We start from the raw sequence: 72,089 nt of genomic DNA, 5'->3' as shown, positions 1-72,089 counted from the left end.
ATTTAGGTATTTCCCATGTAAGAAACATCAGCCTTGGTTCCACAATTTCAGTTGGTTTATATAATTTCAGTTACTTTAATATTTTCTTTCATGTACACAGCCACTCCCCCCTTTTTTTCCTATTCCTATTTTTTTAAACAAAAGTTAATGAGGCATGACTGTGTCCCAGTCTTGAGAATCATTGTACCATGTGTCTCTGTAACAGCTACCAAATCTATCTTATCTGGGAAATGTCAACAGGGTGTATTTTATGTTCTGAGAAGGAGAAATTGCTCAATTTTTAGAGCTAAATTACATGAAAGGGGGCAAAAAAAGTTATTTTATTATGCATGGCTAAACATTTTATTTACAAATCTCAAAGATTACAAGTCACTTGTTGCGAAAACAGCCCGCGTTATGGCTTTTGCACATTTCGGGTTGTGCAGCTATTACAAGTTACAAAATAACTTATTTTATGCGTGCATTAAGACGCGCAATCCAAACAGCCAAATCGCTTACGCGCTCACGCATTCCCCATAGAAGTCAATAGAGAAGACAAATAGAATTAAAAAAAAAAACACGAAAACCCTAATCTGTTGCGCAAAGCACTTCACGTAATTCTCTTTTAAAAGTGTACATAAAAATGTGAATATTTCATATTGTGAAAATGTTTTTATAACGGAATATGTTCTATTTATTTATAAATAAAAATGTCTCTATATATGTGATGATTTTTTGGACTGATACAGGGAGTGCAGAATTATTAGGTAAGTTGTATTTTTGAGGATTAATTTTATTATTGAATAACAACCATGTTCTCAATGAACCCAAATAAACTCATTAATATCAAAGCTGAATAGATTTGGAAGTAGTTTTTAGTTTGTTTTTAGTTATAGCTATTTTAGGGGGATATCTGTGTGTGCAGGTGACTATTACTGTGCATAATTATTAGGCAACTTAACAAAAAACAAATATATACCCATTTCAATTATTTATTTTTACCAGTGAAACCAATATAACATCTCAACATTCACAAATATACATTTCTGACATTCAAAAACAAAACAAAAACAAATCAGTGACCAATATAGCCACCTTTCTTTGCAAGGACACTCAAAAGCCTGCTATCCATGGATTCTGTCAGTGTTTTGATCTGTTCACCATCAACATTGCGTGCAGCAGCAACCACAGCCTCCCAGACACTGTTCAGAGAGGTGTACTGTTTTCCCTCCTTGTAAATCTCACATTTGATGATGGACCACAGGTTCTCAATGGGGTTCAGATCAGGTGAACAAGGAGGCCATGTCATTAGATTTTCTTCTTTTATACCCTTTCTTGCCAGCCACGCTGTGGAGTACTTGGACGCGTGTGATGGAGCATTGTCCTGCATGAAAATCATGTTTTTCTTGAAGGATGCAGACTTCTTCCTGTACCACTGCTTGAAGAAGGTGTCTTCCAGAAACTGGCAGTAGGACTGGGAGTTGAGCTTGACTCCATCCTCAACCCGAAAAGGCCCCACAAGCTCATCTTTGATGATACCAGCCCAAACCAGTACTCCACCTCCACCTTGCTGGCGTCTGAGTCGGACTGGAGCTCTCTGCCCTTTACCAATCCAGCCACGGGCCCATCCATCTGGCCCATCAAGACTCACTCTCATTTCATCAGTCCATAAAACCTTAGAAAAATCAGTCTTGAGATATTTCTTGGCCCAGTCTTGACGTTTCAGCTTGTGTGTCTTGTTCAGTGGTGGTCGTCTTTCAGCCTTTCTTACCTTGGCCATGTCTCTGAGTATTGCACACCTTGTGCTTTTGGGCACTCCAGTGATGTTGCAGCTCTGAAATATGGCCAAACTGGTGGCAAGTGGCATCTTGGCAGCTGCACGCTTGACTTTTCTCAGTTCATGGGCAGTTATTTTGCACCTTGGTTTTTCCACACGCTTCTTGCGACCCTGTTGACTATTTTGAATGAAACGCTTGATTGTTCGATGATCACGCTTCAGAAGCTTTGCAATTTTAAGAGTGCTGCATCCCTCTGCAAGATATCTCACTATTTTTGACTTTTCTGAGCCTGTCAAGTCCTTCTTTTGACCCATTTTGCCAAAGGAAAGGAAGTTGCCTAATAATTATGCACACCTGATATAGGGTGTTGATGTCATTAGAACACACCCCTTCTAATTACAGAGATGCACATCACCTAATATGCTTAATTGGTAGTAGGCTTTCGAGCCTATACAGCTTGGAGTAAGACAACATGCATAAAGAGGATGATGTGGTCAAAATACTCATTTGCCTAATAATTCTGCACGCCCTTTATATCTATTTTTAGCACAATATTTATATGAATATATATATATGTCTAGATATCTCAAGTTCTATATGCGAATATTGCATTGAAAATACATCTGAGATATTGTTTAATGTGCGTAAGGTGAAATCTTTTTATTATCTCCATAGTTAAAGGGACACTGAACCCAATTTTTTTCTTTTGTGATTCAGATAGAGCGTGCAATTTTAAGCAACTTTATAATTTACTCCTATTATCAATTTTTCTTCCTTCTCTTGCTATCTTTATTTGAAAAAGAAGGCATCTGAGCTTTTTTTTCGTTCGGGACTCTGGATAGCACTTTTTTATTGGTGGATGCAATTTATCCACAAATCAGCAAGGACAACCCAGGTTGTTCACCAAAAATGGGCCGGCATCTAAACTTACATTATTGCATTTCAAATAAAGATACCAAGAGAATGAAGAAAATTTTGTAATAGGAGTAAATTAGAAAGTTGCTTAAAATTTCATGCTCTATCTGAATCACAAAAGAAAAAATTTGTGTTCATTGTCCCTTTAAACATATCTCTATACATATAAATCCATGTTTTGCTATGTACTGTAAAATCCCTGCGTCTGCTTTTTTTTCTAACACCCGAGATCTCATATCTTTGATCACTTATAACTTTTGTGTGCAATATTTTTGGAAATAATATTTATTTGACAGTGTTAATACGATTGTAATGTATTTTTTAAGTGTTACGTGAAACTTTTATGTTGCGCAAAACTGTTAACTACAGTTCTTCAAGCGTGGAAAGGATTGTTGCGTAAAAGGCGAATGCGCACATGCAATTGCGATTTTTCAAGACTTGTAATAGCAAAAGACCATATCGCGCACAGAAAACCCATAAGGCGTGACTTGTAATCTTGCCCAAACTGTTTACTGTCCCTTTATATTATGCATAATTTGTTTAAAAAAAACATTGCTGTTTCAGTTAATGATCTATTTTGTACACTTTTTTGTAATTTAACCCTGAACACTGTTTTATTTTTCAAATCCAGGAAGAACTGGTAGTGCATATACCAGTTTTTACAATCCAATCACTGCAATATTCAACACAGCCAATGTTTGATCCCTCCAGTAATTAATTTATGATGTCCCCTTATTGTCCTGGCATGTTCACAGCACTTTTAAAGATAAAATGACCGTAATTATCAATACATTTGGGCCATGTACAGTATATTACCTTATACATGACCCAGATGTATTGGTAATAAAGATGGTGCTGTTGTGTGTGGATATGTAACTGAAGGTTGGACAGCATCCTTGTATCAGTGTGCACTACACAGGAGGTGCTGTGCTGACTGGCGATTGATCATTGTCCTCAGTAGAGAATATAATATAAGAGCTTTTTTTTCTTGCTTTTTTGTAAACCTCAGGCTTTATGATGGTGCCAATTACTTTGTGGGAACTAAAACTTTATTCCTATTCTTTCACTATTTAAACAACTAGTTTAATTAAAAGAATACATTTACATATTATTCTCAGGTTAATCTTTGCTTTGAATAGATCATTAAGTCTATTTAAATGTTATATTTAAAGGGACATTAAACATCAAATAAATGTTTGATACAACGATGCATTCAAAGAAAAGATTAGTCTGGGAATAACCTGTAGATGTATTTTTTTTAAATGTCATTAGTTGTTTAAATATTGACAAAAGTGTAAAGTTTTAGTGTCTATAAAGAAATCGGAGCTGCCATGTTGTAACTTAGGTTACCTTCTCTACTGTGGCCAATTAGGGACAATTATAAATAGGTCATTAGAGTGTGCAGCCAATGGCTGTATGGAATATAGAAGTGTTCTTAACTTCAGAATGAGCAGTAATTGGTAAAGCTACAGAGGACAGGGGTGTGTGCACTACTGCATCATCACGCAACGTAGATGGCACAAAGCCAGGGGAAAGTGGAGACAGAGTAGCGGTGTAGACAAAACAGCTTTAGCCGCTAAAGCTAGGATTTTTGATTTCCCATAGCCGAAGGAGGGTTCGTTTTAAATGGCAGGAGTTAGCAGTGCCATTACCTCCCAATCGGAGGGAAATGGAAGCTGAGCGCTGATGTGCGGCAAGCCACACTGGTTGCAAGAAGTGCATGAGAAGGGTCTAGGGGCTGTTCTAATTTCAAGCCTCGATCAACGATGTGTTGTCTGGTGCTTGGAGGTTGGTATCACAGGACCACAGGATTGCCTCAGGTGGAGGCCTTCACCCCCTAAAGGAAAAATCATGAGTCCCTGAGAGAGGTAGGAAGCTGTTGAGTGTGGATCTGTGGACTTAATTTCAGCACATGCTATGAATTGAATCTTTTTGCATTGTCTCTGTTTTAGCCCTGCATTGACTTCTAATAGTTGAACTGCTGGCCTTCTTGCTGGGAAGGCTATTAATAGGGGTTTGACAATAAAATCAGAGAACTAGCAATGGAACTTCTTTTCTTTCCTTACCTCTCTTAAACCCTTTTAACTGATGATGGAACTTGGTCTTTGTATAATCTCAGTGACCACTATATGCAGAAAAAAAACACTCGGTCTTAAAGGGACAGTAAACACCAGAATTTTTGTTGTTTAAAAAGTTAGATAATCCCTTTATTACTCATTCCCCAAGTTTGCATAACCAACACAGTTATAATAATACACTTTTCACCTCTGTGTTTACCTTGTATCTAAGCCTCTGCAAACTGCCCCCTTATTTCAGTTTTTTTGACAGACTTGCATTTTTAGCCAATCAGTGCTGACTCCTAGGAGCTTCACGTGCCTGAGCTCAATGTTATCTATATGAAACACATGAACTAACGCCCTCTAGTGGTGATAAACTGTAAAAATGCTTTCAGATCAGAGACAGTCTTCAAAGTCTAAGAAATTAGCATATGAATCTCCTAGATTTAGCTTTCAACTAAGAATACCAAGAGAACAAAGCAAAATTGGTAATAAAAGTAAATTGGAAAGTTGTTTAAAATTACATGCCCTATTTAAATCATGAAAGGTTTTTTTTTTTTTACTTTACTGTCCCTTTAAGTAACAAGCATCTGGTGATTGGGTACTTCTTTGGATTTGCTATTATAAATCTGCTGAAACCTTGTAAGGACTGTGATATAACTTTGGTCATATTTCCCTGCCTAAATTGAGGTGATGCCTTAAATTCTCAGTATTATAGCTGGGGAGCAGGGTATAGGCGGCTAAGTGGAGTTGAAGTATCTGTACAGAGCTTATGGATAAATACCTTAACCAAGTAAAAATGTTGAATAAAATAAAACTGAAAAAAAAAAAAGGTAGTAAATCCGCTTCTTTCCCGAATAAGTCAATTGCTGAAGATAAAATTTCTGATACTTCTAATGCTGGTGAAATTGCAACTCAAGTTTCCGCCCTAATTAGTCCAAAAATAGATTTATAAAAATCCAGGCAGAGAGAATAGCTGAAGTAGAGCAGAGAATTTCCAATTGGGAAGACACTCAAAATGTTATGCAATCACAAATTGGATTTCTTCTAAAGCAGAATGCAACCTTAGCCAGTAAAATTGATGACATGGAAAACAGGTCAAGGCGCAATAATTTGGAATTCCTGAATCTCTGAAGTTTCAAGAGTTGAAAATGTCAGTGGAACAGTCTCTCCCTGAGCTATTAGGCTTGAATTTGGGGAAAAATCTCTGTATAATTGAAAGAGTACATAGATTGGGAAGAGAATGAGAGGAATCCTCACAGAATGCTAGGAAACCAAGGCCTGTGAAAGTGACATTTTTAAATTTTCAAGGAAAGAATGAGATCCTAAGGGCCTATAGGAAACAGCAGTCCTTACAGTTTCAAGGAGCAAACATTTTACTCTTTTAGGACTTTTTCACTGAAACTTCGATGAAAAGGAAGCAATTCTCAGCTGTGTGTACTCGTTTAGTCTCTGAAAATAGATTTTTTTTCCTTGCTATATCCAGCCAAGTTGAGGATAAAATCTGGTAACTGGTTCAGATTTTTTATTTTTTGACTCACCCAAAGCAGCTTGTTTTTTTGGAAAATGAATAAAAGAATTGATGTGTTTGATGAGTCCTCTATCCTTTACTGACTCTCCTTTTCCCTATATTTTAGCCCAACTCCTTCTCAAAAAATGATTAACCTGAAATATATTTTGAAATCAGGTAGAGAGAGAGCAGCTGAGCTAATAGGGATTATTGGTCCATGTTTTTTGTTTTTTTTCTGATATTACTGGTTCATGCACTAAAGAGTCTGGGCAAGTGGTTATATTGCACAAAATATGTACAAGTATCAATGTTTTATATCGTATCTCATGATAAAATGACACTATACTGTATACTGCACCAAAGGGAATTAGTTGAAAATTTTGATAATGGCTATGGGCAAGTGGTTATATTGCACAGAACATGAACAAGCATTAATGTCTTATACTGTATCTTATGATAAAATGACACTATATTGCTTATTGCTGTTGAACACATTGAGTTATGTATTTGAGAATAACTCTGATATTATTGGTTTATGCTCTAAAGAGCCTATGGGCAAGTGGTTATATTGCACAGAATATGAACAAGCATCAATGTTCTATATTGTATTGTATGAGAAAATGACACTATATTGCTTATTGTTGTTGAGAAAACTGTATTTGAGAAAACTAAAACTCTTGATTTTAAGGGATGGTATAAGTACAAATTTCTATATTGCACTTTAAACATAAACATAAAAGGGTTAGTCCCTTTTTTTTCTCTCTCCTTTCCCTCTCGGTTAAATAAATGGTAAAAGTGTTAACGTGGAATGTAGGTGGGATTCATTCCCTAGTAAAAAGGAAAGCAGTTATAAACCATTTAAGTAAAAGAGATTTTGATATAGCGTGCCTACAAGAGACCCACTTGTCGGATATTGAGCATAGAAAGATCAAGGGAGGCTAGGTGGTTGGGAGAGTCCGCTGGTATTTAGAGTTCACAGAATGGCTGCGTTAGGCTCCAAAAAGGGAGCGTAGAGCATATTTACCGCCACTGCAACTCTAAATACCAGCGTTGCTTACGGACGCGGCCAGCTTCAAAAACGTGCTCGTGCACGATATCCCCATAGGAAACAATGGGGCTGTTTGAGCTGAAAAAAACCTAACACCCTCAAAAAAGCAGCGTTCAGCTCCTAACGCAGCTACATTGTTTCCTATGGGGAAACACTTCCTAAGTCTGCACCTAACACCCTAACATGTACCCCGAGTCTAAACACCCCTAACCTTACACTTATTAACCCCTAATCTGCCGCCCCCGCTATCGCTGACCCCTGCATATTATTATTAACCCCTAATCTGCCGCTCCGTACACCGCCGCCAGCTACGTTATCCCTATGTACCCCTAATCTGCTGCCCCTAACATCGCAGACCACTATGTTATATTTATTAACCCCTAATCTGCCGCCCCCGCTATCGCTGACACCTGCATATTATTATTAACCCCTAATCTGCCGCTCCGTACACCGCCGCAACCTACAGTATACCTATGTACCCCTAATCTGCTACTCTAAGCCCCCTAATAAAATAACAAAGCCCCCCAAAAATAAAAAAATGCCCTACCCTATTCTAAATTAAAAAAGTTCAAAGCTCTTTTACCTTACCAGCCCTGAAAAGGGCCATTTGCGGGGCATGCCCCAAAGAATTCAGCTCTTTTGCCTGTAAAAAAAACACATACAATACCCTCCCAACATTACATCCCACCACCCACATACCCCTAATCTAACCCAAAACCCCCTTAAATAAACCTAACACTAAGCCCCTGAAGATCTTCCTACCTCATCTTCACCACGCCGGGTATCACACCGATCCGTCCTGGCTCTGATGTCTTGATCCAAGCCCAAGCTGGGGGCTGAAGATGTCCATGATCCGGCTGAAGTCTTCATCCAAGCGGGAGCTGAAGAGGTCCATGATCTGACTGAAGTCTTCTATCAAGCGGCATCTTCAATCTTCTTTCTTCCGGATCCATGTTCATCCCGCCGACGCGGAACATCCATCTTCACCGACGACTTCCCGACGAATGACGGTTCCTTTAAGGGACGTCATCCAAGATGGCGTCCCTCGAATTCCGATTGGCGTATAGGTAAGAAAATTCTGATTGGCTGATGGAATCAGCCAATCAGAATCAAGTTCAATCCGAATGGCTGATCCGATAAGCCAATCAGATTGAGTGGAACAGCCAATAGAATGCGAGCTCAACTTGATTCTTACCTTAATTCCGATTGGCTGATAGAATCCTATCAGCCAATCGGAATTCGAGGGACGCCATCTTGGATGATGTCCCTTAAAGGAACCGTCATTCGTCGGGAAGTCGTCGGTGAAGATGGATGTTCCGCGTCGGCGGGATGAACATGGATCCGGAAGAAAGAAGATTGAAGATGCCGCTTGATAAAAGACTTCAGTCGGATCATGGACCTCTTCAGCTCCCGCTTGGATGAAGACTTCAGCCGGATCATGGACATCTTCAGCCCCCCGCTTGGGCTTGGATCAAGACATCAGAGCCAGGACGGATCGGTGTGATACCCGGCGAGGTGAAGATAAGGTAGGAAGATCTTCAGGGGCTTAGTGTTAGGTTTATTTAAGGGGGGTTTGGGTTAGATTAGGGGTATGTGGGTGGTGGGTTGTAATGTTGGGGGGGGGGGTATTGTATGTGTTTTTTTTACAGGCAAAAGAGCTGAATTCTTTGGGGCATGCCCCGCAAATGGCCCTTTTCAGGGCTGGTAAGGTAAAAGAGCTTTGAACTTTTTTAATTTAGAATAGGGTATGGCATTTTTTATTTTGGGGGGCTTTGTTAATTTATTAGGGGGCTTAGAGTAGGTGTAATTAGTTTAAAATTGTTGTAATATGTTTCTAATGTTTGTAAATATTTTTTTATTTTTTGTAACTTAGTTCTTTTCTATTTTTTGTACTTTAGTTAGTTTATTTAATTGTATTTATTTGTAGGTATTGTATTTATTTAATTTATTGATAGTGTAGTGTTAGGTTTAATTGTAGATAATTGTAGGTATTTTATTTAATTAATTTATTGATAGTGTAGTGTTAGGTTTAATTGTAACTTAGGTTAGGATTTATTTTACAGGTAATTTTGTAATTATTTTAACTAGGTAACTATTAAATAGTTATTAACTATTTAATAGCTATTGTACCTGGTTAAAATAATTACAAAGTTGCCTGTAAAATAAATATTAATCCTAAAATAGCTACAATATAATTATAATTTATATTGTAGCTATATTAGGGTTTATTTTACAGGTAAGTATTTAGCTTTAAAATGGATTAATTTATTTAATAAGAGTTAATTTATTTCGTTAGATTAAAATTATATTTAATTTAGGGGGGTGTTAGTGTTAGGGTTAGACTTAGCTTTAGGGGTTAATACATTTATTATAGTAGCGGTGAGATCCGGTCGGCAGATTAGGGGTTAATTATTGTAGGTAGGTGGAGGCGACGTTGGGGGCGGCAGATTAGGGGTTAATAAATATAATATAGGGGTGGACTGTGTTAGGGGCAGCAGATTAGGGGTACATAGGGATAATGTAGGTTGCGGCGGTGTGCGGAGCGGCAGATTAGGGGTTAAAAAAATATGCAGGTGTCAGCGATAGCGGGGGCGGCAGATTAGGGGTTAATAAATATAATATAGGGGTCGGCGATGTTAGGGGCAGCAGATTAGGGGTACATAGGGATAACGTAGCTGGCGGCGGTGTACGGAGCGGCAGATTAGGGGTTAAAAATTTTTAATAGAGTGGCGGCGATGTGGGGGGCCTCGGTTTAGGGGTACATAGGTAGTTTATGGGTGTTAGTGTACTTTAGAGCACAGTAGTTAAGAGCTTTATAAACCGGCGTTAGCCCAGAAAGCTCTTAACTACTGACTTTTTTCTGCGGCTGGAGTTTTGTCGTTAGATTTCTAACCCTCACTTCAGCCAAGACTCTAAATACCGGCGTTAGGAAGATCCCATTGAAAAGATAGTATACGCAAATGGCGTAGGGGGATCTGCGGTATGGAAAAGTCGCGGCTGCAAAGTGAGGGTTAGACCCTTTCCTGACTGACTCCAAATACCAGCGGGCGGCCAAAACCATCGTTAGGAGCCTCTAACGCTGGTTTTGACGGCCACCGCCCAACTCTAAATCTAGGCCACAATGTTTTAAAGGATAAAGAAGGAAAATATTTAATTATTAGGCTTATTATTCGGAATGAAGAATATCTACTAGTCAACATTTATGGTCCAAACAACCCCAATGAAAAGTTCTGGAATTTGTTGGTTAAAAATATGCTTAAATTCAGGGGCGGAGCGTGCGGGCGTGCTTAATGGCCGCACCTAACTAGAGCTCCTGAAGTGACATCGGCGGGAGTCTCTCTCAGGCCGCACAGAACAACCACAGATGCCTGAAATTGGTCACTGAATATACGTGAAGGGTCCGGAGACCCTTTAACTGGTTCCCAGAAACATCTAAATAGGGGCAGAGACCGTTACCAAGATCACTGCGTAGGCCGCAATGGAAGCCTGCATCTAAAGTTGGAAGAGATGTGAAGTACTGCAGCGGTCAGCGGACGAAAGCGTTCCCCCATCCATAAACGGAGAGCACATGGATACTGCACAAGTCAGCCAGAAGACTGGTAATATGCTATCCTAATGTGAAGCGACGGACATTAACTCAATAGCCTACATACTACGCACCAGATAGCTAATGCCTTAATTAGGGATAAAGCACAAGAGGCCCCAAGCTTTTCCAATAACATATATATTACTGAAATAAAGGGGCAAAGGAAAAAGCACTGATATAACCTGCTGCATATTACAGAACCCCTCTCAAACAGGATTTAACTCCATTCCTACACTCTAAACTATTTAACCACAGGCTGCTGAAAAGCAATAATATTCTGAAACTGGTCTATATATAATAAGGTGCCTTTACACTATTGCAGACATGGCGCAGCGCAGAGCAAATAAAAATGAAAAGAACTTTAAACTAAATATAGGATCTGGCTCTGTAAATGCGTTTTTTAAAAGTACAGAGAATAAAAAGAAAAAAACAGACCAGCCTCAGATAGATAGCGAAGATGATGATATCTTGGACAACCTCAATGCTACAAATAGGCCGGTGTCCCCCTCTGACCCGCATCACCAATCAGAAGATGGCCCAGTTACACTAAAGGCCATGGAAGCTCTTATTAATCAGGTTAAATCCTGCATCAAGACTGAGTGTGCTGAGCTGAAAAAGGACATTAATGAGCTGGGTCATAGGGTGGAAACCCTAGAGGGTAATAGGGAAGAGATTATTCAAGAAATATCAGATATGTCACATGTTATGAAGGATCAGCAGTCACAGATAGCTGAGCTGGAAAATAAAATCGATGATATAGAAAACAATCTCCGTATACGCGGAGTTCCAGAATCAGTAAAGAGCGAAGAAATCATAGAACATCTACAAAACTTATTTCAATCCCTTGCTATCTCCAAACAAAGAGTTATAGATCAAATACCTATTGAGAGGGCTCACAGGTCTCTGAGGCCCAAACCCAGTGATAATCAGCCCTCAAGGGACATCATTGTGTGCTTTTCAAGTTATAGAGACAGAGAGAAAATATTTCAACTGGCACGCACTCAGCCCACCTTCTCATACATGGGCGCGAAAATCCAAATCTATCAGGATCTTTCCACTAGAACACTTTTACTCAGGAAAGAATTTGCTTCCTTCACTACCCATTTGCGATCTCTCAAAATACCATACAGATGGGGATTCACAGTATCGATACAACTTGTCAAAAATGGAAGGCGTTTTGAATGCTCCTCAACGGGAGATATTGCCGACTTTTGCCAACTTCTGGACATCCCGGCTCCTGAGACCACTTCACCTCAGTCTTCAAAATTTACTGCACCCCCACCAAAGCCCCAGAGAAGACTCTGGTCCGAAGTAATCAGCAAACAGTGGCTTAAAAAGCTTTGTACTGATATTACCAGCAAAGAGGTCCCCGTAGGATGCCTTTCTATGGGTGACGTTTATTGCCTACCCATACTTACTTTGTGTACCACTGAACATTATCAGTCTAAACTGAGAGACGCTCTCCGGAAATGTTATTTTATATTGTTTAGTATTTTTAGGCCTGGTCCTAATTGCTCGCCTGTTGAGGGGGCCCCGCTGGGCCACACTTTCCCTCCCTCTATCTTTGGTTCTTGCTCCACTTCAGTTTCTCTTTTTCTTTACTCAGCTTGCCTACAAGGATTTTCTTACTCCTTACCTTCCCCTTTCCGTCTTCCCCTCTTTTCCCCTTTTTCCCTTTTTTTTTAAATTTATTTTATTTTCTCTCTTCCTATACATCAGGAAATTTGAAACTTACAACTGTTACTGTTATTTGATTGTTACTACTGTTCAAAAGTATTTTATTTTTGTTAGTTGTTCTTCATTTGTTGAACTGTTCTTTATTTGTTGAATTTTGCAGTTTTCAGGATACAACACACTGTGTGAGATTGTTTTGGCTAGCAACTGTTAACATATTAAGGATTGCAGTATTATGCCAGGACACCCTCAGCCTAGTCAGTTCAGGCTTTCCAAACAAAATGTTAAAGGTTTTCTTTCAACACAGAAGCGCTCAATAGCCTTCCACGATTTCTCTAAAAAGAAAATTGATATTATTATGATACAAGAGACCCATTTTAAAAAATCTTGTGAACTCACTCTTTCTAAGCTATACTATGACCAACACTTTTTATGTTCAGGCCCGACTAAGCATAACGGAGTATGCATTTCATTTAGGAAAGGTTCCTCCTTTGAATTATTAAATAAACAATTAGACTAGGTAGGTCGCTTTATAATTATAACGGGGTTATACTATGGTAGGCCCATCACTTTGGTAAATATGTATGCTCCCAACTGTCCCAAGCCCTCCTTCTTTCGCACAGTGGTTAACCAGACTATAGACATTTCGAAGGGCCCGATACTCCTTAGTGGGGACCTTAATTTCCCAGTCAATCCCATGTTGGACACGTCACTAGGTAGGTCTTACATTAGGAACTCTCAGATTAGAGCCAACTGGCAATCAATAAACACTATCCCTCTCTCACTATCCCTCTACACACCCAAACACTAGGGACTTTACATTTTTCTCAAATCCCCAGCGCTCCTATACCCGCCTTGACTATATTTTTTGTGAGCAACAGATGCTTACCTCGCTTATAGACTCGAGGCTTCACCATACTTCTTGGTCAGACCATAGCATGGTTTGTTCCACGTTCTTGTGGTCCACCCGGCCACGACATCAACAATATTGGAAGCTAAATGACCAAATTTTCCTAGACCCCTTAATAACCACTGACCTGGCCGAAAAAACCTCTGAATTCTTCTCATTGAATAGCTCCACAGATACCTCAGCTGTTACTAATTGGGAAGCATACAAATGCTACATAAGAGGAGAGATAATGGGCCACACACACAGGCAATGTAAGCAACGGACAGCCTTGTTTGATTCCCTCTCATCTGAGTTTAAGGCCTGCGAAAGTGCATTAAAACGAGACCCCAGATCACCACTTTTACTGCAGAAATCCCAGCAGGCAAGAGAAGCGCTAAACCATTATTTAATTAAGAACGCACATATGAGGGCACTTACATCCAAATCAAAATTTTTTATCGAAAATAATAAAGTAGGGTGCCTACTAGCGAGATCTTTGAAGAAAGAGAAATTCAAAAACTATATAGCTAAAATTACAGACCCCGAACGGGTTTCCCATACTAACAACACCGCAATTGTTAACCAATTCGCATCGTACTACACCGCTTTATATAATCTCCCAAACACTCATTTAGATGATAAGCTTAACTGTATCAATAGGTACTTGGAACAAGCCCAACTCCCATCATTGTCCAATTTAGAGAGCGAGGCATTAGACACACAATTCACAATACAGGAGGTTCTGCTAGCTATTAGGGATCTCCCTCAGGGGAAAGCCCCTGGCCCCGATGGCTTCACTCCCAAATTCTACCACTTGCTCAAATCCCTTTTAGGCCCCCACCTGTTAGAAATACTCACCTCCCATCCACGCTTCTTGCAGCCACAATCTCAGTTATTCCTAAGCCAGGCAAATCCCCAGATAAGGTTACTAATTACCGTCCTATATCCCTAATAAATGTAGATATCAAGTTGTACGCTAAATTACTGGCCACAAGAATTAGCAAACATTTACCATCTCTTGTACATGCTGACCAGGTCGGCTTCATACCGGGCAGGGAAGCTAAAGAGAATACCATCCGAGTTCTGAATACCTTATTTTCGGCTACAAAGTCCAAATCGCCCCTCGTACTACTCTCTACTGATGCCGAGAAGGCCTTTGACAGGGTGGACTGGGATTTTCTCTGGTCCGCTCTGTCAATGTTTGGCGTTTCACAAGTAATGAGCTCGCACATTAAAGCCCTCTATAGTAACCCCTCTGCATACGTTAACGCGAATAATACACTCTCCCATAGAATCATTATAAATAATGGTACGCGACAGGGGTGCCCCCTCTCGCCTCTGCTGTTTGCTCTGGTGGTGGAGGCACTCGCTGCTAGGATAAGGAGTAATCCTCTTATACAGGGTGTCTCTTTTGGAGAGATCCATCAAAAATGTCTGCTGTACGCAGACAATATCATATTTACATTACGCTTTCCCCAAACGTCCCTCCCAGCCCTGCCTGACGAGCTTGAGGAGTATAAGCGGGTCTCCAACTTTTCAGTCAACATGGAGAAGTCGATGATACTTCCCGTGCACTTAGATGCAGGGGACACACACTATCTTAAAACTCATAACTCTTTTCAGATAACTTCAAAAATTAAATACTTAGGGATTGATATATCTCCTATCCATACATAACTATTTACCCTTAATTATGTTCCCCTTCAAGTAGCAACAGATAAATCTTTAGAGACCTGGCACAAACAAGGCCACCTTTCATGGATGGGGCGCATTAACGCTATAAAAATGAACATTCTTCCTAAATTCCTATACCTATTCCAAGTCCTTCCCTTAGATCTCCCTATACAATTCCTACTGAAACAACAAAAGAGATTTGACCAGTTCATTTGGTCACATAAAAGACCTAGAGTAACTAGAGATACGTTGTTCCTTAATAGAGAGGACGGAGGTCTAGGCTCCCCTAACTTGGTTAACTATTACAAAGCGACACACATGGAACGAATAGTTGCTTGGAAACACTCATTAACAGATAAACCCTGGGTGCAGATAGAATCATTTTTGGCAGGTGGGCTAGATTTGGGAGATCAGTGTTGGATTCCACATAGATCTAGGTCCCAAGATATTTGGAGCAACTACTATACAATAGCCACACTGCGCACATGGGACAAACACTTAGTGGAGGATAAACTGATTTCTACACCATTCTCCCCCCTTTCTCCTCTACTCAATAATCCCCTACTATTACAGACTCACACCATTCAGACACCGCGAATAGCAGGCGTACCCTCCAATATACCTACACACATGTTACTACATAATGGTCTGATGCGTTCGCAAGCAGAGATAGGCCAATCCATAGGTTCCCCATTCCATCTATGGTTTCCATACCTACAAGCTAGGCATGCTATTTTTTCTAGCCCACACAAAGCAAATTTAACTAGGCCTCTAACACCATTTGAAATTCTGTGCACAACCCCTTCCATGAATAAAGCGCATATTTCTATAATTTATAAGCTACTAAGGGGATCCTTCCCCGCCAAGAGGCCTGCATATATCACTAAGTGGGAAAAGGAGTTGGATATAATGTTGACAGATGCTCAATGGGGCCGTATTTTTCTAGAAACTAAAAAAAACATCTCTATCATTAACCTTAGTAGAAACTAATTTTAAGTTGCTTTCTAGGTGGTATTTAACCCTACATAGGCTTCATAGCATCTTCCCCAATTCCTCTTCCCTTTGCTGGAGACAATGCGGTGGAGTTGGTACCCTTTCCCATATATGGAAGAAATGCTCACACCTTAGGCCATATTGGAACAGTATAAATAAACAGGTCAGTAAGTAAGTAATTTTCCGGTAGTGGCTTGTCTATATCGGAAAAAACTTCTACACATCATGCTTATCTACGCTAGGCGCCTGATACCAAGGTTCTGGAAGAAAGCAGAAATACCAACATATGGTATGTGGGTCAAGGAAGTGAACCATGTACTTGAACTAGAAAAAATACATTATACATATATAGGTAAGCAAAGTTTCATAGCTGATGTGGTGTTTGTTTGGGAGCAGGGCGTGTGAGCCCATCATTAATGTACTGAACTGAATAAAACTGTACAAGGATTTTTCTTAATTTTTTTTATTCTTATCATCACTGTAAAGTTATCTGTTGGTCTAGTCTGAAAACCTCTGTAGTTTTTGGTTACCTATGGTGTCAGCAAATATTGTAATTTTAAGTGTTGTTACTTCTGATTTATAAGTAGCTATTGTTTACAATTGACATATGATGTAACTGTATGAGAAATTATTTCTTTGTTGGAAAATAATAAAAAGATGTATTATAAAAAAAATTACCTAATACGTGTTGTTCAAAATCGCATAACACCCTATCGAGGTTGGATCTATTTTTCATCTTGGAAACTTTGGTTTCCAAAGTTTTGAAATGTAACATTCTCGATTATACCTTGTCTGATCATGCTCTGGTGATTTTATCACTCACAGTGAAAAAGGAGTTTACATTTAATTCTTTTTTTCCCAACATATTTACGAGACTCTGCGAAATTCAGATTTTTTTTAAGTAATGCTTGGGGAGAATTCACTGTGTTTGATAACCATTGCAGAGAAAATGTTCAATTATTTTGGAAAACTGCCAAGGTCTTTCTAAAGGCAGAAATTAATACGTATGTGGCTAGATTAAAAAAGGAGAGGGTAAGGAAGGATAAAGACCTATCAGATAAAGTGAGAGAGGCATATATTTTATATCAGAAACATCCTAGTAAGGTTAACACAGAGAATTACTTTTTGAACAGAAAGGAGAGAGATATATTTCTTATGGGAGAGGCACCGGAATCTTTATATAAAAGTGCTGCTAGGTTTTCTAAATTTGATAGGCAAACTTATGGCCTCAATGTTCAAGAGGCAGACTAGGAGGAAGCCAGTGGCAGCTTTGAAAGTAAAAAATACAATCTATACGGAACAAGATCAAATATTGCGTTTATTTTATAGTTTTTACACTGATTTATATACATCTCAGTGCCCGGATCTGGAGAACATTAAAACATTTTTGGATAATGTTAAATTCCCTAAGATCTCAGACTTGGATTGTGAAGCTTTGAATCAACCAATAACCGAGAACGAGGTCCAAAAGACAATTATGTCCATGGCTAGAGGGAAAACTCCAGGTCCGGATAATTTGCCTCTTGAGTTCTATCAAATCATTTGGTCAGAAATTGTTCCTGTCCTGACTGATCTCTACAATGCCTATTTTAGAATGAATTATAGTAAAAGAGCTAATATTATCTTAATTCCCAAGAATAATAAAGATCCCTCAGTCATTACCTCATATAGACCTATTTCCCTGCTTGGTCTTGATTATAAAATTTTAATGAAGATCTTGGCAGAGAGGCTGAAACCTATACTGCCTAGGATTGTTCACCAGGACCAGGTAGGGTTTATTACTGGAAGAATGTCAGAAGTAAACATAAGGAAAATTTTACAAGTAATCTGTCAGTATAGGACTGACCGCTCTGCTCTGCCTGAGGCCTTCCTGCTATCTTTGGATGCAGAGAAGGCCTTCGACAGAGTGGAGTGGTCCTTTTTGATTCCGGTTTTGGAGAGGTTTGGGTTTGTAAGGCAATTAAAGGAATTTGTTCCAAATATTTATTCTGATATTAGAGCTTCTATATTGATTAATAATGGTATTTCAGATTCATTTTCTTGACAAGAGGAACCTGACAGGGTTGTCCCCTGTCTCCCTTATAATTTGATTTAATAATAGAACCCTTGGCTATTAAATTGAGAGAGTTGCTAACTGGAATTAGTATAGGTAATGCGATATTTAAAACTGCTTTATTTGCGAATGATCTTTTGTTATTTGTAGCCAACCCAAGAAATCAGACTGATAAGATTGTGAATCTCTTAGATCAGTATAGTGAAGTTTAAGGTTATAAGACTAACTTCACAAAATCTAAAATACTTTGACTAAAGAAAAATCTAGAGGATTCTCAGTCTTACCAATTTACAGAAACTAAAATATTGGAATATTTGTGTTTAAAAACTTCTGCTAACTCAGCAAATTGGTATAGGGATAACATCTTAACCATCTTGGGTGATAGTAGAGACAAGTTGAAGAGCTGGGCAACATTCCCAGTCTCCTTCACAGGTAAAGTAGCTCTTTTATTAAAATTCTCTACACATTGAGGATGCTTCCTTTTCTGATTAAGAAACTTGATCTTTTTCGCTTCAATCAATCACTGAGATATTTTTTATGTAGTGGAAGGAAAGCAACAAACGTGTTAAGTTATCCATCAACCATGTTGTAAAGGAGGTCTGGCTTTATCTAATTTGGAAGGGTATAATCACGCTTCTATTTTGCGTTTACTTGTGGACTGGTTGTTACAGTCTTTAAGATACTCAGATGAGTGTTTAGAAATTCAGGTTTGCTCCCCGTTCTCTTTGAACTTTGTTGTTCATGCGTCGAATAAGGATTTGGGGGGAAATATTTCCAATCATCCCTTATATAGGGATATACTATGGGTCTGGAGAAATTTATCTAAATGTCTGGGAGTATTGCCAAATATTTCTAAATGGTTACGGAAATGGTTATTTCCCTTTGGGTAATATGGTGGATATATTTGAAAGATGGTCGCCATCTAGAGCGTTGGTTATGAAAGATTTTTATGACAAAAAGGCTGATAAATTATATACTTTTGATGAATTTCAAAAACTATTCCCAGAAGTGCAAAGAAAACATATGTTTTATTTTCTTCAGATAAAAAATTATATTTTTAGTTTAATAAAGATTTTCCCTCAAATATGAGCGGATGATCCACTTATTGATTCTATTAGAATGGGAAGTGGTCACTGTCATCAATTTATAAAACTCTTTTAACTATAGAAGAAAGCTCTTTGATGCCAGACTTAATGTGTTATTGGACAAAAATGGTAGATCTAGTGGATTTAGATCTATTATTATTGAGAAGCTTAAAAAAAACCTCAAGGTCTCTTTTCCTCAACATACTATAGAGAAACACAATTCAGATTGTTGCATAGGGATTATTTAATTCCATGTAGAGTTGCTAAATGGAATAAAAATGTTTCCAACGCTTGCCCTAAATGTTGCTTCCAAGATCCAGATCTAGGACACCTGATGTGGGATTACCCTAGGCTGAAGCAATTCAGAGCAAAGGTTGAATATTTTCTTTCTAATATAATTAAATGAAGGTACAATTAGAAAGGGAATCTGTCTTACTTTTGACAAGCCATAATTCCTGGGGTAAAAAGCTTAACTTTGTACTTACGGTAATAATAAACCTTAGGAAACTTATTTTTAAGAAGTGGGTTACCCCTAAAATATTTTCTATTGCGGAAGTAAGAAAACTGTTACTAGACTCGGCAATAAAGGCAGCTTATGGGTCTAAATTAGAGGGGGAAAGAGGTGACTCCTTCTGTAGGATTTGGAAGGACTTTGTGTGTTGTCAGGGTAGGGACGTTATATCTTATATAGAACAAATTGTTAATATACAATTGAATTGAGGGATGTGGGAGGGGGAGATGTTTAAAAGGGGGGAGAAGAGAGGAAAGGAAAAAAAGGGATTTTTTTTTTGGTCCAAATAGAACTAAGTAAGTAACCATAATAGATTGCTGGGAAGGAGAGAGAGGGGATGGAAGGACTGATTATTGATTATTGTAATGGAAGGTTCTTGTTTATTGCTAATCGATTTGTTATTGATCAAATTTCTGTCGACTTTTATGTGTTTTGTATGTTTTTTTTGTAAAATAAAGTTTAAAAGATTTAAAAAAAAAAAAAAAAAAGAAGTGTTCTGAACTTCCACTTTTAATAGGAACTGGAAAGCACACAACTGTCAGAATGAAATTACAGGTAAAGGGGACAAAATAAACGATGAAAGTATTTTGCAAAGTTTTTTTGATATATACTAATTATCATTTTTATATTACCAGCTCAAAGTGTTAAAGGTCCCTTTAATGCATTTTAGTTTAATTAATTATTGCTTTTTATATAACTTCAGTGTTATATATAAATTGAGGGTGGAAAGATAATAAAACAAAAATGTTCCCCTCCATTAGCTGTTTTAGAAAAAAAAGTCCCATTGACTTCCTTCATCTAAAAGTTGGTGTGCTCTATCATCATTTTTCAGACCACTTTACTTAAAATGTTTCAATAAGAAAACTTTGTCTTTGTTCATGCTGTCTATTTTTCCTGTAAAATACCTCAACAAAGTGTGATTTATGTTTCCACTCCAAAAGAAGAGCTGGTAGGCATACTGTAGTATGTCAGAACTTTTTTTTTAATTATATAGCAGTGCTACACAGTGATTTCCAGGTACTACTTCTTCATGAGAAGTGTGATGTGAAACGCGCGTCAGGGGAGCACATTTTGGAAGTATAGTCTCCCTACTTTTAAACTTTAGGCTTACTCCTAATTTCTGAATTTTTCAGTAATAATCCTACCTTATTTATGATAGATAGAATAATGATAATTTTAGCTCTCACTATAGAAGGAGCTTAGTTCCAGACAGTTTGATACTGAACAGGTTTAGTTTAAACAGTAAATATAGCTCCCAAAATGGTAAGAGTTTAAATAGAAACTATAAAGTAGTTTAAAGTAGTTTAACTATAAAGTTAAAGTAGTTTTAGTATGGTGTGTGTATGTAGCGCCTGGTTGTATATTGTTTTGCAATAATTCAGCATGCATGGTATATAGTAATGAGAATTACTAGATAAACTAAAACTGCACTTTTAAACATTCAAAAATAGGAGACACAGCAATCTTTTTTGTGCAAATTATTTTGTAATTCAGTAATATATATATATATATATATATATATATATATATATATATATATATATATATATATATATATATATATATATATATATATATCTTTCCAAAATGATTTGTAGTGCTAGAGAGACAGTGCCTTGAGAATTTAAAGCAGTTTAAATTGTTTGCTTTCCTAAATGAATTAAGTTATTTTCCTTAATTAAAACATCTGTATAGTGATGATGAGTAATTGAACAATGTTTTACCATTGCTGAGGCAAACCTGACACAAATCACATGTGCTAAATGTTACAACAATAACTTCTGCATTATTTTATATATCTATACTGTATATTATACTGTATATCTATACTCATTGATCTGTCATTTATTTTGAAATCAGTTAAATGTTAAATATAAAGCAGCTTATTTATCTGCAGTGGGCCGGAGGTTTGACTGTAACATAGCTTGTTTTCTTATTTACTTATATAAAAGCCAGTACCACATCCATTCAACATTATTTTGTGGTTTTCAATCATCTCTGTGTGTGGCCCTGTCTGGTCCAAAAATCTTACTGTCTAACACATACAGTAGTTTTTATCACTAAGCTCATTTATATGCATTTGCTTTACCTGAAGCACTTTCTTTTTCCAGTGCTAGATTGTGAAGCAAACTGAATTATATGTTTAGCAGAGAGGAAAATATATCATACATTTCAAGTTCCATAAAATTTTATAGGAATAATAATTGGAAACAAAACATTCTAATTTTCCTGGCTTGGAAAGCCATTAGCAAAAGATAACATAGGAACATTGCTTCTCAACTGGGAAATCTGCTTAGTGAATGTTGTTTTGAATCACCTACAAGAAAAATGAATGAAAATAACATATTAAATGTATCACATATCTGTGTGTGTGTTTGTGTGTGGTTGGGGTTGTAGTGTTTTCATGTGTGTGTGTAGCTTGTATGTGTTGTTTGCAGTGTGTGCATTTGTGTGTATATGTGTGTCTAATGTATGTGTTTGAGTGTGTTGAGTGTGTTGTTTGTGTGTGTATTGTATGTGTTTGAGTGTGTTGTGTGTGTATGTATGTGTGTGTATTGTATGTGTTTTGTATGTGTTGTGTGTGTATGTATGTGTGTGTGTAGTGTATGTGTTTGAGTGTGTTGTTTGTGTGTCTAATGTATGTGTTTGAGTGTGTTGTGTGTGTATGTATGTGTGTGTAGTGTATGTGTTTGAGTGTGTTGTTTGTGTGTGTAGTGTATGTGTTTGAGTGTGTTGTGCATGTGTGTGGTGTGTATGTGGTGGTGTGTATGTGTGTGTAGTAAATGTGTTTGAGTGTGGTGTGTGTGTGTAGTATGTGGGTGTAGGTTGTAGTGTTTTCACTGTGTGCCTGTGTAGTATGTAGTGCTTGCTGTGTGTTCCTTTGTGTTTATATGTGTGTCTGAGTGTGGCTTATGTGTGTGTGTGTACTTAAAAAAAAGTCTTATAAAGGACTCCTTATGGAAAAAAACATAAACTATTAAATTGGTGAAGTTAAATTTTAAAATCATGCATGTTTAACTTTCTGTCTTCAAATAAATGCTCGATGGGACACAACTGTTGAATGAACAGTTGTGCCTGCAAATGGTGACTTGAAACAATTTAGCTAATGTTTGATCTTGAAATACTTTATGACAGATGTTTTTGTATTGTAACCTCAAATATTCAAAGTTTATATTTAAATTAAAAACCCTTTTGACCACTATTCCTAAGTTCATGCAAATTGATTTTCTACAAATTCAAAACATTTGAAATTTGAGCTGATATAGATAATAAACAAGTCTCTGAGCTTTAGTTTGATTCCTTATGACCTAACCAATTTAAAATGGTTACTACTTATGTTTTATTACATTTTTATTGGATTTATATTGTTATAGTTTAGAAATATAAGATTGGTATTGAATTTGATTTCATTTTAAATTTCATTAGGATAGAAAACAAATTCATATTTTACTCATTTTATTTCTATTATATTTATGATTTGATCACAGCATTGCCAGTAATGCTAAATTTCTAATAATATAACCTCATATTTCTAAATTCAAATATATTTCATTACACTGAAAAGTTTTAACTACAAATTTGCTTTTCTTTTCTGTTTCTGTGCTTTATAGGAAATTCTCTAAAATAATTGCAGTTTATAAATGGTAAAAATGTAATGAGTTCAGCAAATTATTTAGACTGTTCCTGGTGGTTTGTCACCACAAACTAAAACAGTTATTTAGTCTGATTCAGTTCACTAATTTGTGTTCTTTCCATGCTGCAAGCAATCACAGCTTTCACTCGTGTAGCATTTACTAGCAAGTTTTTAGAATATGCCCTACTTGTTTTAAGTATGTTTTTATATATACTGTATATATATATATATATATATATATATATACACAGTATCTCACAAAAGTGAGTACACCCCTTACATTTTTGTAAATATTTTATTATATTTTTTCATGTGACAACACTGAAGAAATGACACTTTGCTACAATGTAAAGTAGTGAGTGTACAGCCTGTATAACAGTGTAAATTTGCTGTCCCCTCAAAATAACTCAACACACAGCCATTAATGTCTAAACTATTGGCAACAAAAGTGAGTACACCCCTAAGTGGAAATGTCCAAATTGAGCCCAAAGTGTCAATATTTTGTGTGGCCACCGTTATTTTTCAAAACTGCCTTAACCCTCTTTAGCATGGAGTTCACCAGAGCTTCACAGTTTGCTACTGGGGTCCTCTTCCACTCCTCCATGACGACATCATAGATCTGGTGGATATTAGAGAACTTGCGCTCCCCCACATTCCGTTTGAGGATGCCCCACAGATGCCAGTCCATCACTTTTACCCTCAGCTTCTTTAGCAAGGCAGTGGTCGTCTTGCAAGTATGTTTGAGGTCGTTATCATGTTGGAATACTGCCCTGTGGCCCAGTCTCCGAAGGGAGAGGATCATGCTCTGCTTCAGTCTGTCACAGTGCATGTTGGCATTCATGGTTCCCTCAATTAACTGTAGCTCCCCAGTGCTGGCAGCACTTATGCGGGACAGACCATGACAATCTAACCACCATGCTTGACTGTAGGCAAGACACACTTGTCTTTGTACTCTTCACCTGGTTGCCACCACACACACTTGACACCATCTGACCCAAATAAGTTTATCTTGGTTTCATCGGTCCACAGGACATGGTTCCAGTATTCCATGTCCTTAGTCTTCTTGTCTTCAGCAAACTGTTTGCAGGCTTTCTTATGCATCGTCTTTAGAAGAGGCCTCCTTCTGGGATGACAGCCATGCAGACCAATTTGATGCAGTGTGCGTTGTATGGTCTGAGCACTGACAGGCTAACCCCCCACACCCCTTCAACCTCTGCAGCAATGCTGGCAACACTCATACGTCTATTTCCCAAAGACAACCTCTGGATATGACGCTGAGCACGTGTACTCAACTTCATTGGTCGACCATGGCGAGGCCTGTTCTTAATTGAACCTGTCCTGTGAAACCGCTGTATGGTCTTGCCCACTGTGCTACAGCTCAGTTTCAGGGTCTTGGCAATATTCTTATAGCCTAGGCCATCTTTATGTAGAGCAACAATTATTTTTTTCAGATCCTCAGCGAGTTTTTTGCCATGAGGTGCCATGTTGAACTTCCAATGACTAGTATGAGAGAGTGTGAGAGCGTTAACACCAAATTTAACACACCTGGTCCCCATTCACACCTGAGAACTTGTAACACTAACGAGTCACAGGACACCGGGGAGGGAAAATGGCTAATTGGGCCCGATTTAGACATTTCCACCTAGGGGTGTACTCACTTTTGTTGCCAACGGTTTAGACATTAATGGCTGTGTGTTGAGTTATTTTGAGGGAGCAGCAAATTTTCACTGTTATACAGGCTGTACACTCACTACTTTACATTGTAGCAAAGTGTCATTTCTTCAGTGTTGTCACATGAAAAGATATAATAAAATATTTACAAAAATGTAAGGGGTGTACTCACTTTTGTGAGATACTATATATACATATATATATATATATACAGCAATATGCAGCAGGAGAGCACTCTTACTTCTTAGTTGAATAGCGAAGGTGCATGCAAACATTATAATGGATTGACAAAACAGGCTTGCACCTGCTGGACTATAAAGAAAACAGGTGCCTTTAATGTGACATTTCTGGAAACGTATCCCCTTCCTCAGATCATATCTATCTATCTATCTATCTATCTATCTATCTATCTATCCATTATATATATATACAATATATATATATATATATATATATATATATAGAGAGAGAGAGAGAGAGAGAGAGAGAGAGAGAGAGATTTAAACCTATGAATTTTCTTTGATTTTTGTTCTAGAGAGCTAACCTAAAGGGACATGAAACCCAAAAATGGTCTTTCTTGATTCAGATAGAGAATACAATTTTAAACAACTTTCCAATTTACTTATATTATCTAATTTTCTTCATGTTATTGGTATCCTTTGTGTAAGAAGCAGCACTGCATTACTGGGAGCTAGTTAACACATTGGGTAAGCCAATAACATATATTTGTTCAGCCACCAATCAGCAGCTCCTGAGCCTTTCTATGTATCCTTTCAACAAAGGATATCAAGAGAACAAAACAAAATAATAGAAGTAAAATGGAAAGTTGTTTAAAATCAAAATTGCATCATAAAGGTAAGGAATTAAAAATGGGTTTATACTGATAAGATGTAAATTTAATACAATGAATAATAATCAAATGAAGAATTAAAATGTCTAGACTATCCCTTTAAAGGATAGTAAACACCAAAAATGTTATTGTTTAAAAATATAGATAATCCCTTTATTTACAACGAGGCAATAAGCCTGCCGAGAGGGCAGTCTATTGAAAATTACTGAAAAAAAAATAAACAAAATTATCAAAAAAAAAAATGTAAACCTAATCTAATACCCCTATAAAAATAACCCCTCAAAATAAAAAAAAACCCCAATCTAAACTAAACTACCAATAGCCCTTAAAGGGCCTTTTGTAGGGCATTGCCCTAAGTTAAACAGCTTTTACCTTAAAAAATTACCAATTACCCCCTAACAGTAAACCCCCCCACCCAACCAACCAAGTTTAAATGGGCATTGCAATCAGCTGTTTTACAAACAGTTCTTTTGTGCCCATAAAAAAAATCCCTAATCTAAACCCCGCCCCCAAAAAAAAAACAACCTAAGTCTAACCCCAAAATAGGTACTCACAGTCTAACAGTTCCTGAAGTCAGGCAGTGAAGGTCTTCTTCCAGGCGGTGAAGGTCTTCATCCAGCACGAGGACATTTATCTTCATCCGGAGTGAAGGCGACGCGGAGTGGAGGTGATTGCTAAGCAGAGAGGACCATGGAACAGGACTTGCGTGGAGCAGAGATGACCATGGAGCAGGACCGACGATCATAGAGCAGGACCGTTGGTCACGAAGCAGGACCAGCGTGGAGGATCCTTTTCATGCCGTCGCCGCCGCATACTGAATATTGAATGCAAGGTAGCTTGCATTCCTATTGGCTGAAATTTTGAAATCAGCCAATAGGATGAGAGCTACTGAAATCCTATTGACTGTTCAAATCAGCCAATAGGATTTCAGTAGCTCTCATTATGTTAGCTGATTTAAAAATTGCAGATAATAGGAATGCAAGGTACCCCAATATAAATGGGGTACCTTGCATTCAATCTTCAGTGTTTGTCGGCGCACCTGAGAGAGGAACCTCCAATCCGGTCCTGTTCCGCTACAGCCGGTCCTGCTCCACGGTCACCTCTGCTCCGCAATCACCTCCGCTCTGCGCCGCCTTTGCTCCGGATGAAGATAGATGTCCCCGCGCTGGATGAAGACTTTCATCGCCTGGAAGAAGACCTTCGCTGCTGGACTTTAGGAACGGTGAGTAGCTATTTTGCGGTTAGACTTAGGTTTTTTTTAATATTTTGGGGTGGGTTTTTTTAGATTAGGGATTTTTTTTTTATGGGCGCAAAAGAGCTGTTTGTAAAAGAGCGGATTTCCCATTTAAGGGCAATGCCCCTACAAATGCCATTTTAGGGGCAATGGGTAGCTTAGGTTTTTATAGACTTAGGTTTTTTTATTTTGAGGGGTTGGTTGGGTGTGGGTGGGGGGGTTAGTGTTAGGGGGTAACTGGAGTACAAGATCACTGGTACATTGCAATAAGTTGTGACAATGTAATTGATACAAGGGGAGGAGAGCCCTACTCCAAAGAGCTTACAATCTTTTTAGCAGTTCCTTTTACATGACAGTATGACAAACCATGTTGAGAAATGTGTTAGGTTCAATGTGTTTACAAATTCTCTGTAAATCTTTTCTATATATTTTGTCCTGAAACTATATAGAAGAATATTTTATCTCCCCATTTTCATCTGAAAATTTTACATATACTTTTTAGTAAAAAAGTTTCCAGTACCTAATTGTAGACTGACTTTTATGAGGTCTTCTCTCTCACACACTCTTAGATCAATCCCCAAATTGTTAAAAAAAAAAGTAAAGGTAAATCTATGATGAGCTGCTAATGAAAAGCTCTTCTGTGTGTGTAAGGAATTACACAATGGAGAGCTTTGCCAGTTGTTTTCTGTTTGTGTGACCAACATCTGTATAATGTGACTTATGTATTGCATATTTGTATCTACAGAGAGGGGTTTGTCTCCAGCTAAGAATATTCTCCCATAAGGTCTGTTTCTCTGCAAAATGTAATGAAGATCAGTGCAGCAGTTTAAACTATAGTAATACCTAGACATGTGCATTTGTTTTTGTACAAATCTTTATTCATCCAAATATTTGCCCATTTGTCCATTCAACAGCATACCGAGTGAACAAATAAATATGAGAAAGAATTTTGGGCTGCAACAAAAAAATGTATATTTATTAGTGTCATTAATTTCATTTTCCTTCAGAACTTTCATCGACAAAAAGAGGCAGAGAACACAGGAGAGGGGGAAGGAGCTGAGTTTTTTTGACAAATTACCTCCTTTATTTGCGAGATGAACAATGGGTCTGAACATTCATGTGTGCAACTTCTCCTGTCTAATCCTGACAGCGCATCCCTAAATGATTGATGTGAGGACCAGAAAGTCAGGCATTAATACAAAACACTCCACTGTTAAACTAGCACTCCACTGTTAACCTAGCATAGGGAGGTGGTAGTCTAATGAATTTTCAGCTCTTGACCAGTGGAGTGGTACATGCCTGTGTCAGCTTGCTGTGCTGTTTTTTTTTTTTTTTTGCTGTAAAATTGTGCAGAATAAGTTTTTTTCTTGCAGGGCAATGTAACTGCACACATATTACATTATTTGGTTTTTAACTCTGGGGACCAGGGAATTATAACATTTCTTTAGTTTAGTGTTGAAGAGTTGAAGCTTAAGTTATAGCAGTGGGGCATAGCTGTATGTCTGCTGCTACCTTTGACTTGGAAAAAGAAAACATTTCAATTAAGCAAAGGAAAAAACTTTCATTATATTGGCTTTTTTATTTTGGGGTGTTTTGGGGGGAGTATTAGAATAGGATTACATTTTTGTATTATTTTTTCGGTAATTACTTTTATTATTTTGTGTAATGTTAGACTTTTTAAAAATAATTTGTAATGTAAGTTTTTTTTCTGTAGTGCTATATTTATGTATTTTGTTTGTTGTTTGAAGTACCTCATGTATATTTGAAAATTCAATATAAAGTTTGCAAAGGAAAACTATTCTGAACGATAATAATAATTTAAAAAAAACTTAGTTTATTTTAATAGTGAAGTAAAAAAACAAAAACAAAATATTTAATACATTCCTGAGCATCAAAGGCAGGTTACATTAAAGCTATTAATATTGATATGCATGTTTATGCACCACTAATGCTTAAGTATTAATTAGTTCACTTACTGAAAGAGACAGCCTCCCCAGCTGTATTGGTGGGCAGAGACATACAACCACAAACATAAACACATCAGAAATGTATTTTATATCCCTTTTAATCTTACTCTCCCAGTCAGTTTGGCAACATATTTGCTGGGTAGTCACCTATCTAACTCATGGATATTTTTAAGAGCTTAAAGGGACACTGAACCCAAATTTTATAATTTCATAATTTAAACCCCATTCCTATGTGCCTCTTGCCTTTTTTCTCAGAGGGCTATGCTATTTGCATTGTTTCCCATTCCTGAAACTGCCATATAAGGGAATTGATCATTTTGCTTTATATGTTGTTTTTTCTCTTACCTTTTGCAAGATGTCTCAATCTGTTCCTGTCTCAGAAAACATTGTTGGAATCCTGCTGACTGATAACAGTTCTACCAAGCTAAGTACATTTTGTGTAATCTTATGGAGTTTATATCTCCAGCTGTGGTTTGTAATAAGTTGTCATGATAAACTTTTACATGCAGAGAATGTGTCCTAATAATACATTGCCTGTTGCTGTTCTTTTAACATCTAATGTATACCTGTGAGTTTATAAGAATTTTTTGCTGATTCTATTCAGAAGGCTATAGCCTCTAGTTATCAAAGTCTGGCGGACCTGATCAGCGCGGGTCAGGTCCGTCAGACTTTGCTTAATATGGCGAGCAATATGCTCGCCGTATTCAGCATTGCACCAGCAGCTCACAAGAGCTGCTGGTGCAACGCCGCCCCCTGCTGACTCGCGGCCAATTGGCCGCCAGCAGGGAGGTGTCAATCAACCCGATCGTGCTCAGAGCAGGCAGACAGGTTATGGAGCAGCGGTCTTTGTGACCGCTGCTTCATAACTGCAGGGGGGTGTCAATCAATCCAATCGTACTAGATCGGGTTGATTTGCGGCGATGTCTGTCCGCCTGCTCAGAGCAGGCGGACAGGTTATGGAGCAGCGGTCTTTGTGACCGCTGCTTCATAACTGCTGTTTCTGGCGAGCCTGCAGGCTCGCCAGAAACACAGGGCATCAAGCTCCATATAGATCTTAATACATATGCCCCTTTGTCTGCCATCCCGCCTTCTAATTAATGTAAAGGTCTTTTTAAACTTCTCATAAAGTTGAGGAAATTTCAAATGACCGACAACATACTGAATTATCCACTTCTGATGAGGATCTATATGATTCAGAAGATCCTTCCTCAGATATTGACACTAACAAATCAACTTATTTATTTAAAATAGAGTACATTTGTTCTTTGTTGAAGAAGTGTTGATTATATTGGATATTGAGGAGACTAGTCCTCTTGATTTTAACTCTAGTAAACGTTTACATTTTGTTTATAAACCTCCTGTTATTTCAGAGGGTTTTTTTCATTTCCTGATGCTATTTCTGATATGATTTCAAAGGAATGGAATAGGCCTGGTACTTCTTTTATTCCTTCTTTAAGGTTTTAAAAAAATGTATCCATTTCCAGCAATTAGATTGGAGTTTTGGAAAAGATCCCCAAAATTGATGGGGCTATCTCTACTCTTGCTAAACGTACTACTATTCCTACAGAAGATAGTATTTCTTGTTAAGATCCTTTAGATAGGAAATTTGAATCTTATCTAAGGGAAGCTTATTTATTTTCAGGTCTTCTTCTTAGGCCTGCAATTTGTTTGGTTGATGTCGCAGCTGCTTCAACTTTTTGGTTGGAAACTTTAGTACAACAAGTATCTAATCATGATTTGTCTAGCATTGTTAACTTGATTCAACATACTAATAATTTCATTTAGAATATTGTCTCTCAGGGGTACAGAATAGGATTCAGAGTAAGACCGTCTGTGAGAAGATTTTTTTCCCTCTCACGCATTCCAGCAGACTCGGTAAAGGCTCAGGCTTTCCTGAAGTGTGTTTCAGACCTGGAGTTCCATTTCAGGAACAGGGTCTGGGGTTTTATTCAAATCTATTCATTGTCCCAAAGGAAGTAATTTTATTCAGACCAGTTTTGGATCTAAAAATTTTGAATCGATATGTAAGAGTACCAACTTTCAAAATTGTGAACTATAAGGTCTATTCTGCTTTTTGTTCAGCAAGGGCATTATATGCCCACAATAGACTTACAGGATGCATATCTTCATATTCCGATTCATCTAGATTGCTTTTAATTTTCTGAGATTCTCTTTTTAAGACAAGCATTACCAATTTGTTGCTCTTCCTTTTTGGCTTTGTGACAGCTTCCGTAGCGACAGCTTCAGTAGCTATGTGCATGGAAGTTTTAGGTCTCATGACTGCAGCATCGGACGTGATTCTCTTTGCTCGTCTTTATATGAGACCTCTCCAGCTTTATATGCTGAATCAATGGTGCAGGGATTGTACAAGGATATCACAATTAATATCCTTACATCCCAGTGTTTGGCTATCTCTGACTTGGTGGTTAGATCACCATCGTATAATTCTAGTGGCCTCTTTGGTTCATCCAACCTGGACTGTGATCACAACAGATGCAAGTCTTTTTAGGTTAGGGAGCTGTTTGGGGATCTCTGACAGCAGAAGGGGTTTGGAAATCTCAAGAGGCGAGATTACCAATCAATATTTTGGAAACTCTGTGCGATTTTCAGGGCTCTTCAGTTTTGGCCTCTGTTGAAGAGAGAACCATTCATTTGTTTTCAGACAGACAATATCACAACTGTGGCATATGTCAATCATCAGGGTGGGACTCACAGTCCTCAAGCTATGAACAAGTATCTCGGATACTTGTTTAGGTGGAATCCAGCTCCTGTCTTATTTCTGCAGTTCATATCCCAGGTATAGACAATTGGGAAGTGGATTACCTCAGTCGTCAGACTTTACATCCGGGAGAATGGTCTCTACACCCAGATGTGTTTTCTGAAATTGTTCAAATGTGGGGGCTTCCAGAAATAGATCTGATGGCATCTCATCTAAACAAAAAACTTCCCCGGTACCTGTCCAGGTCCAGGGATCCTCAGGCAGAAGCAGTGGTTGCATTGACACTTCCTTATATTTTCCCGCTTCTAGTTCTTCTTCCAAGAGTGATCTCCAAAATCATCACGGAGCAATTGTTTGTGCTGCTGGTAGCTCCAGCATGGCCTCTCAGGTTTTGGTATATGGATCTTGTTCAGATGTCCAGTTGCCAACCTTGGCCCCTTCCATTAAGGCCAGACCTTCTATCTCAAGGTCTGTTTTTTTCCATCAGGATCTCAAATCATTAAATTTGAAGGTATGGGAATTGAATGCTTAGTGCTTAGTCATAGAGGTTTCTCTGACTTAGTGATTAATACTATATTGCAGGCTTGTAAATCAGTTTCTAGAGAGATTTATTATCGAGTTTGGAAGACTTACATTTTGATGGTGTCCTTCTCATAAATTCTCTTGGCATTCTTTTAGAATTCCTAGAATTTTACAGTTTCTTCAGAATGGTTTGGATAAAGGTTTGTCTGCAAGTTAATTAAGGGACAAATCTCTGCTCTTTCTGTTTTATTTCTCAGAAAGATTGCTAGACTTCCTGATATTCATTGTTTTGTGCAGGCTTTGGTTCATATCAAGCCTGTCATTAAATCAATCTCTCCTCCTTGGAGTCTTAATTTAGTTTTGAAGGCTTTACAGGCTCCTCCGTTTGAGCCTATGCATTATTTGGTCATTAACTACTTTCTTCGAAAGTGTTGTTTCTTTTGGCCATCTTTTCTGCTAGAAGAGTTTCTGAATTATCCGCTCTCTCTTGTGAATCTCCTTTTCTGATTTTTCATCAGGATAAGGCGGTTTTGTGGACTTCATTTAAATTCTTACCTAAGGTTGTGAATTCTAACAACATTAATAGAGAAATTGTTGTTCCTTCCTTGTGTCCTAACCCTAAGAATTCTTTGGAGAGATCCTTACATTCTTTGGATGTGGTAAGAGCTTTGAAATATTAAGTTTAAGCTACTAAAGATTTCAGGAAGACTTCTAGTCTATTTGTTATATTTTTTTGTTCTAGAAAAGGTCAGAAGGCTTCTACTGTTTCCTTGGTTTCGTGGTTAAGCTTTTGATTCATCAAGCTTATTTGGAGTCGGGTCAAGCCCCGCCTCAGAGAATTACAGCTCATTCTACTAGATCAGTCTCCACTTCGTGGGCTTTTAAGAATGAAGCGTCAGTTGATCAGATTTGCAAAGCAGCAATTTGGTCTTCTTTGCATACATTTTTTAATTTCTTCCGTTTTGATGTATTTGCTTCTTCGGAAGCAGTTTTTGGTAGAAAAGTTCTTCAGGCAGCTGTTTCAGTTTGATTCTTCTGCTTATGTTTTAAGTTTTTCTTTTCAGTTTATGAGAATAAACTTATATCTTGGGTTGTGGATTAATTTTTCAGCGAAAAATGGCTGTTTTTATTTTATCCCTCCCACTCTAGTGACTCTTGCATGGAGTTCCACATCTTGGGTATTGCTATCCCATACGTCACTAGCTCATGGACTCTTGCCAATTACATGAAAGAAAACATAATTTATGTAAGAACTTACCTGATAAATTCATTTCTTTCAAATTGGCAAGAGTCCATGAGGCCCACCCTATTTGTGGTGGTTATTATTTTTTGTATAAAGCACAATTATTTCCAAATTCCTTTGTTGATGCTTTTTACTCCTTTCTTTATCACCCCACTACTTGGCTATTCGTTAAACTGAATTGTGGGTGTGGTGAGGAGTGTATTTATAGGCATTTTGAGATTTGGGAAACTTTGCCCCTCCTGGTAGGATTGTATATCCCATACGTCACTAGCTCATGGACTCTTGAAAGAAATTAATTTATCAGGTAAGTTCTTACATAAATTATGTTTTTTTTACTGTTGTAAATATCTCTGGAATTCAAATACAAATTTTCTTTTTTATTTTTTTGCTATTATTTTTGCAACATTTTATCATTTTTAGTAATGTACTTTACCACTGCTACTATGGCATATGCTTCTTCTATTAGTATCTTTGTTGTTAACTAGTACAGAGTGCAATTTGTAAAAAAATATAAATACATTCAGTTCTGCAACGTTATCATATTTGCTAATTATATTAGGGATTTTTTTTAAATATTCACCAAAATGTTGTTTCTTTGTTCTTTATGATTTGCAGATGTTAGCAAAAATAAATAAATGAAAAGTGCATTTATTCCCCAAGCTAAAGTAACTGTAACATGCAATTTGTTAAGTGCCAAGAACACAAATTGCATGGGTTACTTTTCTATTAAGCTCATACATATTGAAAATCCCAGTTTATCTGAGCTAGAAAACATCTTTAGTTTCCCAAAAAATTATAATAATATAATGTCATAACTGCTAAATATAGTATAAACAGTTCTATGAATTTTGCTATCAAAATTCTGCTAAAAGGTAAGTGTAATTTTTAAAAGAAACATAATATTTTGATAATTTTACATCAGGTAAATAAAATAGAAAGACAGAAATAAAAAATATAATTAATTACATACAACTATGACAGCTTGAAACATAAGATTTTGGATTGTAAATCTTCCATCTGTTTAACCTGCATTCAAAGAACTATTACCTAGAATTTTAAAAGTGTCCACTATCACCAAGAAATAACTTTACTAAGTCTAGTTTTTACCTCAGAGCATCACACCAGAACACAATTAGCACTTTAATATAGCCTCACTTCAGTGAAAAAAAAAGTTTATTGCCAACACTCCATACGCAGCATGAGAGGAAACTGTTCCTGCAGTGTACACAATTCCTGTGGGGTTATGCTCTTTCCAAAAATTTGTAAGTAATAACTTTTTGGTTATTTTGATGGGCAAACATTTCAAGATGGAGTCCTACAGCTTAAGGACTGCAAACAAAAATAGAGAAATGGGGTCAAAATAGGCTGACCATATTGCCGCTTTAAAAAGGGACACATATGAAAAATACATATGTCAGGGCTTTTTAAAGAAATGCTTTGAATAATGTTCTGTTATAAGAACCCTGATATATGTATTTTTCATATGTGTCCCTTTTTAAAACGGCAATATGGTCAGCCTAGGTCAAAATGTACATTGATCTGATAATAAGGAAATGTATTAATTGAAGAGCCACACAACCTGTCTCATTAAAATTCATGTTTAGAATGATCACATTACTTTAAAGTCCAGTAAAAAAGAAAAAGAACAGTAAAGTTAATCCACTATTTTAAAAATCATACAGCTAGATTATGAGTTTTTGTCGGTAAGGCTTGCGGGGCTAACGAGCAGTTTCAGCTCACCGCTCACCTACAGTAACGCTGGTATTACGGGTTCTTTTAAACCCGGCGTTAGCCGCAGAAGAGTGAGAGAAGAGCAAAATTTTGCTCCACATCTCACCTCAATACCAGCGCTGCTTACGGTAGCGGTGAGCTGGCTAAACGTGCTCGTGCACGATTTCCCCATAGGAATCAATGGGGCAGAGACGGCTGAAAAAAAAAAAAAGCAGCGTTCAGCTCTTAACGCAGCCCCATTGATTCCTATGGGGAAAGAAAAGTTATGTTTACACCTAACACCCTAACATGAACCCCGAGCCTAAACACCCCTAATATTACACTTATTAACCCCTAATCTGCTGCCCCCGACATTGCTGCCACTTACATTATATTATTAACCCCTAATCTGCCACTCTGGACACCGCCACCACCTACATTATACTTATTAACCCCTAATCTGTCGCTCCCAATGTCGCTGCAACCTACCTACGTTTCTTAACCCCTAATCTGCCACCCACAACATCGCCACCACTAAAATAAAGTTGTTAACCCCTAAACCGCCATACTCCCGCATCCCAAGCATTAGTTAAATATTATTAACCCCTAATCTGCCATCCCTAACATCGCCGCCTCCTAACTACACTTATTAACCCCTAATCTGCCGCCGCCAACGTTGCCGCCACTATAATAAATATATTAACCCCTAAACCTAAGTCTAACACTAACCCTTGTGTAAATGAAGTCAAGCGCTAAAAGCACGGGTTAAATATTTGCATGAAAAATCATAAGCTAATATGTATTAGTAAATGTAAATAAAAAATAAAAAATAAAAATAAATAGCAAGTATCAAATATTGACTTTAGTGAATTTGTGTATTATTATACTCCTAAATTTCGCAATGTACACCAATAAGGGTTAAATTATATAAATGGCTGAAAGACTATGCCCTGGGTAATGTGGATTATATATGTATTATTATACTCCTAAATTCCGCAATGTACACCAATAAGGGTTAATTAGTATAAATGGCTAAAAGGCTATGCCCTGGGTAATATGATATATTAGAAAAACGATCACACTATAAACATGTTATGATGGCTTAGAAAGGTGATTAAATCTTATGTATATACATATATACCAAAAGACACTTAGTAATTTTAACAAAATTTTATAAAAGACATAAAATACATAAAAAAGGGACGTCTCCCTTATAACAAGAGTAAAACACTAGCGCTTTTTATTAGCGTGTGAACTGCGTAAAGGAGTAACCAATATAACCAAACCTATGGTCTTTACAATATAACAATAGTACCTTAACAGTATTAGTGGGTATGTCCGATAAGGTCCTAGCAATGTGAGGAGCAGAAGAACCAAAGCTTTATGCTCTTGAAGGACCGACCTCACCGCTCGTGTAACGGTTTGGCTTTACCCGTCTGTTGGTGGGAGGCGGCTTTTTACAAGATTCTCATGTGACCCCTCTTACGGCACAGATGCAGTCCTAGCAACCGGATCTATGCTTCGTAATAGCAAATGATCCTGGATGTTGTTATGTGATCCTGATATGTTACAATGTTGCAACTTAGTAGAAATTGTATCGTTGATTTCTTAATCCCATATTCCGTAGCAAGACGAGAAATCCTGGGGGAAGTTAGAGATGTGGTCTTTGCGGTCACTGATAATGACTTAGGATCTTTGTATACTTGATGGTAAACAGTGTTAAGTGGTGAACTTGGCGGTTGCTAGTAGCGACTAAGGGAATTTACTGATATAGGTAAACAACACAGCATCAGATCCCTATTTGCAGGTACAATCTTGGAGGTCACTAGCAGTGACTAGATTCACAGTAGTTGTAAACTTGGCTCACAGTAGTTGTAACTTGGCGGTCGCTAATTGCGACTAGATAATAAAAAATGTAGTTGAATTGCAGCAAAACAAGGTGGTAAGTAACACAACAAAGGTGTTGAAGTAGCAACAGAACAGCAAAATCCTGTTGCAAGTTTCTTTCTTTCTTGTTTCTTTCAAGCACAGTCAATTCAAATGAATAGTGCAAAGTCAAAGTACAAGGTGACAACAGTGTCAAGGTCAACGCGTTTCGCCCTTAGGCTTTATCAAGACATGTTTGTCTGTGTCACCTGAAAAAATATTTAAATGCTACCAACTGTTCTGATTGGTTACCCAGTTAAATTAATTAAAGGTGGAATGAGGAGATGAATGGTTCACCAATTTGAAGGTGGAATTATCTAGATATATATCATCTTAGAGATATTTGAAAAGTATGTACATATTAAACTGTTGTATGTGTGTAAAATATTTGTCTAGATTTCATGTTTTTTAGGTAATAAAAAGTTAGAGATATAAATTTATTGGGACAATAAAAGATATTAAAAGTGTATAATAATTCACATATAATCCACATACCCAGGGCATAGTCTTTCAGCCATTTATATAATTTAACCCTTATTGGTGTACATTGTAATAATACACAAATTCACTAAGTCAATACTTTGATACTTTCTATTTATTTTTATTTTTTATTTTTTATTTACATTTACTAATACATATTAGCTTATGATTTTTCATGCAAACATTTAACCCGTGCTTTTAGCCCTTGACTTCATTTACACAATTGTCACACATTGTTTTCTTTGAGGGGAACACACAAGTCTAGCAGGGCCTCTTTTTCCTTAGTGCTTCTTCTTTTCTTCTATTGCTCTAACCTTAACCCTAGCACCCCCCTAACTTAAATATAATTTAAAATAATCTAAATAAAATATCTTTAATTACCTAAATTATTCCTATTTAAAACTAAATACTTACCTACAAAATAAACCCTAAGCTAGCTACAATATAACTAATAGTTACATTGTATCTATCTTAGGGTTTATTTTTATTTTACAGGCAACTTTGTATTTATTTTAACTAGGCACAATAGTTATTAAATAGTTATTAACTATTTAATAGCTACCTAACTAAAATAAAGACACATTTACCTGTAAAATAAAAATAAACCTAAGTTATAATTAAACCTAACACTACACTATAATTAAATTAATTCCCTAAACTAACTACAATTAAATACAATTAAATACAATTATCTAAATTACGGAAATAAAAACACTAAATTACAGAAAATAATAAAATAATTAAATTTTTTTAACACTAATTACACCTAATCTAATCCCCCTAATAAAATAAAAAAAGCCCCCCAAAATAATAAAAATCCCTACACTAAATTACAAATAGCCATTAAAAGGGCCGTTTGCGGGGCATTGCCCCAAAGTAATCAGCTCTTTTACCTGCAAAAAAAATACAATACCCCCCAACATTAAAACCCACCACCCACACACCCAAACCTACTCTAAAACAAACCCAATCTCCCCTTAATGAAACCTAACACTAACCCCTTGAAGATCACCCTACCTTGAGACGTCTTCACCCAACTGAGCAGAAGTGGTCCTCCAGACGGCCAGAAATCTTCATCCTATCCGGGCAGAAGAGGTCCTCCAAACGGGCAGAAGTCTTTATCCAGACGGCATCTTCTATCTTCATCCATCTGGAGAGGAGCGGGTCCATCTTCAAGACATCCGACGCGGAGCATCCTCTTCCTGCCGACGACTAACACTAAATGACAGTACCTTTAAGTGACGTCATCCAAGATGGCATCCCTTCAATTCCGATTGGCTGATAGAAAAAATGCAATCAGCCAATAGGATTGAAGTTCAATCCTATTGGCTGATCCAATCAGCCAATAGGATTGAGCTCGCATTCTATTGGCTGTTCCAATCAGATTAGATTAGGTGTAATTAGTTTAAAAAAAATTGTAATTATTTTATTATTTTCTGTAATTTTGTGTTTTTTTTCCGTAATTTAGATAATTGTATTTAATTTTATTTAATTGTAGTTCGTTTAGGGAATTAATTTAATTATAGTGTAGTGTTAGGTGTAATTGTAACTTAGGTTTATTTTTATTTTACAGGTAGATTTGTCTTTATTTTAGCTAGGTAGCTATTAAATAGTTTATAACTACGGTATTTAATAACTATTGTTCCTAGTTAAAATAAATACAAAGTTGCCTGTAAAATAAAAATAAATCCTAAGCTAGATACAATGTAACTATTAGTTATATTGTAGCTATCTTAGGGTTTATTTTATAGGTAAGTATTTAGTTTTAAATAGGAATAATTTAGGTAATTAAAGTTATTTTATTTAGATTATTTTAAATTACATTTAAGTTAGGGGGTGTTAGGGTTAGGGTTAGACTTAGGTTTAGGGGTTAATATATTTATTATAGTGGCGGTGACATTGGCGGCGGCAGATTAGGGGTTAATAAGTGTAGTTAGGTGGCGGTGATGTTAGGGACGGCGAGTCGCGGAAAAAAGTAAGCGGTACACCTGTACCTGCCAGACTCGTAATACCAGTGTTAGGAAAAAAGCAGCATTGGGACCTCTCAATGCTGCTTTTTAAGGCTAACGCAAAACTCGTAATCTAGGTGATAGTCTCTCTACCCTTACTAACCTTACCTGTCCTCTGTAACTCTTGGCTGCCAGTGTTTATTTTCTAACAGACAGAGCACTACAACCAATCAAAAACTGTTATGCTCATTTCTATATATAATTCATAAGAATGATGGATATATAGATACTGAAGATTGAACTAGTCCCTTGAATCATATAATATTCTATAAACACAAAGGGCTAGGTTACAAGTGGCGTGCAAACAATTGCGCAAGGGTTTTCACAATCATTTGTGCGACTGTTAAATTGTGCTGATATTACAAGTTGAGTGCAATTGCGATTTACTCTAGAATCATTACCGCGATTTCAGGGCTGTGGTTAACTGTTTGACGAATATAAAAAGTTTCACAAAACAATTTAAAAATACATTGAAAAGTACACTTACACGTATAATAACACAATTTAATAAAAATTCTAAAAAATTCTTAAAAAGTATTGCAAACAAAAGTTATAAGGGCTCAAAGATATGAGATCTCGGTTGTTAGAAAAAAAAGCTTGCAAAGGGCTTTAACATTAAGATACATACAGATACATGTCTATATATGTATGTGTATGTATATATGTCTATATATGTGTACATATGTATTTATATGTATATATATATATATATATATATATATATATATTTACATACATATATAAACATATAAACCCATAAATATTAGAGTCTTTTGCCGTTAAGTAGAAAACATGTAAAAACTTACTTATGCAATATTCATATTTAATAAAGGTTTTAACTATGTATTTATTGTAAATATTTCACATTCCAATGTTCTGTACATAGAATATGTTCTTTGTATTTTAAAATAGATTTCCTATATATATTTGTATATATCTATACCTATATATAATTATGTATATATATATATATATATATATATATATATATATATATATATACACATTTATAGGTATAAATATATATTTGTTTAAAAAAAACATCAGATATATGAAGAAATATTTAATTATGAATAAATAGAGCATATTCCATTACGTAAAAAACATTGTAATATGAAATATTCATATTTTCATGACTGGTTAGCGCTAATGAGAAGAGAATATGTGATGGTGGTTGCGCGAAAGTAGGGTTTTTTTTCTTCTTCATTGATTTCTATGATGGGATAATTGAACGTGCAAGTGATATTGCACTAGTCAGGTTACCACTAGAGCAAAAACTTTCAACTTGTAATACCAGCGCAACACGACTAGTGCAAAAATCTTAATGCAAATACTGCTCCACTTATTATCTGGCCAAATGGGTTGAAATTTATTTTTGTAAAGAAAAAAAAAGGTAAATTTCAGTCAGGCAAAACTTATTTCCCCATAAACAGCATGATTACTGCAGCCTCCGAGCTCTGGTTAACTGTTTTTGCAAAACAAAAAAGTGTCACAAAACACATCAAAATACATTACAAAGTACAAGAACACAGTAATATTCCCCAGGGTTCACAGTCACTGTAACTCAAAGTGATGGCTATGTAAGTACTCCAAAATAAGAACCTGCCGTATATGTGTTATAATGTGTGTTATCCCCATGGAGAGCACAAGTCCATTATCTCAGCGCTGGTGGAGCTAATTCACATTCAATCGATATGAGAAGAAAAGACAGAGGGTATAAGCCTCTACACTCACCCCACTGATAGTCAGCTTCACTTGTGAGTTTCACTCTAGACGTGATGGCAGCTTCCAGGTCACAGGTTTCGTCATCCCGGTGAACCGCAACTCCTGTGCGGAATTATACACTAGACGTGCCTTCCTCTAAGCGCCACCCAAGTCTTCTGGGCGTCTGACGTCATCATCGGAGCATGCCGAGAGGGGGTGTGTGAGGCTTATCCAATCAGATCGCTCCGGCGCCGGTCGAATCTTCAGCTCTTACAAGGGGGAACACTGAACGGCAGGTAAAAAACCAATAGGAGTAGAGGCTCTGTGGGCTCTTGAGAGTAAACGGACTCCTTGTAGTCCGTAAATATAAGCAAATGGCTTTATTAAAGGATAAAATCCTAAGGTATACCAGCACGGTAACAGAGAGACAGCTGTCTCTCTGTTACCGTGCTGGTATACCTTAGGATTTTATCCTTTAATAAAGCCATTTGATTCTTCTACAATTGGATCTCTTGAATCTCTTTCTTTTGATTACAAAGTGCAGTTACACTCATGTTTTTTTAAATTGCACAAAAAAGCTCAAAGACGTGTGATATCCCAGAAGGGGATATAAAAAGGTGCGCTGTGAGGGAACAAACAAAATAGAAATTTATCTCTGGGAAAAGTCAAAAGATGGATCTACCGTACTCGGCTTTTGAGTGTAGCCGTGACAGTCAGTGTCTGTGGAAGATAGTTGTTGATGGTGGTCTTCTTGAAAGTAATAGGCCGCTCCTCTTGGTCCCGGAGAGTGGGGGAAGACTGTTAGGAATAGGAAACAAAGATGGAGAGAGGGCGCCACATAGCGATAAAAAAAGGGAAAAAAAAGCAGGCAAAGGGCTTTAACATACAGATAAATACATATACATGTATTTTTGTTTTCGCTTATCTTACACATATTTTACTAGTATCAAATATTTGCCTAGATTTATATGATCATAATACTTGTTTTAAATATCCATGTAGATTAAAGCTCTTCATTTGGAAGAATATTTTTTACATTTCATTTTTTACATCTATGGGCCATCCACAAGGTCTCTAACATCCACCAGCTCCGTGATGTCGTCATGGAGGAGTGGAAGAGGACTCCAGTGGCAGCCTGTGAAACTCTGGTGAACTCTATGCCCAAGAGGGTTAAGGCAGTGCTGGAAAATAATGGTGGCCACACAAAATGTTGACACTTTGGGCCCAATTTGGACATTTCCACTTAGGGGTGTACTCACTTTTGTTGTCAACGGTATAGACATTAATGGCTGTGTGTTGAGTTATTTTGAGGGGACAGCACATTTACACTGTTATACACGCTGTACACTCACTACTTTACATTGTAGCAAAGTGTAATTTCTTCAGTGTTGTCACATGAAAGGATATAATAAAATATTTACAAAAATGTTAGGGGTGTACTCACTTTTGTGAGATACTGTACATATATATATATATATATATATGTGTGTGTGTGTGTGTGTGTGTTTACATATGTATTTATATATTAATATGTGTATATATTTATTTACAGACATATATACCCATATAAACACATACATACATTTGTACACACATATAGCCATATATTCACAAAGTATCGAGCCTTAGGGGAGCGCAGCGTCAGTATTACCTCCTCCTCCGTACAAATCCAGGCAGGTCCGGAGCACAGTGTCGGCGTCTCAAACAAGCGTGTCTGCAATGCATACTAAACAGAGAAACAGTAATCCAAAATTTTGAAGAAACACACTAACAGGCAACAGCTGTATAAAAGAAATGTCCAATCTTTATTGTAGAAAAAGATAAAAGCATATCATTCGGTCAGTAGTAAAAGCAAAGAAAGTCCAACAGGTGTATGAACAGGAGCTCCACGCAGACCCGTTTTGTGTGCTTGCGCACTTGATCACTGCATACCTGGGCTCCTGTTCAGACACCTCTGTTTATTGATTCGCTCAATTAATAAAGTATTTACACCTGTTGACATACACTTACGCTATGTGATACAGAGCAGAGATTAGAATAGCAAAGATGTAACGTCTGTTATACATATTAATGAAAAGTTTCTTATCATGTTTTTTTCAGCATACATGGAGGAAACCATAGCTAATGTATCTTATATAACGATGACATATATGACCTATTTACAATTTGATTCATTGTACACATTCATTTAAATAGGAAATGCCACAGTGAGTTCAATCTATAAGGCATAACAATCTTTACCCAAATATGATGCGTGACTCTAACAAGTCATATATACAAAAGAAAGGAAAAATCCATGTCCGTAGATAGACAATTATCATACATAACGTGAACAGAAATAGATTCAATATAGCAAGGTTGGCATATACAAGTATGTCACTATGTAAGATGAATTGCTGAATATAATAATTAGAGCATCCAAATTAAATAACAAATATACGGCTAGATTATGAGTTTTGCGTTAGGCTTAAAAAGCAGCGTTAGCCAGTCCTTTTTAATGCTTTTTAATGCCCGCTGGTATTATGAGTCTTGCAGGTACAGGTGTACCGCTCACTTTTTTGGCGAGACTTGGAAATACCGCAAATCCACTTACGTAAATTGCATATCCTCTTTTCTCCTGTTAAGTGTAGTCAGTCCACGGGTCATCCATTACTTATGGAATATATCTCTTCCTAACAGGAAACTGCAAGAGAATTACCCAGCAGAGCTGCTATATAGCTCCTCCCCTCACATATCATACTCAGTCATTCTCTTGCAGCCTAACTAAAAAGGAAGCTGTGAGAGATCTGTGGTGTTTTTTAACTTAGTTTATTTCTACAATCAAAAGTTTGTTATTTTTAAATGGCACCGGAGTGTGCTGTTTATTCTCAGGCAGCATTAGAAGAAGAATCTGCCTGGGTTTTTTTTCTATGGTCTTAGCAGACGTAACTAAGATCCACTGGCTGTTTCTCATCTGAGGAGTGAGGTAACTTCAGAGAAGGGGAATAGCATGCAGGGCTCCCCTGCAACAAATGAGGTATGTGCAGTAATTTATTTTCTGAGGAATGGAATTGACTGAGAAAATACTGCTGATACCTTTGTAAAGTAAGTTCAGCCTTAAATGCAGTGATAGCGACTGGTATCAGGCTGATGTGTGTGTGTGTGTACACACTGAATGTATTTTTCTAAGGAATGGAATTGACTCTGAAAATACTGTTAATACTGAAATAATGTATGAGCCTTAAATGCAGTAAAAACGACTGGTAGCAGGCTTATTAATAATAATACATAACTTTCAAATGTATGTTTAAAACGTTTACTGGCTTGTTAATCGTTTTTGTGAGGTACTTGGTGATAAAACTTATTAGGGCATGATTTTTACCACATGGCCATTTTTGTTTTCTGCATAGAAACAGTTTCTGAGCTTCCCCACTGTTGTAATATGAGTGGGAGGGGCCTATTTTAGCGCTTTTTTGCGCAGTAAAAATTCAGTCACAATCTGTCTACTTCATCCTCCATGATCCAGATCGTCTCTAGAGAGCTCAGGGGTCTTCAAAATCCATTTTGAGGGAGGTAATCAGGCACAGCAGTCCTGTGACAGTGTATTTGACTGTGAGAAAATCGTTAATTATATAATTGTTATCCGTTTTTGGGTACTAAGGGGTTAATCATCCATTTGCTGGTGGGTGCAATCCTTTGCTAACTTAATACATTTACTGTGAAAAATTGGTTGCTATAACTATTTTGGTCATTGTTATTTCAACTGTGTCAGTTTTTCTGTGCTTCTTAAAGGCACAGTAACGTTTTTTATATTGCTTGTAAATTAATTTTGAAAAGTATTTCCAAGTTTGCTAGTCTCATTGCTAGTTTGTTTAAACATGTCTGACTCAGATGAATCTCTTTGTTCACTATGTTTAAAGGCCAATGTGGAGCCCAATAGAAATTTGTGTACTAATTGCATTGATGCTACTTTAAATAAAAGTCAATCTTTACATGTAAAGAAATTATCACCAGACGACGAGGGGGAAGTTATGCCAACTAACTCTCCTCACGTGTCAGTACCTTTGCCTCCCGCTCAGGAGGTGCGTGATTTTGTGGCGCCAAGTACATCAGGGAGGCCCTTACAAATCACTTTGCAAGACATGGCTACTGTTATGACAGAAGTATTATCTAAGTTGCCAGAATTAAGAGGCAAGCGCGATAGCTCTGGGTTAAGGACAGAGCGCGTGGATGAGATGAGAGCCATGTCAGATACTGCGTCACAGTTTGCAGAACGTGAGGACGGAGAGCTTCATTCTGTGGGTGACGGATCTGATCCAGGGAGACTGGATTCAGAGATTTCCAATTTTAAATTTAAGCTAGAGAACCTCCGCACATTGCTAGGGGAGGTATTAGCGGCTCTGAATGATTGTAACACGGTTGCAATTCCAGAGAAATTATGTAGGTTGGATAGATACTATGCGGTACCGGTGTGTACTGACGTATTTCCCATACCAAAAAGGCTTACAGAGATTATTAGCAAGGAGTGGGATAGACCGGGTGTGCCTTTTACCCCTCCTCCCATATTTAGGAAAATGTTTCCTATTGACGCCACCACACGAGACTTATGGCAGACGGTCCCTAAGGTGGAGGGAGCAGTTTCTACTTTAGCTAAGCGTACCACTATCCCGGTGGAGGATAGTTGTGCCTTTTCAGATCCAATGGATAAAAAATTAGAGGGTTACCTTAAGAAAATGTTTGTTCAACAAGGTTTTATTTTACAGCCCCTCGCATGCATTGCGCCTGTCACTGTTGCGGCAGCATTCTGGTTTGAGTCTCTGGAAGAGGCCATTCGCTTAGCTCCATTGGATGAAATAATCAACAAGCTTAAGACACTTAAGCTAGCTAACGCATTTGTTTCTGATGCCGTTGTGCATTTAACCAAACTTACGGCTATGAACTCCGGATTCGCCATCCAAGCGCGCAGAGCGCTATGGCTTAAATCCTGGTCAGCTGATGTGACTTCTAAATCTAAATTGCTTAATATTCCTTTCAAAGGGCAGACCTTATTCGGGCCCGGCTTGAAAGAAATTATTGCTGACATTACGGGAGGTAAGGGCCATGCTCTACCTCAGGACAGGGCCAAATCAAAGGCCAAACAGTCTAATTTTCGTGCCTTTCGTAACTTCAAGGCAGGAGCAGCATCAACTTCCCCCGCTCCAAAACAGGAAGGAGCTGTTGCTCGTTACAGACAGGGCTGGAAAGTTAACCAGTCCTGGAACAGGGGCAAGCAGGCCAAGAAACCTGCTGCTGCCCCCAAAACAGCATGAAGAGAGGGCCCCCTATCCGGAAACGGATCTAGTGGGGGGCAGACTTTCTCTCTTCGCCCAGGCTTGGGCAAGAGATGTCCAGGATCCCTGGGCGTTGGAGATCATATCTCAGGGATATCTCCTGGACTTCAAAACTTCTCCTCCACGGGGGAGATTTAATCTTTCAAGGTTATCAGCAAACCAAATAAAGAAAGAGGCGTTTCTACGCTGTGTACAAGACCTCTTACTAATGGGGGTAATCCACCCAGTTCCGCGGACGGAACACGGGCAGGGATTCTATTCAAACCTATTTGTGGTTCCCAAGAAAGAGGGAACCTTCAGGCCAATCTTGGACTTAAAAATCCTAAACAAATTTCTAAGAGTTCCATCATTCAAAATGGAAACTATTCGAACCATCCTTCCCATGATCCAAGAGGGTCAGTACATGACCACAGTGGATCTAAAGGATGCCTACCTTCACATACCGATTCACAAGGACCATTTCCGGTATCTGAGATTTGCCTTCCTAGACAGGCATTACCAGTTTGTAGCTCTTCCCTTCGGATTAGCTACGGCTCCAAGAATCTTTACAAAAATTCTAGGATCACTTCTGGCGGTACTAAGACCGCGAGGCATAGCGGTGACTCCGTACCTAGACGACATTCTGATACAAGCGTCAAGTTTTCAAACTGCCAAGTCTCATACAGAGATAGTTCTGGCATTTCTGAGGTTGCATGGGTGGAAGGTGAACGTGGAAAAGAGTTCTCTATTACCACTTACAAGAGTTCCCTTTCTAGGGACTCTTATAGATTCTGTAGAGATGAAAATTTACCTGGCAGAGGCCAGGTTATTAAAACTTCTAAATGCTTGCCGTGTCCTTCACTCCATTCCACACCCATCAGTAGCTCAGTGCATGGAAGTAATCGGCTTAATGGTAGCGGCAATGGACATAGTACCATTTGCGCGCCTGCATCTCAGACCGCTGCAATTGTGCATGCTAAGTCAGTGGTACGGGGATTACTCAGATTTGTCCCCCCTACTAAATCTGGATCAAGAGACCAGAGATTCTCTTCTATGGTGGCTTTCTCGGCCACATCTGTCCAAGGGGATGACCTTTCGCAGGCCAGATTGGACGATTGTAACAACAGACGCCAGCCTTCTAGGCTGGGGAGCAGTCTGGAATTCCCTGAAAGCTCAGGGATTATGGACTCAGGAGGAGAAATTCCTCCCAATAAATATTCTGGAGTTAAGAGCAATATTCAATGCTCTCCTAGCTTGGCCTCAGTTAGCAACTCTGAGGTTCATCAGATTTCAGTCGGACAACATCACGACTGTGGCTTACATCAACCATCAAGGGGGAACCAGAAGTTCCCTAGCAATGTTGGAAGTCTCAAAGATAATTCGCTGGGCAGAGTCTCACTCTTGCCACCTGTCAGCGATCTACATTCCAGGCGTGGAGAACTGGGAGGCGGATTTTCTAAGTCGCCAGACTTTTCATCCGGGGGAGTGGGAGCTTCATCCGGAGGTCTTTGCTCAACTGATTCATCGTTGAGGCAAACCAGATCTGGATCTCATGGCGTCTCATCAGAACGCCAAGCTTCCTTGTTACGGATCCAGGTCCAGGGACCTGGGAGCGGTGCTGATAGATGCTCTGACAGCCCCTTGGGTCTTCAACATGGCTTATGTGTTTCCACCATTCCCGATGCTTCCTCGTTTGATTGCCAAGATCAAACAGGAGAGAGCTTCGGTGATTCTGATAGCGCCTGCGTGGCCACGCAGGACCTGGTATGCAGACCTAGTGGACATGTCGTCCTGTCCACCGTGGTCTCTGCCTCTGAGACAGGACCTTCTAATTCAGGGTCCTTTCAAACATCCAAATCTAATTTCTCTGAGGCTGACTGCATGGAGATTGAACGCTTGATTCTATCAAAGCGTGGCTTCTCGGAGTCGGTTATTGATACCTTAATACAGGCTAGGAAGCCTGTTACCAGAAAAATTTACCATAAGATATGGCGTAAATATTTACATTGGTGCGAATCCAAGAGTTACTCATGGAGTAAGGTTAGGATTCCTAGGATATTGTCCTTTCTACAAGAGGGTTTAGAAAAGGGCTTATCTACTAGTTCGTTAAAGGGACAGATTTCTGCTCTGTCTATTCTTCTACACAAACGTCTGGCTAAAGTTCCAGACGTTCTGGCTTTCTGTCAGGCTTTAACTAGGATTAAGCCTGTGTTTAAGTCTGTTGCTCCGCCGTGGAGCTTAAACTTAGTTCTTAATGTTCTTCAAGGCGTTCCATTTGAACCCCTTCATTCCATTGATATCAAGCTGTTATCTTGGAAAGTTCTGTTTTTGATGGCTATTTACTCGGCTCGAAGAGTCTCTGAGTTATCTGCCTTACATTGTGATTCTCCTTATCTGATTTTTCATTCAGACAAGGTAGTCCTGCGTATTAAACCTGGGTTCTTACCTAAGGTAGTTACTAACAGGAATATCAATCAAGACATTGTTGTTCCATCTCTGTGTCCTAACCCTTCTTCAAAGAAGGAACGACTTTTGCATAATCTGGACGTAGTCCGTGCCCTGAAATTCTATTTGCAGGCAACTAAGGATTTTCGTCAAACTTCTTCCCTGTTTGTCGTTTACTCTGGACAGAGGAGAGGTCAAAAGGCTTCGGCTACCTCTCTCTCTTTTTGGCTTCGTAGCATAATACGCTTAGCCTATGAGACTGCTGGACAGCAGCCTCCTGAAAGGATTACAGCTCATTCTACTACAGCTGTGGCTTCCACCTGGGCCTTTAAAAATGAGGCCTCTGTTGAACAGATTTGCAAGGCTGCGACTTGGTCTTCGCTTCACACTTTTTCAAAATTTTACAAATTTGACACTTTTGCTTCGTCGGAGACTATTTTTGGGAGAAAGGTACTTCAGGCAGTGGTTCCTTCTGTTTAATGTTCCTGCCTTGTCCCTCCCTTCATCCGTGTACTTTAGCTTTGGTATTGGTATTCCATAAGTAATGGATGACCCGTGGACTGACTACACTTAACAGGAGAAAACATAATTTATGCTTACCTGATAAATTCCTTTCTCCTGTAGTGTAGTCAGTCCACGGCCCGCCCTGTTTTTACGGCAGGTCTAAATTTTAATTAAACTCCAGTCACCACTGTACCCTATGGTTCCTCCTTTCTCGTCTGCTTTGGTCGAATGACTGAGTATTATATGTGAGGGGAGGAGCTATATAGCAGCTCTGCTGGGTAATTCTCTTGCAGTTTCCTGTTAGGAAGAGATATATTCCATAAGTAATGGATGACCCGTGGACTGACTACACTACAGGAGAAAGGAATTTATCAGGTAAGCATAAATTATGTTTTTTCAATGGGACTTGCATAGCGCCAGTATTATGAGTCTACCAAAAAGTGAGTGGTAGACCCTCTCCTGTCAAGACTGGTACCACATTTTAAAGTCAGTAGTTAAGAGTTTTACACTACAACGCTGTAGCATAAAACTCTTAACTAAAGTGCTAAAAAGTACACTAACACCCATAAACTACCTATTAACCCCTATGAGGCCCTCCCCCATAGCAAACACTAAAAGAAAAAATTTAACCTCTAATCTGCCGAACCGGACATCGCCGCCACTATAATAAATATATTAACCCCTAAACCGTCGCACTCCCGCCTCACAAACACTAGTTAAATATTATTACCCCCTAATCTGCCGTCCTTAACATCGCCGCCACCTACCTACATTTATTAATCCCTAATCTAATTAAAATAAATATTCCTATCATTAACTAAATTTTTCCTATTTAAAACTAAATACTTACCGGTAAAATAAACCCTAAGATAGCTACAATATAACTAATAGTTACATTGTATCTATCTTAGGGTTTATTTTTATTTTACAGGCAAGTTTGTATTTATTTTAACTAGGAAGAGTAACTATTTAATAACTACCTAGCTAAAATAAATACAAAAGTACCTGTAAAATAAAACCTAACCTAAGTTACAATTACACCTAACACTACACTATAATTAAATAAATTAACTAAATTAAATACAATTAAATAAATTACATACAATTACCTAAATTAAATTAAATTATCTAAAGTACAAAAAAACACATTAAATTACAGAAAATAATAAACAAATTACAGAAATTTAAACTAATTACACCTAATCTAATAGCCCTATTACAATAAAAAAGCCCCCCCACCAAAAATAAAAAAAACTCCTAGCCTAAACTAAACTACCAATAGTCCTTAAAAGGGCCTTTTGCAGGGCATTGCCCCAAAGTAATCAGCTGTTTTACCTGTAAAAAAAAAATACAAACAAACCCCCAAAAGTAAAACACACCATCCACACAACCAACCCCCCAAATAAAATACTAGCTAAAAAAACCTAAGCTCCCCATTGTCCTGAAAATGTCATTTGGATGGGCATTGCCCTTAAAAGGGCAGTAAGCTCTTTTGCAAGCCCAAACCCCTAATCTAAAAAATAAACCCACCCAATACACCCTTAAAAAAACCTAACACTAACCCCATGAAGATCGACTTACCGGGAGACATCTTCATCCAAGCTGGGCGAAGTGGTCCTCCAGACGGGCAGAAGTCTTCATCCAAGCCGGGCAGAAGTGGTCCTCCAGACGGACAGAAGTCTTCATCCAGACGGCATCTTCTATCTTCATCCATCCGGCACGGAGCGGCTCCATCTTCAAGACATCCGACGCGGAGCATCCTCCTTCTTCCGACGACTAAAGCAGAATGAAGGTACCTTTAAGTGACGTCATCCAAGATGGCGTCCCTTAGATTCCAATTGGCTGATAGAATTCTATCAGCCAATTGGAATTAAGGTTGAAAAAATCCTATTGGATGATGCAATCAGCCAATAGGATTGAAGTTAATAAGTGTAGGTAGGTGGCGGCGACATTGGGGACGGTAGAGTAGGGGTTAATAAATATAATGTAGGGTTCGGCAATGTTGGGGGCAGCAGATTAGGGGTTCATAAGTGTAATGTAGGTGGCAGCAGTGTCCAGATTAGGCAGACGGCAGATTAGGGGTTAATAATTATAATTTAAGTGTCTGCGATGTCGGGGGTGGCAGAATAGGGGTTAATAAATGTAAGATTAGGGGTGTTTAGACTCGTGGTTCATGTTAGGGTGTTAGGTGTAGACATAAAATGTATTTCCCGGGGGGCGGAGCCTACAGCTGTTGCGGCAGGACGTGTTTGGAAGGAGCTCCTGGATTTTATTAACATTTCAAGGTTTATTATTCATGTTTGACCCACTATTTGGCTGGTTTAAGCATATACACCTAATACAACTTGAAGGGACTTCAGGACTATCCTACTTACAACGGCCCTACCTATGTTCCTCAGCTAATCACACAGTGTCTAGACACGAGGTCGTGAGGCCTCCTCTACAAGTCAGGTAGTGTGTGTGGTAAAAGCCACCACGTTTATATCCCCCCAGGTCACTGGGTTAACAAACCAGAGAGATTTACTCTGGATACAACTAAGAACCTCTTTTACCCACCTAGTAATTGCTACAGGAGCTTAAACATGTGTGATTCTTATATAATAGAGGAGCTACATTATCTGTTGGATGGGCATCTTAGGGCTATCGATGAGACATTGAGCAAGCAACGCACACGTGTAAGTTGCAGTACCTCAGAAAATGCCAACACATCCGAGCCTAGTTCTAACCAGCAGGGGGGAGGTGAAGTATTGGAGCCCCGGTGCTTACCACTTACCCACATCGGAAGCGCCAATGACCCGGAGTCTGGCCTAGTATATCCTGCCATGGAGAGTGAGAGCGCTGAAGCCGGGAGATCGGAGTTAGTCGCAAGCACCTTTACCCCATCAGCCATGAATATCGGGGCTATGGAGACCCCAGACAGAGACACTGAACTAGGCTCACCTGTGGAGGACCACCAGGAAGCGGCTGCACTGATGCAGACTCACATTGTTGAGTCGGGAGCTTCTCTCCAATTCCGGGCAGAAGTTTATCATCCAGCAGGATTTGATCACGAAAGTGCTGTTTGGAGTCTTCAAATAAGGTTTACTTGTCTCCCCCTTCAAACTCAGCTTATGGACACCTGGGTATTGTTTGCTACGGGCATGCAGTTGATCACCTCTGAGAGGAGTGGGTTTACCTCTCTCCAAAAACCTCTTACCTCTCTTACTTACCCACTGCTACATCGGAGCCCCATCAGACTGCCCAGATCGCACACAGTGGGAGACAATCAGCTGAAGAGCAGTAGCACCCGTGTTGGTCCTCCATTGTTAGAGACTCTGGGCGCTAGTCCTGTGTTGCTCTATGATTTGCCCTCTTTGCCATCCAACAGGGTCGCCCTCGTAGAGTCCCTTAATCAATTTGGGGTCTTTCTTGCTCGCCTTGCCCCTGTCTCCTCTGGAAGAACGGGTGTAGGCTAGACTGGCCCCTAAGGTAATACATCCGTGGAGCACCAGAGCCTGCCTGGTCAGTCTGGCTTATAGGCATTCGGTGAAGCTGCTGATGCTCCTCTCTTGTCTGAATGTTACTTATTTAAGCTCAACCAATTCGGTCATAAAAGGGTGCAATTGCTCAAGCCGCCTTGTTTTCCCTTTCTTTAAAAAAAACCCAAAAAACATAAAATAAACCAATATTTATCTACTCTCCCACATCCAAGATGTCCATTAATGAGCAGGATTGTCAATATCAACATTAAGACATTTAAACTGACTGCTTGTTGCATTCCCAATAGGGAAAATATTAACAAGTAATCTATATAGCATTGTGTAGGCTCATGAGACCTTTTATCTGCTTGTAGTGCGATGCATGTTACTATTATTACTGTATATATGCTATAAATATTGGACCTATCTACTTTTCCACATTTAAGATGTCCACCAATGAGCAGGATTGTCAATACCTACATTAGGAGAGTTAAAATGACTGCTTGCTGCATTCCCAATATGGGAAAATATTAACAAATAATTTGTGTAACATTGTGGATTTTTGTGAGACCTCTTGTTCTCTGCTTGTACTACTATGCATGTTACTATTATTATTGTATATATGTTATAAATTTTGGACTTATCTACTTTTCCACATTTAAGATGTCCACCAATGACCAGGATTGTCAATATCAACATTGGGACATTTAAACTGACTGCTTGCTGCATACCCAATATGGAAAATCTTAACAAATAATTTGTGTAACATTGTGCATTATCATGAGACCTTTTGTTATCTGCTTTTGATGCTATGCATGTTACTATTATTGTCCAGAATAAAAAAGTTAAAAAAAAAAATAATAATTAGTGCAAAGTGAGTATAGAAAGGGAAACACACCACAAACATGGCTAGGAGCAAAGAGTAGATGGCAGGGATGTAGTCCTTGTGGACATTGTGTGTATAGCAGGTTCATACAAAAAACTAAAAAGTTTGGAACCAATACAAATAAACAATATGATAAGGCAATGGATCACTTGCAACATGACAGGTATAATCTATCTCTTACATTGTTCCTGTCCCATGTACTACATAGGGAAAACAAAACGAGACTTGAGGGACCAGGTGAGGGAACACAGGGACGACATAAAAGGAAAAGTACAAGACAGTCCGGTTGCCAGGCATTTTGAAACTTATCATGGATCAGACTTTACCATAACTAAAGTAACTGGCATACAACACATTAAGCAGCACTGCCGTGGTGGCGATGTGGATAAACTGCTGTTACAAAATGAGTCCGGGTGGATGTATAGATTAAATACCCTTTCACCAAATGGCCTTAATGAAAAAATTGAGTTCTCATGCTTTTTGTAAAAATGTCTTTTCATTACACCTCAGAAAGTGGTGGATAACCATTTATGCATGAAATGAATTGGTGTAGTTATTACATGAATCTGCTGAGCCTTTCAGCTCAATATTTAAATGTATTAAGCCATGTTGCTACTTTCAGAAAACTAGCCATTTTTGATACAAAGTTTTGTATGCAATTGCTTTATTAATGCATATACATACCGTTAAAAAGTGGTAATTATGTTACAATGTATATAGTGGTACACACATATTTGTACAAAGGAAAGCTTGTAGTCCCTTTAATACTTAAAGGAGGAGCAATGAATAGGAGGAGTTTTTCAGGTGCTTTAAAAAGCCGGCTCTGACAGGAACAAGTATCTGAGACCTAAAGTTAGCCCGAAAAGGGGAGGGTCAAAACGCGTCATGTCTTATGCTCCATAGACCGGCATTTGTCAAACAAGCTAATCCGAAGTGCCGTAGATTTCATTGTGTCTGGAGGTATCTACTTGCCACTCACACCTTATTGTATCTACAATATTCCTGGAGGTATATATGCTGTTGCAGCAACACAAAGCTAACTGTCTGTGGCCTTGAAACACAGTTACAGCTGTCATATTTGCCGGAGGATCCTTTGCTTGTGTGGATACAAGTTTCAGCTATACAGCACCCAGGAACTTTGACATTACAACGTGGTGAGGCAATTGTTCCTAACTGTCTCCGGACAACTGTGCATAACTAACTTTTGCCATATTATTTGTCCCTATGGACTTTTGAGTGGAGCGTGTTCTGAACACTAAGTGCTCCGATTTAGTTGGCAACCTTGTTCTGCTTGATAACCCGAGGAGCTGCATGCATTGCCTGTTTCCCCACTTTCATTTATGTGTGGTTGATTGGATCTGTGTATTCAAATTATACTATAGGTACTGAGCGTGTGTTAACACTTATGTGCTCATAATTAACTATACTTGTTCCTTGATGTTTATGAATATCACTGTTCTCCAGGCCTGTATTTGCTCTGTTTAAAATTTTGTGTTTTATGTGTTTTTTATTTCTTTTTTCAGATTCGGTTAAGTTTTGTGTTACTGATATCAGTGAAGAGGTGACAATAAATATTTTTCCTTAAGTTGAAAAAAAAAAAAAAAAAAAAGTATTTCCCATAGGAATCAATGGGGCTGCGTTAAAGAGTTTTACGCTGCTTTTTTGCAGGTGTTAGACTTTTTTTCAGCCGGCTCTCCCCGTTGATTCCTATGTGGAAATTGTGCATGAGCACGCTACACCAGCTCACCGCTAACTTAAGCAGCGCTGGTATTGGAGTGCGGTAATGAGCAAAATTTTGTTTAAAGCTCACATTTTGTCTTTTAACGACGGGTTTGTAAAAACCCATAATACCAGCGCTGCAGGTAAGTGAGCGGTGAGACAAAACTGCTCATTAGCACCGCATAGCTCATAACTCAAAACTCGTAATCTGGGCCATAGTATATTGAGATATATCTGAATATTTATATTATCTTAAATACGTACAAATATGGCCTATATTGATATACCATTCAAGTACACCACTTTTATACTGCTATATATTATTTATGATTGATATACATTAATCCCTATAAGAGAAAAGCCAAAAAAGAGATATATTGATATATATAAAAAGGATCAGTTATAGACAAAAGAGTGGCTATGTTTTAATGATAGTGATATTTTTTTCTATTATACATATCCGGCACATATCTGCTATGTTGAGCTGGGTAAGTTAAACCTGAGATGTCATATTTAGGTGAACAGATCGAGATCACGTCTCATATTCAGACCCTGTGGAAAACTAGTTTGTAAGGTAAAGATCCAAAAGATCTCCCTTTTATCTAAAGACATCTCTCTGTCACCTCCCCTTCTCCAGACAGGTACAAAGTCTATACCCTGAATATATAAATCTGAAGAATCAGCATTGTGAAGAGATTTAAAGTGTCTGGCAACAGGTGTGTCAGAGAAATCATCTTCAATAGAACGTGTGTGTTCCAGAAATCTTTCTTTTAGTGGTCTAATAGTTTTACCTATGTACTGTTTTTTGCAAACTTTACATGTCAAAAGGTAAATTACATGGGTAGTGGAACAGTTAATGTAAAAATTAATACTGTGTTCATGATCAGTATGTCAGTATATGGTCGGGTTATAACACAGTATATTTAATAATTATCCTTTAAAGTAAACCCCAATAAAATATGCATATACCAAAAACCATAAAATTAATATAAATTCCTGAATTCTTTTTATTAGTTGATATTTATAGACACACTGAAATATATTTGTAAAAAACAGAATATGAGTCAAACTATACAGTGTTTAAACTGTTGCAATACTCTTTACAAAGCAAACCAAATTGTAACTTATAACTAACCTTATTCACAATTGAATTTCATTCAATTAACACAATGAGATTCCAAGATTACTAACATTCAAGCAATAAAATCAGCTATGTAGTCACAATTGATTCTAACACAATTCTAATTTAAAATATCAAAATAGTATCTATTATTTATATTAAAACAAGATTAATGCACACTTCACAGCGCTAAATCTAATCCAAGTGAAGATGTCAGATAAATCCTATGAGTGGTATAAAAATTTACAGTATATAGGTACTCATACGAATCGTACATAAAAGATGTATCAAAATACTGAAGAGGATGCTTGTATAATATCTATGCGATCAGAACTGCATATACACAAATAATACAATTGAAATAGTAACAATGTTACTGATAATGTGTTTACTAGAAGACAATGTTAGCAGCTCAGTATTCAATACCTGATAAACACTCTATTTTCAATATACAGGAATTCAAATTAATTGTAGTTCATGTGAATTAGTCCAATATCCAAATTGCTTCAGGTAGATATGTAACAATAATGTATCCCGTAATGGGCTTCGTTTCCTACTTACTTCCGGGCACCTGAATCATATGAGGTAAGTGTGGAGCACGTTGTCAAAACCAGACTGGGACTGTTTCCAAATCTTGGCCCTCTCAGTATTTCAGGCTTTCAATCCGGTATGGAGTCCAGGACTCTCCTTGGAATATAGATATATCCGGGGTCTTATCCACTCGTCAGGTAGTTTAAGAGTGTAGGGTAAAATAAAGAAAAGAATAGAATATAGTGTAACTCTGTTATAAGCAATTTTTTTATTACAATACAGAGTGCTACTTACACATTAAAACCTCAGTCACTATGAGGTATCATACAGGCATTTTGAAAAATTGTAGTATGTACTTAAAACATCTTAGAAAATCCAGAGTCTTTCATTGCAGGGTTGCATACACAGAAAGCTAACCCTGAAAAGCACCGGTTGTATTAGAAAATAGCGAATTAAGTTGGAAAAACATAAAAACAAAGACTAAATAGATAAGCTAAAAGCAAATAAAGGAGTGAGCAGCCAGAACAACACCCTTCAGTGCCTGACGCGTTTCAAAGCTATAAAAAGCTTTTTCATCATAGGCAAGTCTCTGATGAAAAAGCTTTTTATAGCTTTGAAACTGACTTGGCTTGAGAAAGGGCGAAAGCCCGAAACGTCGCCTATGTTTTACTGCTTGTAATAAAACCACATAAAAAAGAAAATGGGAGTGCTGCAGCGTATTCAATATTTATATATTTATATATATAAAAAAATATATTTATATATAGTAAAGATCCACACTCACTGGACTTGTGTCAATTGTGATATTAATTGTGATAATTATTATAGTGACGTTTCGGACCAACAATGCCCCTTCTTCAGACCAACCAAATAAAGTGAAAAAACATCATTGGCATAATGTGCAACATGTGACTTATATAAGTATATACCTATATAAAAAATGTGACAATAATACAAGTGATATTAATAAGCAATGTGCTCATATAGCAAAATAGATAATAGATTACAAATCAACACAGACAGGACCATACCCCATAAAGGTAGACTAGATATGCAGTTTCAATTATCAAACATCATTACCAAGAAAACAGACATATAATGACAATTGGAAAGTATCATCAATTCAGGGCTAAAAACGGAAAAGCATTGCATATATTTTCTTACCTACATAGTTTAGAAGTGAGTGTACCAAAACACAGCATAGCAGCAGCAAACAGCAGGCAGAATCCCTGTTATGTGATCGTTACAGCGTAGCTGCTATAGGTGTGAGTCATTCACTCACCACAAGTCCCTCCTTCGAAAATCTATTGTGTCAACAAACATACCCTATATAGCGTATAGAGAGGACTTGTTAAAAATAAAAAAAAGACAGCTAAAGAACAAAAATACTAAAATAGCAAAGATACAGTCAGGTTGCAAAGAAAACAATTCTGTACAATCAAACCAATATATAATCCAGCATATAACTGCAGTTAACCAACTCACAGAAGGTTCAGACCTAAAAGCAAGTTTGAACCTATTAATAAACATTCAAGCATTAAAACATTCACAAGGATGTAGACACAGGTTGTACTCAAGCTAAAGGGTAGTAGATTCAGGAGTAATTTGAGGAAGCACTTCTTTACAGAAAGAGTGATTGATTTATGGAATAAACTTCCTCAAGAGGTAGTAGCAACAAACACTGTGGGGGACTTTAAAAATGCATGGGACAAGCATAGGGCTATCCTACGAACTAGATAAGTTTATACTGTTAGGTAAGGTCGGGCAGACTTGCTGGGCCTATGGCTCTTATCTGCCGTCAATATCTATGTTTCTATGTTACTCAACAATGAAGCACCCCAATAAGACAGAATTTTACTACGTCTGAAAGAGAAGCCATAAAAACACTGGCAGATGATCCAACTATTGTTATCAGCCCCGCAGACAAGGGCGGGGTTATTGTGATCATGTACTATCAACAATTCAGCCGTGAGATCCAGACACAATATTACTACAAGGGCTTAACAATGGATGGTTAGATCAAGACACCTTCAACTTCTTATATGTGAAGCACTCCATCCTTTATACCTTACCAAAGGTACATAATGATAAATGGAACCCAACTGGAAGGCTGATTCTCAGCAAGAGGGTCCTTGTTGCAACCCATTGCACAGTACATTGCTAACTTATTACAGCCATTTGTTACACAGATGAAACCCTTTATTAAGAATGCGACCTAAGTGATAAAATATATCTAAAATTTGGAATCTATTGCAGAGGAGGATTTATTGGTGACTCTAGATGTATCTAGCCTGTACACCATAATCCCACACCAGGAGGGTCTGACAGTAATTGAACAGGTTGTGAATAAATATCCATATATTGGCCATCTGCCTGCATTCATTTTGGAACTTCTCAAGACATGTCTCACTAAGAACTACTTCAGATTTAAGAATACGTTTTACCTACAAATCACAGGAACAGCAATGGGGTCCAATGTGGCCCCAGCATATGCAAATTTGTTAATGGACCATTATGAGAACACCATCCAGAAAGTCTATTCCAATCCTCAGATCCTATTTTATAAGAGATATATTGATGATCTTTTGGTGATCTGGAGGGGCTCTAGAATGACACTATCTGAATGGGTTGAATGGATTAACTCAATTGAGTCAACGGTAAGATTAAAAATGTCCTGTGATGAAACAAACATTGACTTCATACACCTGCGACTATATAAGAGAGAAGGGCTATTGTTCTACCTTATACCGCAAAGATATGGATAGAAATTATATTCTCTCAGCCCGCAGTTGCCATCCAAAGAGCCTGATCAGGGCAATTCCCAAAGGATAAATGATGCGGTTGATTCATAACAACTCTGACCCTACACTTTGTGAGATGCAATTGGATGAGATGGCGGAGAGGTTTTTACAGAGAAGCTACTTTCCGTATGTCATTGAAAGAACAAGACAGAAGCTGAGTGTGAAACAAGAGGATCTATTGATCCCAGGGAGAGAACAAACACCAACTCACTCTCGCCGGTCAGTACTTTCAGCCAGAGTCTTGTCAAATACCACAGAAGGTACAAGAAAATTGGCAAATCCTTTGTAGCGATCCAACTCTTTCCTTCTCACAGCCACCCAAGGTTACCTATAAGAGGGGTCCCAACCTGAGGGATATACTTGTGCATACTGATCCCAGAAAGAGTTACATGACTACATCCTGGTTATCCAACACTAAGAAGGGATGCTATAGATGCATTTCATGTACAACATGCAATGCCATGATCCCTGGACAAGAATTCAGAGACCCTCATACCAACCGCAGATATAAAATCAACTCTTATCTTATCTGCACAATGAAATTTGTTGTATATCCATTGTACTGTTCATGCAGTTTGTTTTATGTGGGAAAAACCTGTGAAGACAAGCCTTAAAATCCCCCCCCAAAAAAATGACCAACCTGTAGCATGCCACTTTTTGGAGAAATATCATAAACTATGGATCTAAGATTCAGACTAATTGACCATGTCCCCCCCACTTAGGAGAGGGGGGTGACAGGGCTAGACTGTTGCTACAACGTGACTCCAGATGGATCTATGAGCTTAATATGGTAACTCCGAATGGTTTGAATATAAATAATGATTGGCTCTTAGAATGATACAAATGTCCCATTATTATACTAGTATGAGGTCCTGGGATCTATTCCAGTACTTGTAGGGCTGTATACCCCCATGCTTCTGTCCTTTTTTTTTTTTTTTTTAACAAGTCCTCTCTATGCGCTATATAAGCGGTCTTACTGTCTGGAGTTGGTGAGATATTGTAGATTTACATTCCACTCTTCACAATGCACAGGTGTGATATGGTAAGAGTCAGCATTACTATTTTATGTTTGTTGACACAATAGATTTTTGAAGGAGGGGCTTGTGGTGAGTGAATGACTCACACCAATAGCAGCTACGCTGTAATGATCGCATGACAGGGATTCTCACTGCTGCTTGTTGATGCCCTGCTGGGTTTTGGTGCACTCACTTCTAAGCTATGAATGTAAAAGAATATATGCAATGCTTTTCTGTTTTTAGCCCTGAATTGATGATACTGCTATGGTTCTGTGTTTGCTGCTCTTTCCATTTGTCATTATATGTCTGCTTACTTGCTGCTAGATTACGAGTCTTGCGCTAGGGTTAAAAAGCAGCATTGAGAAGTCCCAACGCTGCTTTTTAATGCCCGCTGGTCTTGCAGGTACAGGTGTACCACTCACTTTTCTTCCACGACTCGAGCATACCGCAAATCCCCTTACGTCAATTGCGTATCCTATCTTTTCAATGGGATTTGCCTAATGCTGGTATTACGTGTCCTGGAAGAAGTGAGTGGTAGACCCTCTCCTGTCAAGATTCTATCAGCCAATCGGAATTAAGGTAGGAAAAATCCTATTGGCTTATCCAATCAGCCAATAGGATTGAGCTCGCATTCTATTGGCTGATTGGAACAGCCAATAGAATGCAAGCTCAATCCTATTGGCTGATCCAATCAGCCAATAGAATGCAAACTCAATCCTCAATCCTCCGCGTCGGCTGGATTGAAGATGGACCTGCTCTGCTCCAGATGAATGAAGATAGAAGATGCCGCCTGGATGAAGACTTCTGCCGCTTGGAGGACCTCTTCTGCCCGGATTGGATGAAGACTTCTGCCCCTCTGGAGGTCCATTTGTGCCCAGCTGGGTGAAGACAGCTCAAGGTAGGGAGATCTTCAGGGGGGTAGTGTTAGGTTTTATTAAGGGGGGATTGGGTGGGTTTTAGAGTAGGGTTGGTTGTGTGGGTGTTGGGTTTTAATGTTGGGGGGGTATTGTATTTTTTTTTACAGGTGAAAGAGCTGATTACTTTGGGGCAATGCCCCGCAAAAGGCCCTTTTAAGGGCAATTTGTAATTTAGTATAGGGTAGGGAATTTTATTATTTTGGGGGGCTTTTTTATTTTATTAGGGGGATTAGATTAGGTGTAATTAATTTAAAATTCTTGTAATTCTTCATTTTTCTGTAATTTAGTGTTTGTTTTTTGTAATTTAGTTTATTTAATTTAATTGTAATTAATTGTAGGTAGTTTAGGTAATTAGTTTAATTATAGTGTAGTGTTAGGTGTAATTGTAACTTAGGTTAGGTTTTATTTTACAGGTAATTTTGTACTTATTTTAACTAGGAAGTTATTAAATAGTTAATAACTATTAATAACTATTCTACCTAGTTAAAATAAATACAAAGTTGCCTGTAAAATAAATATAAATCCTAAACTAGCTACAATTTAACTACTAGTAATCTATTATCTGACAATATGAACATGAATATTTACATAAAATGTATATATGCTACACAGTACTGTGTTTTTAATCTAGATGATCCATTTTAGGTGTTTTACTATGCACATGTTTTTGTTATATGACACATTGCTTATTAATGTCACTTTTATTATTGTAAAATTTTTTATATATATAAATCCTCCCCACCTACCTTCACAGATGCTAACTCCTCCGCCCGCAACCTCCACCACTGGATCACAGACTGCTCCAACAGCCTCGCCCCCCTCAAGAAACTGTCCAGCCGCCAAACCATCAACAAAGCCAGCTGGTTCACCCCGGCCCTCCAGGACTCCAAACGCCACTGCAGATGATTGGGAAGAACCTGGAGATCCAGCAAGACTCTTCTGAAAAAAGCTGCCTTTAAGGAAGTAATCACCACCCACCACCACCAACTCATAGAAACCGCCAAAAAAAACATCCATCCAAGACAGAATAAACTCTAATGCACACAACAGCAAGGAGTTGTCCTCAGTCATCAAGGAATTTTCTAAACCCAACAGTGACACCACTGACATCCCACCCTCCCAGGGCCTCTGCAATACCCTCGCTGTACACTTCCACCGCAAGATCCTCGACATCTATGACAGTTTCACGCCTCATAACTCAACCTCCAACACTCACACCCCCACACGGAATATCTGGAGCCCCCTCCCCCCCTCAGAGGACACCCTAAAAATCATGAAATCCATCCACTCCGGTGAACCCTCTGACCCATGCCCCCATCACATATTCAACATAGGAAGTTACACCATCGCCCCTGAACTCCGCCACACCATCAACTGCTCCATCAAAACCGGCACCTTCCCAGATGTCTGGAATCATGCGGAACTGAAACCCCTGCTGAAGAAACCCTTGGCAGATCCCATGGACTCGAATAATTACCACCTCATCTCTCTACCCCCCTTCCCGGCCAAAGTCATAGAGAAGTCCATCAACTTGCAACTTTTTGACCACATTGAGGCCAACCAGACCCTGGAGCACTCCCAATCCAGTTTCAGAAGCAACCACAGCATCAAGACCACCCTCCTAACCGCCACAGACGACATCTGTGCCATGCTCGACTGAGGAGAAACCGCTGCCCCTATCCTCCTAGACCTCTCAGCAGCATTTGACACTGTTGACCACAGCACCCTCCGCACCCACCTACATGACATTGGCATCCGCTGAAAAGCCCTGGAATGGATCACCTCCTTCCTCATGGGCAGGACCCAGAAAGTCAGACTCCCGCCTTTCTCCTCCAAACCCACACCAGTCAACTGTGGTGTACCACAAGGCTCTTTGCTGAGCCCCACCCTCTTCAGCATTGACATGGCCCCTCTCCGCCATCGTCCGATGCCACAACCTCAACATCGTCTCCTATAATGACGACACCCAGTTAATCATTTCACTCACCAGAGATCCCACCATCGCCAAAAGGAATGTCCACGAAGGCCTGACAGCAGTCAACACCTGGAAGAATGACAACCGGCTCAAACTCAACACAGACAGAACTGAAGTCCTCCTCCTCTGACCCAATAAATCCACATGGGACGACTCCTGGTGGCCCACAGCCCTCGGTCATCCTCCAACCCCAACCGACCATTCACAAAATCTAGGCTTCATCCTGGACTCTTCACTCTCTATTGACTGACAAATCAATGCCATCACCTTAACATGCTTCCACATTCTCCACCTGCTACAGAAAATCTTCAAGTGGATCCCTACTGAAACCAAGAAAACAGTCACCCATGCCCTCGTCAGCAGCTGGTTGGACTACGGCAACGCACTCTATGCCAGCTCCACCATCAAACTTCAAAAGAGACTCCAAGTATCCAGAACGCCTTAGCCAGAATCATCCTTGACATCCCTCACCAATGCCACATCACTGAACACCTAAGGAACCTTCACTGGCTCCCCATCAACAAGAGAATCACCTTCAAGCTCCTTACCCACGCGTTCAAGGCCCTACACAACATCAGACCCGAATACATCAACCACCGCGTAAATTTCTACACCCCCGCCAGACAACTCCGATCTCCTGAACAAGCACTCGCAGTCATCCCCCGCATCAGCAACTCCACAGTGGGCAGAAGATCCTTCTCCCACATGGCAGCAAAGACATGGAACACGCTCCCGCTGCACCTCACACAATCCACCTCCCTTACAAAGTTCAGAAAGGACCTCAAAACCTGGCTCTTCGACCGAACGCGTGTATATTTTACCCACCGGCGTGTATATTTCACCCACCCCCCCCGCAATTTTTACTCCCATAAGCTAACATAAAACCACATCGCAAATCAGTATCACATATTCAGCGCAAGGACTTACGCGGTGAAAATTTAGACATTTTACCTATACCTAACGCATGCGCAATATCTATCTAGCTGTCAACCGCCAACCCCCACCACAATAACTAATAAAGTATATTAACCTCTAATATGCCATTAACCCACACCACGATAAACCTAATACATGTATTAACCCCTAATCCGACATTAACCCACATCGCAAAAAACTTTATAAATGTATTAACCCCTAATCTGCCATTAACCCACATAGCAATAAACCTAATAAAACTATTAACCCCTAATCTGCCATTAACCCACAACGCAATAAACCTAATAAAAATATTAACCCCTAATCCGCCATTAACCCACAACGCAATAAACCTAATAAAACTATTAACCCCTAATCCACCAAACCCACACAACACAATAATCCTAATAAATCTATTAACCGCTAATCCGCAATACCCCCACAATGCAAATAACTAATGAAATTACTAAGCCCCATAACCTAACACCCCCTAAATTAACCCCGATTACTTAAATTAAAAAATACTAAGTTACAATTAAAATAAAAAAGCTAACATTACTTAAAAATAAAAAAATTAAATTAATCTGATTGCAAAAAATAAGTCTAACATTACATAAAATAATAAACCAAATTATCAAAAATAAAAAAATAAAACCTAATCCCTATAAAAATCAAAAAGCCCCCCCCCCAAAATAAAAACACCCCCTAATCTAATACTAAACTACCAATAGCCCTTAAAGGACCTTTTGTAGGACATTGTCCTAAATTACACAGATTTTTTATCTTAAAAAATACTAAGTCCCCTCCTCTAACAGTAAAATCCACCACCCAACAAACCCCCCAAAATAAAAAAAAATAACATTAAAAAATCCTAAACTACCCATTGTCCCTAAAGGGGCATTTGTATGGGCCTTGCCCTTAAAAGGGCATTCAACTCTTTTAAGAGTGCCCAATAAATCCCTAATCTAAAAAAAAAAATCCCCCAAAGAATAAAAAAAAGCCTAACTCTAACCCCCAAATAGGTACTCACTGTTCCTGAAGTCCAGCGGAGAAGGTCCTGTTCCAAGCGGTGAAGTCTTCTTCCAAGGGTCCGACATCTTCTAAGCGGGGACCACTTCCTTCTTCATCCAGGACCAAGTGAGGAACAGGACTGATGACCGCAGAGCCATGGAGCGTGGAGGACCCTCTTTGTATGATTGCCGCCGTACACTGAATAGTGAATTCAAGGTACGAGTTTAAATATGGCGTCCCTTGGATTCCAATTGGCTGATTTGATTCTTCAAATTCAAATCAGCCAATAGGATTAGAGCAACTGAAATCTTATTGGCTGATTTGAATAAATGAATACATTTATTAGGTAGTTTAATGTTGGGTATGGCAGATTTAGGGGTTAATACTTTTACTAGGTAGATTGCGATGTGGGTGAATGGCAGATTAGGGGTTAATAGTTTAATTAGGCATATTGCATTGTGGGGGGTTGTCGGTTTAAAGATTAATACATTTATTATTATTTGCGATGTGGGGGGATTGCGGATATAGGGGTTTTACGTGTCGGGTTTATTTTTGGGAGGCGGGTTAGACTTTTACGGGAGATTTGATATATTTTTTTATTTTCTTAGGTGCCGGCAGTTTCTAAAGTGCCGTAAGTCACTTGTGACTCCAGAAATTTGTATTTATGCACATTTCTGGAAATCGCTAGTTTATCCGATTTACGGCACTTTATGAACTGCCGGCACTGTGTATGTGATACCCCGATGTACAAGGTGAAATTACAAGCAGCGTGGGTTTGAGCAGTTACGCTGAAGCTTGCGCCGCATATGTAATCTCTCCCATAGTGATGTGTTTTATTATACTAGTGTACTGTAGGTAATTTAGTTCTCAATAAAAATGTGGTTAAGTAATCAGTAAAATGATCTTACTTATGTTCAGGCTTTAAAAACGAATAGGGCATGGCATGCCATTGCTCTCAGACACTTGAATTCCCCACAGTCACTGTTTAATAGATTACTTCCTTGATTTTGGTTATCTGGAATAGAAAATTTACATGTCCATCCTGCAATGAGTCTTAGGGGCCGATTTACTAAGCAGCGCATGCTGCTCATTTTGCGTGAGCCTTTCGGCTCACCGGAATCAGGAGTTAAGAAGCAGTGGTCGTAAGACTGCTGCTCCTTAACCCGTCCGCCACCTCTGAGGTATTAGATTACTGAGGGGGGGGGGAATCTTACGAGTGGCGTGCAACTGTTATGCACAAATGATAAGGGGTTCATCACGGCTCTTTGCATGCGTCAGTAGTAGCACGTGTATTAAAATTTGAAAGAAAATGCTTGAGGGCAATTTTATCTAAAAAATATTGCATAAATAAATATAAGAGACTCAGGTGCAAGAAAAAAAAAGACAAAGGGCTTTAAAATAGAGATACATACACATACATGTATGTATATACTTCCAAATAATAGTTGCACCTATAGTTCAGTATCTCTTGTACTTAGGGATTCACATGTATTCAATATACAGGGTACTCGCAAGGAGGATGCACACACAGTGCAATTCAGACAAGCAGAGGCTTCTGAGATGCTCGGCTCACTCATACTCTCTGCCAGGGAACAGGAACGCTTGTGGATTTCTCACAGCTGACGTCACCGCTAGCGTCACCGGCTGTTAATCAGATGTATTGCACAGAACCCTCATACAGGGTGGATTCACTGCAACAATTATAGGTGTGTGGGTGGCCAAATTCTCCCAAAACAGATAGTAATGTGCAAGGATCAGATGATAAAATATTTATTATAAAGGTTAAAACATAATAATCACAGCAACGTGTTTCTCGGCACAAGCTGCTATTTCATCAGGCTGTATGGTAAGCTATAATCCTTGCAATCCAGATATGCTTGTGCCATGCTGCCCCCTGCACATCGGCCGCTAGCAGAAGGTGTCAATCATCCCCGATCAGAATGATTGCAGTCCGTAAACTCAGAGGTCTTACGACCGCTGCTTCTTAACTTATGTTAACGGAAACAACAGCATACTCTGCTTGATAATGCTACCCCTACAACTTTACTGTTACATTGTCAATATTTAAACAGCTAACGAAACATTAAAATATACATATATTTGTTATTCTCTGACTAATCTTTTCTTTGAATGCAATCTTCTATCTAGCATACATTTAGTGTTTAATGTCCCTTTAATGAAGTTGAATACATTTATTAAATACCATACAAAAAAAGACAACGTTTTGGCTCCAATAGGAGGCTTTTTCAATAGATATTAATACACCCAATAACCCTGCATCACATATAATACAATTTTTTTTAAAAAATGGGTTTACACTTAGATATTCATAAGATGCTCACTATTACTATATTGTTACATTTCTCGTTGGGATGAATACTTCCTAGTCTTCCCACACCCTCTTTACATGATTTGTTGTAATACAATATTAAGCCACCAAATACACAGCTTGTGTCTACTATTGCTTCCTCTTCTGATTGGGTAAATAGTAGTCACATGGAATCATTACTATAGTTACCTCCCAAACAATTCACTATGGTAACCGGTATAGATGTGTGATCTGTGTCAATTAACACGGATCACACAGGAAGAGCATACAGCACAGGAGTTGTAGTGACATGCAAACATTTCATGCAAACGTTTCCAGTAACTGGATGAGAAAGCGCTTCTATTACCTGTTTTCACAAGTAAACGTATAGACTTTTTAGCACATTACCGCTCACCCTGCTAAGCACTGACCTCGCTGTGCCCAATGACCGGGTGGGGGCCTACAGGCAACATATAATGCAGTCTGGAGGTTATCAGATAATATATGTGTGTTAACTTAAAGGGACACTGAACCCAATTTTTTTCTTGCGTGATTTGGATAGAGCATGACATTTTAAGCAACTTTCAATTTTACTCCTATTATCAAATTTTCTTCCTTCTCTTGGTATCTTTATTTGAAATGCAAGAATGTAAGTTTAGATGCCGGCCCATTTTTGGTGAACAACCTGGGTTGTTCTTGCTGATTGGTGGACAAATTCATCCACTAATAAAATAGTGCTGTTCAGAGTCCTGAACCAAAAAAAGCTTAGGTGCCTTCTTTTTCAACTAAAGATAGCAAGAGAACGAAGAAAAATTGTTAATAGGAGTAAATTAGAAAGATGCTTAAAATTGCATGCTCTATCTGAATCATGGAAGAATAAAATTGGGCTCAGTGACCCTTTAACAATATTGGTATTTCTTACAATACTTTGAGAATTGCACTTCCCTTCACACAGCTCGGCATTAGGACATGTGTATATTTTGATTTGAAAGAGAAAGAGTGATTGCTTATACTAAAATGCTCAAATGTCATTGCTGAAAAAAGTATATAAAACGTTTTTCCCTCTGATGCATGTAAATTTGGGGGGGGTCGTCTAATAATGAGGGTTGTCTAATAATCAAGCAAGTACGGTATATTTCCTGTACTTAATCTCCAGATAGCATTGTCTACAACATTTGAAATGCCTTACTGATGCAATCAAGCAGTTTAGGACCTGCACTCCTACTGGGTATTTAAAGGGACATTCCAGCCAAAATTGGAATCCACATGGATACATTTCAGTTCTGTATAGAAGCATTTTTGTAATATACAGTACATGCATTAGCAAAGATTCTTCTAGTAAAAGTTATAGCTGTTTCAAAAGTGTATTTAAGTATGCACCATGCACCAGCATTTTAAACAGAGCACATGCTCAGAGAGCCTAAGGTGCTTGTACCATCTGATATTGACTCAATTTGTTAATTGCTGACATGATACAAGCCCCACTAATGCTCTGAGCAGCTGCAGTATTTAAAATAATTTTGCACTTAGAATATCTTGTTAGGCTTCACATGCACATGCAGAGAAAAATGCTAACACTAAAACAGTAATAACTTTTTTTTTTGCCAATACATGTACAGTATATTACAAATATGTTTCTATTCAGAGATGTAATTCATCTATGTGCATTTGTATTTTGACCGGAATATCCCTTTAATCACAATCCATACAGGTAAACTATGCTAACGCTTCTGTACTTTATCCTTATGCTCTGTAAAATTTACTACACCTATGGGAGAGCTTAAATGTGTTTCGTGATTACACTGACACCTCCCATGTTCTCATTGGACAGCACTAGCCTTCAAGAAACCTGGGGCTCCATCCGATATGCAGGGTCACCTGCAAAAGCTGGTGACGCTGGCTTTTGGGCGGATTTGGTATCACATATACGGTGTAGCATACAACTTACGCCCGTATATTTCACCCGTCGCCCCCAATATCCAGCGCAAGGCCTTACGTGGAGAAAATGGAGAAATCTTACTCCATTTTCACCTCGCCATAAAATGCAGCCGTAGCAGGCCTTGCGCTGAGTATGGGAGCACTGTAACTCCCTAAAATGTCTTCCAAAAAAAAAACCTAACACCTAACGCATGCGCAATGTCTATCTACCTGTCAACCGCAATCCCCCACCGCTATAACTAATAAAGTGTATTAACCACTAAACCGCCGCTCCCGCGAGCCCGCCGCCACCTACATTAAATTTATTAACCCCTAATCTCCCGCCCCCAACGTTGCCACCACTATATTAAATTTATTAACCCCTAAACCTAAGTCTAACCCTAACACCCCCCTAACTTAATTATTTAAATGAATCTAAATAATATAACTATTATTAACTAAATTATTCCTATTTAAAACTAAATATTTACCTATAAAATAAACCCTAAGATAGCTACAATATAATTAATAATTACAATGTAGCTATTGTAGCTATTTTAGGATTTATTTTTATTTTACAGTCAACTTTGTATTTATTTTAACTAGATACAATAGCTATTAAATAGTTAATAACTATTTAATAGCTACCTAGTTAAAATAATTACAAAATTACCTGTAAAATAAATCCTAACCTAAGTTACAGCCAATAGAATTGACCTCGCATTCTATTGGCTGATCCAATCAGCCAATCGGATTGAACTTCAATCCGATTGGCTGATTAAATCAACCAATCGGATTTTTCCTACCTTAATTCCAATTGGCTGATAGAATCCTATCAGCCAATCGGAATTCGAGGGACGCCATCTTGGGTGACGTAATTTAAAGGAACCATCATTCGTCGTTAGTTTGTCGTGCTGGAAGGATGCTCCGCGCCAGAGGCCTTCAAGATGGAGCCGCTCCTCGTCGGATGGATGAAGATAGAAGATGCCGCTTGGATGAAGACGTCTGTAAGTCCGGATGTCCTCTTCTGCCCAGATAGGATGAAGACTTCTGCCGGTCTGGATGTCCTCTTCTGCCCCATCGGATGACCACTTGTGCCCGGCTGGGTGAAGACGGCTCAAGGTAGGGTGATCTTCAATGGGGTTGTGTTAGGTTTTTTTAAGGGGGATTGGGTGGGTTTTAGAGTAGGGGTGTGTGGGTGGTGGGTTGTAATGTTGGGGGGGTATTGTAATTTTTTTTTCCAGGTAAAAGAGCTGATTACTTTGGGGCAATGCCACGCAAAAGACCCTTTTAAGGGCTATTTGTAATTTAGTATAGGGTAGGGCATTTTATTATTTTGGGGGGCTTTTTTATTTTATTATATTATTTTTTTTTATATTATTAGTTTATTTAATTTAATTGTATTTTATTTTAGCTAATTGTAGTTAATTAATTTAATTTATTTATTGATGGTGTAGTGTTAGGTGTATTTGTAACTTAGGTTAGGATTTATTTTACAGGTAATTTTGTAATTATTTTAACTAGGTAGCTATTAAATCGCTATTAACTATTTAATAGCTATTGTACCTAGTTAAAATAAATACAAAGTTGCCTGTAAAATAAAAATAAATCCTAAAATAGCTACAATGTAATTATTAATTATATTGTAGCTATCTTAGGGTGTATTTTATAGGTAAGTATTTTGTTTCAAATAGGAATAATTTAGTTAACAATAGTAATATTATTTAGATTTATTTAAATAATAATTAAGTTAGGGGGGTGTTAGGGTTAGACTTAGGTTTAAGGGGTAATAACTTTATTATAGTAGCGGCGACGTTCACGGCGGCAGATTAGGGGTTAATAGATTTAATAGGCTAT

Source organism: Bombina bombina, chromosome 6, assembly GCF_027579735.1.
Source record: "Bombina bombina isolate aBomBom1 chromosome 6, aBomBom1.pri, whole genome shotgun sequence".
In the NCBI taxonomy this organism is placed as follows: Eukaryota; Metazoa; Chordata; class Amphibia; order Anura; family Bombinatoridae; genus Bombina; species Bombina bombina.
The sequence above is the reverse complement of the archived record's forward strand: the minus strand, read 5'-3'. Positions refer to the sequence as shown.